This window comes from Procambarus clarkii, chromosome 3, assembly GCF_040958095.1.
Source record: "Procambarus clarkii isolate CNS0578487 chromosome 3, FALCON_Pclarkii_2.0, whole genome shotgun sequence".
Taxonomy (NCBI): Eukaryota; Metazoa; Arthropoda; class Malacostraca; order Decapoda; family Cambaridae; genus Procambarus; species Procambarus clarkii.
In genome coordinates, this window is record NC_091152.1 from 48,147,946 (window position 1) to 48,220,034 (window position 72,089).

The following is a 72,089-nucleotide window of genomic DNA, read 5'->3' on the forward strand; positions in this document are numbered from 1 at the left end:
GACTCAATGTACACAATGAGAAATACTTACTCCACATGGAATAAGAATCACAACTCCGCAACTTAGATCCAAATGCTACTTTACCACTCTCAATGATCTTACCAAAATTTTCTCCCATGACTTCTGGAGCTGCTTGGAGTACTGTCTGCTCACAATCAATAATATCACTACCAAGCTGGGTCACATCCTCACAGACAACTGAAGAGGGAGGCTCACTGGGTCTCCATCTACTCAACAGAAGCTGATCCTCTGGCTGCTTTCCCACACTCTCCAAAACTGGATCTACAGTACAGACTGTCTCCTTGCTTCTCTCTGAAATCTTAGGGTCAGTTCTACTCAATGCACATAAATTAAGGGAATCTGAAACGAGCGGGCAAGTAACAGGTAGTTTGACCTCCTCCCCTATTATATCACCTTGACTAGGGTGAGGCGGGGCCTCTACAACAGACTTACTCTCGACAACTGATTCTAAACTTGGAGTGAGCGGGAATACTTCTGCCAACCCGACATCTTGTCCTAACCCATTCACTTGGCTGGAATACAGAGTCGTGGCTTTTAAGTTTCTCTTAACTCCTGGCACAACGTTCGTAGTAAGCGGGCAAGACAATGGTACATGGACATCCTTTCCCAATTTATTGGAATAAAGCAGAGTCATAGTATCACGCTTACTCTCAACAACTAAATCGGCCACACAGGAATCTGGAACAACCACATCCCACTTCTTCACTGAAGGGGTACTGGTTACCGGAACAAATGCTTGAGTAACAACATCAGAACTGACAACTGGATTTATATTAGTACTGACATCAGCACAGGTAGAATGGACAAAACCATCTTCTACAACAGGTTGTTCATTCATAGAACTAACTTCAGCACAGGTAGAATAAACATGGTCTGCAATTGGCTGTTTACACAAACGGGGATCAATCTCACCCACAACATGATTTATGGCCACATCATTACCCAATATAACATCCACACCTGGGATGGGCAACTGTGTACTAACACCTACAGTGCATAAACTTGGTGTAATGGTGGATCTGAAATTAATGTCCATTAGAGGTACAGTTTTACATCCTGCAACACTCTGAAGAACAACAAACTTTCCTGTCTCTCTCTTTTCAACATCAGAAAGAATACTGGATGAAATTATGGTTTGGGAAGCACCTGTATCACGAAGAATAACCACTGGCTTCCACTTCCCATTAATACACAAAACTTCACCTGAAGACATATATGGTGAATACTGTTTCACCCAATTGGGGTTTACAGTTACATGTTTATTAGTAAGTTTATTTTGCACACCTCTGCAATAAATGAGACCAGTTGGTCGTAACTCAGGGTGCAATATAAAACATGAATGAATTCCATGGCCTTTTCTCTTACAATGGGAACAGGACCTTACAGTGGACACACCTGTGGAACCAACTGTAGGTTTAGAAATAACCTTATTATTATTTGACATTCTTGACAAGGAAGTAGCAGGGTTAGGTTTTGTAAGAGAAGAGCTCAGAAGAGCTCATGGGAGTAACTGGAGCACTAGGACGGGATGGATTCTGATAAGGAGTTCGGTGAGCATTATAATTTACTCTACGACTAGACTTAGGTGAAGTGGCCGTAAACTGGGCCTTAGTCAACAACTCATGCTCATCCGCGAGCTTTGACAGCTCATAAATGTCTGTTACATTCTTTTGTTCTGCCATAAAAGTAGACAACTGGTCTGGGAGACATGACAATACTTCTTCCATTATAAGAAGATTCTTTAAAGCATCAAAGTCAGTGACTGAAAGTGACTTTAACCATCTGTTGCAAAAATTCGTCTTCTGACGAGTAAAATCTGCTATTGTCTGATCGCTTATCCTCCTTAGGTTCCTAAACTTTTGCCTGTGTGCCTCTGGATTTATTTGATATGCATTTAAGATGCTTTTCTTTACAAATTCATAATCAAAGCTATGAGCGTCAGGTAGGGATGTAAAAACCTCCTGACTACGCCCCTTAAATTGAGACTGCATAATGGCTACCCATTGATCCCTTGGCCAGTTCATACTGATGGCAATTTTATAAAAATGGGCAAAGAAAACCTCAGGATCCTCCTCATTGAACTTGGGTAACTCTAGATACTTATGCGTCCTGATGGGATTATTATCACTATTTATTGAAACATTACTAGTATTTCCATGCCCAGCTGCCATACGCTGTGATTCAAGCCTGAAGTTAGTGTCAGCCATTTGTTGTTGAATCTCTAATTGCCTAGTTTGTTCCTCGGCTTGTTGCTTCTTTGTGGCTTCTATTTGCAACTGTGCCTCAATTTCTAAACGTCTAGTCTCAAGCTCCCTCTGCTGAGCTTCAGCCTCTAATATTTGCTGTTGCTGTTGAGCTTCAATCTCTCTTTGACGAGCTTCAGCCTCTAATATTCTCTGTTCTTTTTGAGCTTCAAGCTTAGCATTGGCTATTTGCGCTTCTAACTCAAGACGCTTTAACGTCATCTGATCACTCGACTCCTCTCTTAACTCCTCTAGAATTTCTTCCTCTAACTCTCCATTCTCAACAAAATGTGTCACAATGACTTTCAATATTTGGGCTTTAACCATTCTATTGTTGGCGGTCAAATCCAACTGATTTGCCATTTGTATTAACTCAGTCTTTTTAAGGCTCTGAATCCCTTCAAAGTCTGGGTGAGCCACCAACGCTGCAACTTTCTCCTCCATCGTTACTAACACTTGGCACTTGATTCACAACAATAATTAAAAACAATGGCACTGCACTACACTTCACTGTAAAATTGTCACCACACTGAAAATTCGCTTGGCCTCACTGCACAAACAAAATATATAGGATGACTTACCTCAAAATCGTGAAACGTTGTTACTTGACACACAGGAAGGCTTGCTTGGCACATGGAATATTCCTTATAAAACACACAGACACTTAACACACTGGTACCTAGGAAGGCAAGGTTAGATTAGCATAATTAAGGTTAAGTGGGAACAATATTTCCCGGCACAGGCCCCCATAACTCTTGTTACCTATCGTTCGTTACGGCTCGTGACCCTACAGCAGCCAAGCTTTAATTACGTCTAGGGATACCACTGCTGCTCTCTAAAGCGGGTCACCAGTATAACCCCGTGAATGATAACAGGCTAAGTCTTAAAAGTATTTCTCCCTTAGGACTGAAGAATTATACATATAACTTATAATATATATATTCAAAACAGTATAATATAAAAACACAGATGGTAAAGTTAACTTATACAACAAACCAAAAGTATTGTCATCTCACTTAATATAACATAATAAAATATGGCACAACATGAATGTTACAGACTTATCTCCCACATGTTATTCCTTCGAGTCCCGTTCAGCTACTGACTCTCGCTCTGTCGCTTACCCCTAATTCTCTCCCGTCTGCCTCATCCCAGGATGAGGGATGGAAACTAAGACTTTTTAATATTTAAAACTAATTGAACAACCACTTGTTCTCAAAATACATAAGATTGCAAATTACATATAATAGTTACTTACAAAATATATAAGTACAATGCCACCTGTTTAATAGCAGAAAATAAACAATTACCTAAACTAAATAAAAGTGACATCTGGAACTCCCAACTGAACAGGTCCAGCTTCCCGAATTCAACAGGTATTAGACGTGTGCAAAGCAACCGCGCTCCTGTCTCCACTGACGCTGCCACACCACACGATAATTTACAAAAACACAATATGTGTACATATACAGGCAATGATATAATGGAACAAAACAAGTTATTTTAAATTTATATAAGTATTCTGCTAGGAGTACGTAACAGTCCACAGCCTATACCCAGCAGGTCCACAGCCTATACCCAGCTGGTCCACAGCCTATACCCAGCAGGTCCACAGCCTATACCCAGCTGGTCCACAGCCTATACCCAGCAGGTCCACAGCCTATACCCAGCAGGTAAACAGGCTATACCCAGCAGGTCAACAGCCTGTACCCAGCAGGTCCACAGCCTATATCCAGCAGGTCCACAGCCTATACCCAGCAGGTCCACAGCCTATACCCAGCTGGTCCACAGCCTATACCCAGCAGGTCCACAGTCTATACCCAGCAGGTCCAAAGCCTATACCCAGCAGGTCCACAGCCTATACCCAGCAGGTCCACAGCCTATACCCAGCAGGTCCACAGCTTATACCCAGCAGGTCCCCAGTCTATACCCAGCAGGTCCACAGCCAATATCCAGCAGGTCCACAGCCTATACCCAGCAGGTCCACAGCCTATACCCAGCAGGTCCACAGCCTATACCCAGCAGGTCCACAGCCTATACCCAGCAGGTCCACAGTCTATACCCAGCAGGTCCACAGCCTATACCCAGCAGGTCCACAGCCTATACCCAGCAGGTCCACAGTCTATACCCAGCAGGTCCACAGCCTATACCCAGCAGGTCCACAGCCTATACCCAGCAGGTCCACAGACTATACCCAGCAGGTCCACAGCCTATACCCAACAGGTCCACAGCCTATACCCAGCAGGTCCTCAGCCTATACCCAGCAGGTCCACAGCCTATACACAGCAGGTCCACAGGCTATACCCAGCAGGTCCACAGCCTATACCCAGCAGGTCCACAGCCTATACCCAGCAGGTCCACAGCCTATACCCAGCTGGTCCACAGCCTATACCCAGCAGGTCCACAGTCTATACCCAGCAGGTCCACAGCCTATACCCAACAGGTCCACAGCCTATACCCAGCAGGTCCTCAGCCTATACCCAGCAGGTCCACAGGCTATACACAGCAGGTCCACAGGCTATACCCAGCAGGTCCACAGCCTATACCCAGCAGGTCCACAGCCTATACCCAGCAGGTCCACAGCCTATACCCAGCTGGTCAACAGCCTATACCCAGCAGGTCCACAGTCTATACCCAGCAGGTAAACAGGCTATACCCAGCAGGTCAACAGCCTATACCCAGCGGGTCCACAGCCAATATCCAGCAGGTCCACAGCCTATACCCAGCAGGTCCACAGCCTATACCCAGCTGGTCCACAGTCTATACCCAGCAGGTCCACAGTCTATACCCAGCAGGTCCAAGGCCTATACCCAGCAGGTCCACAGCCTATACCCAGCAGGTCCACAGCCTATACCCAGCAGGTCCACAGCCTATACCCAGCAGGTCCACAGCCTTTACCCAGCAGGTCCACAGCCTATACCCAGCAGGTCCACAGCCTATACCCAGCAGGTCCACAGTCTATACCCAGCAGGTCCACAGCCTATACCCAGCAGGTCCACAGCCTATACCCAGCAGGTCCACAGGCTATACCCAGCATGTCCACAGCCTATACCCAGCAGGTCCACAGTCTATACCCAGCAAGTCCACAGCCTATACCCAGCATGTCCACAGCCTATTCCCAGCAGGTCCACAGGCTATTCCCAGCTGGTCCACAGCCTATACCCAGCAGGTCCACAGTCTATACCCAGCAGGTCCACAGCCTATACCCAGCAGGTATACAGCCTATACCCAGCAGGTCCACAGCCTATACCCAGCTGGTCCACAGCCTATACCCAGCAGGTCCACAGCCTATACCCAGCAGGTCCACAGCCTATACCCAGCAAGTCCACAGTCTATACCCAGCAGGTCCACAGCCTATACCCAGCAGGTATACAGCCTATACCCAGCAGGTCCACAGCCTATACCCAGCAGGTCCACAGCCTATACCCATCAGGTCCACAGCCTATACCCAGCAGGTACACAGGCTATACCCAGCAGGTCCACAGCCTATACCCAGCAGGTCCACAGCCTGTGGGATATTTGGGTTTGATTCTGATTAATTAATAATTAAAGTAGTAAATTAAATTACGAAGGACCACCCGCTTTTAAAGTAAAGAGGGAAACTGAGAATTTCAGATCATTAGATAAAATTCTAGAGAAAACCAGTGACTATGGATATAACTAGAAAGTATGATCATAAGAATAATTAATGGGCTGTATTATTAAAAAACCAAACCTCAGACACCTACATTGGGGGGTTATTACTGGAGGTCAGTACGTCCAGGAATCAGTGTGGTTCGTTCACTAATTCAATTAATAATAATCTAATCCTATAAATAATGCTGAATATAATATTATTCATACAAAGAAGAACATGAATATGAGCATAGTAATGAGTTACAGTAAATCACACATTATGTTGAACATTCTGAATGTATCAAATTGCTAAAATATAGGAAAAAGGAAATAAGCCTTAGCTTGTAGTAGGTTCCTTTAGATAACTCTGGAAGTCCTCTTAATCTCCAAGTCTGGTACATTGACGAATGGCACGATTAACATGGAGAAGGCAGCATGAGGAATCCGTCTCTCAAGCTGCAAGATAAATAACTACCAGTAGCAATTGATTTAACTACTCAATTCATATTCAAGATTATTGATATCTACAGATAGAATTCTAATCACCTGTTATTAGGTGTTATCCCGCCGCGTGACGTGCAATCACCCCGCTATTAATAAACTTGTAAATGATGCATCAAATAAAAGGTACTTAGCTGTGGGCACTGTGTAAGTATTAAGATTGCCGTAATTTCTCATCCCAGGCTCCGGTGAACCTATCCTGGATTGATGCGTTTCAAGCTGGCTGATCACGTGTCGTCAGGAACCAAGTCTAGGGGTCCCTTATTTAACACCAGCACTAGTTGAAGATACTATCTGCAAGGTCGTTCACGCCTCACAGTGGCGGCTTTCATCTGTGGATGGACACACGTGTCCTATTTGCTGGACAATGGCGTCTTTTGTGAGTACGTTAAGCGCAGGTCTGCCTCTCTTCGGTTCCCCACGTGTACTTCCCCACTGAGGATGGCGTCCCCCAACCCACGCCGAGTCGACGTTCATTACACAAATTATTGTCTTGAACATTAATATTTCTCGCATTCGCGCTTGAAACTCTAAAGACTGGACGGGTTTATTATTTAGAGGAACGAAATATTATTATTTAACTATTTAAGAATAGTAAATATATAAGGGAGAGGAATTAATGTCTCCCCATGGCATTCATTGATGACGTTAACACTACCGCGAGGTAGACGGTATAATTCTAACGCTCTATTCGGCTTTTAGTTAGAGAACCATTCGTCTGCAATCATTTGCCATACAGAATGCTTTTATTATGGAGAATCGTATTTAATTCTCACACAAATTGAATATAATGTGTTTTACTGTAAAGAAATCTGACGCAATACTGGCGTCAGGTGACGTGAGAATTCTAGCCTAATGCACAGATGAATTATTAGTACATGAGAATTCTACGAGTTGTTAGTTTTACTTACTACAATATTAAGTATGGTTAGTAATAAGTAATGAGAATACAACAATGCTGTATTCGATGTTGGAAATATCCAAGATAACTCCGGGGGGGGGGGGGGGATTCCCAGGGTCGCAGTGTACTGTGTTGTACTGACCTATCCCGAAGTGATATTAAGATTAATACATTAGTATGTTAGTATGTTAGTACACACATAACGAACGTCCCGGATTTATCAAGGACTTACAAGAACTTGAGTCTTGCTATTTACATGTCAACTGAAACATGCTGCTTATAGCCTACACAATATTTATAAATTTCAACTCTCACAATTTAAACTAACAGAATCTACAGTGATGCGATATCCTGGGTCATAGTGACGTGTAATGTTTCGTTACGTGATATCACATCGTAGCATCATCACAGTTTTCTCAGTGGGATGTGAAAGAAATTACTCTTGTTCAGAGTTGTAATAGGCTTGCAGTTTCCCTTAGTGGAAACATGCAGGAAATATTGAAACATTAAATGATTAAGTTATCGGTAATCAGGAACGCTCTAAAGCTCACAATAAACTCAGAGTAAGCTCCTAAGAACTGATAACACTATTGTATAATTATACAGTAAAGTATTATTGGTCATTTAAGATCAAGGAGACTATGACACTACAGTAAGGTCACTGTCTAGGGTCGCTGTGACTTGTAACTATTGAGTTACTAGACAATAACATCACGCAGCATCATGATCACCCCAAATTCAAATGAGGAAATTGAATTTAATGTGCATTGCCGTGCAGTAGTCATGCTGACTGATGGTACAACTAATTTGCTAACTAGCTAAAATAATAGAAAAGTAGAGAACTGAAAAGTTTATTCATTAAATCAAGGAAAATTCTGAGTCGACAGTGAGATTAGTAGCCTAGTCATTCTGACTTATGAGCTAATTAAATGGCAGCTCATAGGCTTGACACTGTAAACTGGTTAGTACGAAATCACCTTTACATGAATTGGAGTTTATTAAATCAGTCTCTATAAGTATAGTCAACTGTAATTAATGGTGAGTACTGATTAGGCCAGTACTCAGTTGACACTACTAAAGTCCCTAAACCTACCTAAATAAATGGTTTGAATTTCTAACCAACCTAAGTAAGGGACTAAGCTAATTGTGAGCAAAATGGTCTCGAATTAACATTGTGAGCAGTATTGAGCTCATTAACAAGTCGAGCTATATTGAACTCGTGAACATGGTGAGCTACATTGAGCCCGTCAGCAGTGCTGACAGGGTGAGTTACAGGGAACTCGTCAACAGTGTTGACAGGGTGAGCTACAGTGAGCTCGTTAGCTAGTGCTAACAGGTTGAGTTACAGTGAACTCGTCAACAGTGTTGACAGGGTGAGCTACATTGAGCTCGTTAGCTGTGCTAACAGGGTGAGTTGCAGTGAACTCGTCAACAGTGTTGACAGGGTGAGCTACATTGAGCTCGTGAACAAGTTGAGCTATATTGAGCTCATTAACAGTTAACAGAGTGAGCTATATTGAGCTCGTTAACAGGGCGAGCTATATTGAGCTCGTTAACATGGTGAGCTATATTGAGCTCATTAAGCATGTTAACAAGGTGAGCTATATTGAGCTCGTTAATAGAGTTAACAGGGTGAGCTATAGTGAGCTCGTTAACAGTTAACAGGGTTAGTTCAGTGAACTCGAATTAACGAGGTGGAGTTTTGTCATTCAATTGCCATGGCGAGCAATATTAAGCTCGTACGCATGGTGAACAAGCACTCATATTATTACGTTAATTCTAAGGTGAGCTATATTAAGCTCATGAAGCATGTTAATTAACAATGCTAATGTTTAACGATAATGCATTAAACATATTAGTTCTCTGGAAATTCACTTACCTATTAGTAAGTTTGCAAGTTTGTTCGTGTTGCGCTCCTACACTAAATAAGCAGAAACGAAAGAAGAAACAACTCAAACAAATTGATGCAAGTATTTATCACTAACTCTTAGTGCAGAAAACATGGTATTAAGGTTTTCTTGGCAAACCTTTAAGCGCAAGTATAGTGGACCAGTGGTCCTAGTGAATTTGTAATTACTGAAGTTGCTTGATGACTTCATAGAATTACTAAATTCAGGAAATGCCAGTGGCATTAAATGCTAGATTCTCTAGCCTAACATTATTAATTCCTAGGGAGTACTAGATTCTCTAGCCTAGCATTACAATTTAACTAGGAAGACTGAGTGTGGTCAATTACTACTTGTCGAGAATAATTCTGGGTCTGCAGTGAATTCAATGGCTTGGTCGCTGTGACTTGTACTTGTTTGAGTACGGACCATTGGTTATCACTGAGAGCTATGAAACATCTCGGCGAGTATCAACTGTACCACATTCAATCTGAGTTTATTACTCAGCTGCGTTTCTCCCTTTAGCTTGCTGCTGGAGAATTGACTTACTGCTGACTAATTTATTATTGGCAGGCTTAGGCTTGTTCACATTCAGAACTTTACCAGTAAGTAAGTAGCCTCCTGCAGATTGGAGCATATTCATTCCCAATCGTTTAACATGTCCAGTTATAAACTGGTAATAGTAGTCGGCTCCTACTAGTACATCTATATTGTTAAGGCGGTCAGACATTAATTTGTTGTCAGCCAAATTAATTTCACGTTCCTGCAGGAAGTGGGCTGTGTACCCCAAACCCTTAATATGTAAGTCTAAAGGTATTTGATCTACAACAATGGCTTGGACAGCCTTGGCTTGACTACCTAGTCGTACGAGCGGTTGAACTACTGAATATTCATGGGTTCCTCGATTTATCATGAACCCTGACAAGTTTAATTTTACCTGTCCTATTGGTTGTAAATTAAGTGCCTCTGCTGCCCTTTGAGTAATGAAAGTTCTCTGGGAACCTTGATCAAATAGTCCACGTATGGTGATCTTGGTTCCTCTGTTCTTCACTTGAAGTTGGGCAGTAGGCAAGGCAGCATCTACTTGAGATGCTTGTGTAGTTACGCTGTACACATCTCGCACCTTGCAGCACTGTACTGGTGTAGATTCTCTACGTCCTATTCTAGGATTGACATAATTAGTCCTAACTAATTTGCACAGTGCAGCATGATGCTTGCCCCTTCTACACCTATTGCAGGTGTTCAGTGGGGTGTCACAGCTGTTAACATTATGTGGTTTGAGACACCTAGTACATTTGTGTAACTGTTTGAGTCGTCTGACTCTTGTGTCTCTATTAGGATAATTAGTACATTTGTACAGAGAATGTTTTTGATTGCAAAACAAGCACATTCCCCATCCTACAGTTCGTTTAGGTGTTACCGATTTAGGTAAAACAGTATTTGCAGGTTGTGATGGTTTTGCTGTTTGCATTTGTTTGTTATTTATTCTCTTGTGAGTACTTGGTGTACTCTGGGGAACCATTAACAGGCTCTTGGGAGTGCTCTTTGGACTATTAGGTCTCTTAGGAGCACCTGTGGAGTCATTGGGGGTGCTCTTTGGACTATTAGGTCTCTTAGGAGCACCTGTGAAATCATTGGGGGTGCTCTTTGGACCATTAGGTCTCTTAGGAGCACCTGTGGGACTCTTAGGCCTCACCGATGAATCAGTGTTTGACTGATTTTGGTTACATGGATTATTAGCAGCGCTCTTTGGACTATTAAGTCTCTTAGGAGCACCTGTGGGACTCTTAGGCCTCACTGATGAATCAGTATTTGACTGATTGTTGTTACATTGAGTATTATCACCTTGGTTACCTAGTGACAGTGTCACTTTAGAAGTTTCAGGCAAGCAAACTGATGTAGGTACAGTTTTGGTGCATTCAGATTTAGCATTAATTGCTTGGTCTGCTGTATGATTGCTCATATTACGCAAACCTGTAAATATATCCTGCATTGACAGGGTATTACCATTCTGGCATACATATAATTTATTAAGTGTGTCACCAGACAATTTTCTCTGGATGATAATTTTAGTCATCCACTCAGTAGTTGGGTGATCCACCTCTTTACTGAAAGAATTTATCAGTGACTCAAGTTGAAAACTAAAGGTTTGTAAAGAGTCAACTGATTGCTCTGGTGAAGATAAATTTAATAATTGGTGTACAAGGTTTATAATAGTCTTCTCATTGTTAGCACTTACTTTAGAAGGCTGTTGTGAGCAATTGTGACCATTACTTGTGTTGCTTAAGGCTTCTTGTTTAGCCTCAGCTTTCATTACAGCTTCGGCTGCTGCTGCAGCATTAGCGTTATCATTTTCTGGTTCAGATTCACTGATCATTGCAGCTTCACCTGTTTCATCTGCAGCTTCACTTGTTTCTCTGGGTTCTGGTGATAAGCTAGTTAATTCAGTAGCATTATGTATTGAACTTATAGAATCCAAGGAACATTGAGAAGAGTGGTCTGAAATTTGATCAGACTCTGTAAACAAATCATCACATGAAGCTGTATTAGATGAGAGGTTAGAAAATGAAGGTTGATCTTCAGTTGTTGATCTTGTATAGTGATCAGCATTGATTAGAGGATTCTCCTCGTCTTGATTTAGCTCAAGTATTTCATCTGAGCAGTGTGCTTGCTCGGTTGTAGTTTTTCTACAAAAACGTTCTATCCAATCAGGATCATTTTGTTTCGCAAGCACCCTTTTATAGTGATCTAGCTTTTCTTGAATGGTATCTTCATATTCATCAAGATCATATTCGATCTGACTTAATTCGTCTGGGTCAGTATTACTGCTAAAGAGTTTGTCTTTATAAGCTTCGATGGTCTCCTTCACCTGGACGTATTTTTCGTTAGCTGCCTCTGTGTAGAGGTTGAACTCAAAGAAGTCAATTGGATTGTTTTCTAAACAGTTGTCGCAGTCGTTAAGTCGTCTTGATAGGTACTTTTGGAGACTTCTCAAGATAATACTGATTCTCTTTAATATTTCAGGAGTATCCATTCTGGATGTAAATTTGAGCCTTATAAGGCTTATATAGCTAGTGGTATAGCTAGGGTCTGCTCCCTGATGCAGAGCAGGTATAATGATTTACAGCCTGATAGGGCTTATGTAGCTAGTGGTATAGCTATAGTCTGCTCCTTGCTGTAGAGCAGGTATAATTATTTACAGCCTGATATATCTTGAGGCTGGTTGTAATTTACCTCATTTAGAGGTTAGCTACCTACCTAATAATAAGCAACTAAGATTTGAGTGGTACCTTGGTCTCACTACAGGTGTTCCTCAGCTTAGCTCTTCTAAATCAGCCTCGGATGGGTAGCAGACTTACAGTAACACTCAAAGACATACATAGAAATATGCAATAAAATAATTACACAATAAATGGTTAATCCCACCCTTGATAGGGTCAGCACAAAATAATTATATATATGTCACTAACTAGCTCAAGCCTAGTCGTGAGAATTTCTACTTGAGAAACTACAACTATATTTAGTCTGTGCTTGTGCCAAATTCAACACAATCACAGCCTAAATTGCTACCTACTGAAGGTTGGCAAAGATTATATTATGGTGCAGTAATGTGCAAATAATTGTGCTGTGTTTTTGGGTTTTTTGTATTTTATATAATATACACTTGTGTAATTATGTGTATAAGAAATTAAATGAACACAAAAGAATTAATTGTGTTTGGCAAGTATTCTACTGCCGTAAATATTATCTAACTCCTAAATGTACTCCTAATTGTGGAATAAAATATTATCAGGGTTAGTAATGATTAACTAGTATGAGATCAGTAATTTATATTAGTATACTGGATCCCTAAATGTTAATGATCCACTGACTTGAGTGTGTGGGAACCGACCTGTGAGATTTATATTTATTTAATTTATATGAATTTATATTTACGTTAATTTATATACTTCGATAGCAATTTGTATAATGATAAGTGGACTGTATTTCTGCAATAATCTCACAAATCGATCCTCTACACATTAGGGGGGTTTATATTAATTGAATATATATGCAGCCAATCAAACTACAGTAATAGACTACATACATTGAAGAGGTTCCTTATCTTATAGTACAGCAGGCTAGTCCACCAGGTATAACTAGGGTGTAGACACCAAATTATCCTCTTTGAGGTAGCTTCCATCACCCAGTAACTGATGCACAAAGCATATGCTTCCTCGTCTTGACCTGTCAAAAGGGCGCTAGCTGAGAAACCAGAAACCTATATATGACAAGTTATATCAGAGAAAACACTATACATGGAACAATAAAGACCTGGCTTAATTACCTTTAGTTTGAGGCTATGTCGTGCTCTAACTGGGTCACCCTATATAATGACATTAATGGCCACTAATGATAGATAATGGGTTTCGGAAAGAACACTTAACTCGATTTGTAGACATCGTGTTGGAGATGGTACACCTTTGGTTTCCATAACACTACGTCCAAGTAAAATTAACAGGAGCCGAATTTGCTCCCGTGAGCCTCTGGTCTAGTATACAATGGCTGCCCTCCTTCCTCACTCATGCCTGGCTTACATTGTCCACATGACAGAAAGTGATAGAAGGGTCACATTTACTCTACTTTAATATTGATAATTAAGTTAATTTATATAAGATGTTTTTATGATGGTAAAGTCCAAAGACTAATGTATTTAAGAATAATTCCCACCATAATAGGTGGTGAATTATAATAGTATGTGGTGATGATATCCCGTTTTCTTTAGACGGTAATTCCACTACAAGTTACGTTTTCTATGGGTTAACTTGTTTATACAACAGCAGCTATTATTATCTGTCTGTATGATATTAAATGGTGTCGGATTTTCCGACATAATTCCCCAGGGGCTGCTCACGGGTCGAAGTCCTCTTTAGAACAGACGAACACCGATACTCCTCCTTCGAATTATTAGATTAATTTGATGTTAGTAGTTAGTAATCACACATTTGTGCGTCTGTTCGTACAGGACGGATGTCCCGTACTAGAGTTGCAGGGGTTAGAAGTCTAATGCGATTTCATTTCCCTGTCAACTCTTGAAAGGCTAATATTCAAGCCTAATTACATATTATTTAACCCAGAAGACTGAATGTGATCAAGTACTACAGTCAAGTATGATTCAGGGACTGCAGTGAGATCAGTGACATTAGATATAACTTGAAGTTTGTTCAGGTAACTAGTCACTGATATATAAACACTGAGGCCCATGGAATACATCTTGATTAAATAATAAATGTATCAAATCAGTCATCAGATTTATTGGGGTTTAATTTAGTTAATTGATTCAGAAGATTGAATAGCTCATCATTAAAGTAAAGTATGGTTCTGAGACTGCAGTGGGTTCAGTGACATTGGTCGCAGTGACTTGTAGCTGTTTTAGGCTACTGTTCACTGATTTGCCACTGAAGCCTCATGAACTCATCTTCAGCTTCATATGATGATACTAACATCAACCTCTGTTGCTATAGTCAGCTGTAATCTCCTTAGTATAATGCTACTGGAGAAATATAATCAGCTGACAAATTTAGATTTCTACTGGTATTGTTTATCTGCAGGCATAGGTCTCCTCAGGCTTGATACTGGGCCTGAGAGTAATTTACCTCCTGCAGAGTTTAACATGGTTATACCCTGATATTTAGTAGGGCTACCGATGAATCGATGACAATAGTCTGTCCCTACAAGGAGACCGAAGTCGGTGAGGTGATCAGACTTAATATTATCTGCCAATTTTATTCCTCTATTTCTCAAGAATTTGGCTGTTGCTCTCAGACCTTGAACTTGTAGGTCTACTGGTATTTTGTCCACCACAATGGCTTGTACTCGACAGACGTACCTGCCTAAACGTACTGATGGTTGTACCACCTGGTAGACTTGAGGTCCTGCATCTGTTACAAACCCTGAGATGTTGAATGACATCTGGGCTACAGGCCTTAATTGTAGTTCATCTGCCAGCTTTTTAGTGATATATGTTCTCTGGGATCCTTGGTCAAACAACCCACGGGTATGAACCTTGGCCCTCTTATTCAGGATGGTAATTTGGGCAGTAGGCAAAGTCGTATTACCTTTAGACTTTGCCGATTGGACACTCTTTGTTTGTTGCACCTTGCAGTACTGTACTGTGGTGGGAATGCTATCTTCCACCTTGGGTCTTGAATACGTTAATTTCGTATATTTGCACAGTGCTGCATGGTGCCTACCCCTTCTACACCTGTTGCAGGTGTTGAATTGGGTATCACAATAGTCTATGTTGTGTGACTTGAGACACCTTGAACATCTCCCTAATTCCTGGAGTCGCTCCATACGAGTGTCTCTGGTTGGATAATTAGCACAACAGTATGTTGAATGTTTCTTTTTGCAGAACATACATGTCCCCCAGCCTACTGCACGTTTGGAAGTTACCAGTTTGGGTGAACTAGTAACAGTAGGCTTGGAGGATTCTGCTGCATTGTCAGATTTTCTGCAACTTGATGTTAGAGTAATTGACTGATGTTTATTTGGGGAAGTTGTTTTACCCTTTGATTGACTATTATTTTCTATTTCTGAAGGCTTGCATGAGGCTTTAACTTCCTCATTTGCACGTCGTTTGTTTATGATGGAATGTAAACCTTCAGTGATGTCCTGTACTGTCAGGATGGTGTTATGTTGATGTGCATATAATTCATCTAGTATATCTCTGGACAATTTTCGTTGAAGGACTACTTTGGTCATCCATTCACTAGTAGTTATATCAACCTTAAGACTGAATGTTCTTAGTAGTGACTCAAACTCCATGCTGAAGGATTGTAATGAGTCAGCAGTCTGATCAGGTTGAGGTAAATCCAGCAATTGTAGTACTAGATGTATGACAGTTTTCTCATTGCCAGCATTATTCCTAGGAGGCTGGACTGGGAAATTAGTGCTGTCGCTATTTTCATTTACATTTTCTACTACTGGTTCAGCTTCACCTCTAGTTTGGAGGCATGTTAACTTAGTGGCCTCAGGTATTGGGTTTTCAGAATTCACAGAGACTGTGGATAAATTGTCTGAGAACTGCTTAATTTCTGGTGGTATAATATTGGGTGAAGCTGTAGTGGGTGAAGCTTTACTGGGTGAAGCTTTATCCTTGTTGATTAAAGGATCTAATCTGGCTTTACATTTATTCTCAAAAAGATCCAGATCATCCATAACATTATCTACTTTATTTGATGTACTTGCTATTTGTTCTGATTCAATTATCCTGTGTAAATGTTCCAACCTGCCTTGAGTTTCTTCTTCATATTGTGCTAGGTCAGACAGGAATGGTTCCACATCTTCAACTACTATGTCGTCGTCGTGGACCTGATTTTGGTAAGATTTCCTATTTGCTTTCAATATATGCAATTGGGTTTGAATCTGCAACAGTGGTATTTTCAACCGATGATAATTAATTACAGGCTCATATAACAACTGTTCATATTGGTTGAGATCTCTTGTCAGTTGACGTTTGCTTGATATTAAAGCACGCTTTGCTTTCTGTGGATTAGTTATGGTGACTTGTTAATTGGGCACCACTGGCTCATAAATTGTGAGCAAGTACTAATGGTAGCCTAGGGTAAAATTTCTGCACTCGCTAGGCTGTAATCCTACCTCTACTAGAGGTTAGCACTTAAAATTAATACACATTATATATATACAATCATACACACTAATGATTTGAGTGATAAACCAGTGTTACTGGAAGTACCTTTAGGTTAGCTCTTCAATATCACCCTAGGATGGAATAGACACTAATTAATCACTCAAAGGTGTAATGATCATAAGTAAATTATTATATATACAACTCAACTCGAGTTGATAAAAATTACACCCAAAATAGGGTCTGGACCATTCATTAATGGTGTTAGGTTATTGAATATAGTACAACTGACTATGGTAATAATGGGACTAGGATGAACGATAATAGTTCAACTAGTCATATCCTGCCCTGTTGTGGGTTGGCAATTAGTAAATATTATACTGTGATTACTAGTGCAATATATATTAAATGATTCTCTATTTGGAGAAATAATATACACAATTATTGATAATAGCCTCTTAATTGCCTCTATGAAACTTCTAATATTATCTAGAAGTATTAAATATTATTAGTGACCTCGCGAAATAAACTCCACAAAATTCGTAGATAATCTCTCGCGAAATGTAACACAACGAAATCCGTGAACAATCTTGCGAGGACACAGCCACTAATTTGGCTGGCTTCTATATTAGCGCTGTCATTTCACGAAATAACACGCCACCAAATATCTGTGGGTGTGCATGAAACCGCTGACGAAGCTGATCTGAACTGAGCGGGGCTCGTGAACTCTCACGAGGCAACGCCACTGTCTCTGACTGCTGTTTTGTTTAAATAACACTGCACTAGTATATTTAATGAATCCACTGGTTAACTGGTTCATCCGGTACTAAGATGACCAAATGTGGGTTCAAAGGATCAAATATTCCGGTTCCGAAGGACCAAATAATGTGGGAACCGACCTGTGAGATTTATATTTATTTAATTTATATGAATTTATATTTACGTTAATTTATATACTTCGATAGCAATTTGTATAATGATAAGTGGACTGTATTTCTGCAATAATCTCATAATCTCACAAATCGATCCTCTACACATTAGGGGGGTTTATATTAATTGAATATATATGCAGCCAATCAAACTACAGTAATAGACTACATACATTGAAGAGGTTCCTTATCTTATAGTACAGCAGGCTAGTCCACCAGGTATAACTAGGGTGTAGACACCAAATTATCCTCTTTGAGGTAGCTTCCATCACCCAGTAACTGATGCACAAAGCATATGCTTCCTCGTCTTGACCTGTCAAAAGGGCGCTAGCTGAGAAACCAGAAACCTATATATGACAAGTTATATAAGAGAAAACACTATACATGGAACAATAAAGACCTGGCTTAATTACCTTTAGTTTGAGGCTATGTCGTGCTCTAATTGGGTCACCCTATATAATGACATTAATGGCCACTAATGATAGATAATGGGTTTCGGAAAGAACACTTAACTCGATTTGTAGACATCGTGTTGGAGATGGTACACCTTTGGTTTCCATAACACTACGTCCAAGTAAAATTAACAGGAGCCGAATTTGCTCCCATGAGCCTCTGGTCTAGGATACAATGGCTGCCCTCCTTCCTCACTCATGCCTGGCTTACATTGTCCACATGACAGAAAGTGATAGAAGGGTCACATTTACTCTACTTTAATATTGATAATTAAGTTAATTTATATAAGATGTTTTTATGATGGTAAAGTCCAAAGACTAATGTATTTAAGAATAATTCCCACCATAATAGGTGGTGAATTATAATAGTATGTGGTGATGATATCCCGTTTTCTTTAGACGGTAATTCCACTACAAGTTACGTTTTCTATGGGTTAACTTGTTTATACAACAGCAGCTATTATTATCTGTCTGTATGATATTAAATGGTGTCGGATTTTCCGACAGAGTGAATCAGTAATTATAACATGGATTCAGGCTATAATGGACAGTCTGCTGACAGCCATATATTGAAACATTGGTATAGCCTAAATGGTTAACACTTAATTGGTGTTAGTGATTAATATAAGGTTATGAGCTGTTGCTCTTGGTGACCTAAGGGTTCTACTTCAGTATGAAGTGTAGGTCTAAATGTTGTGGGTAATTGGCTATGACCCACTGAAGCTACGTATAAGGTAGCTATTAGTGTGATCTAGGCTAACTGATGTGTTACACTATTAGTTGACAATTAATTAAATAGTTAGTCTAGCTTCTATCACACAAGGATTAGTTATTAATGGTTAATATTTTAATTATAAATTTAATGCCTATCCGGTTCGAAGGACCATAATGTGGGATATTTGGGTTTGATTCTGATTAATTAATAATTAAAGTAGTAAATTAAATTACGAAGGACCACCCGCTTTTAAAGTAAAGAGGGAAACTGAGAATTTCAGATCATTAGATAAAATTCTTGAGAAAACCAGTGACTATGGATATGACTAGAAAGTATGATCATAAGAATAATTAATGGGCTGTATTATTAAAAAACCAAACCTCAAACACCTACATTGGGGGGTTATTACTGGAGGTCAGTACGTCCAGGAATCAGTGTGGTTCGTTCACTAATTCAATTAATAATAATCCAATCCTATAAATAATGCTGAATATAATATTATTCATACAAAGAAGAACATGAATATGAGCATAGTAATGAGTTACAGTAAATCACACATTATGTTGAACATTCTGAATGTATCAAATTGCTAAAATATAGGAAAAAGGAAATAAGCCTTAGCTTGTAGTAGGTTCCTTTAGATAACTCTGGAAGTCCACTTAATCTCCAAGTCTGTCACATTGACGAATGGCACGATTAACATGGAGAAGGCAGCATGAGGAATCCGTCTCTCAAGCTGCAAGATAAATAACTACCAGTAGCAATTGATTTAACTACTCAATTCATATTCAAGATTATTGATATCTACAGATAGAATTCCAATCACCTGTTATTAGGTGTTATCCCGCCGCGTGACGTGCAATCACCCCGCTATTAATAAACTTGTAAATGATGCATCAAATAAAAGGTACTTAGCTGTGGGCACTGTGTAAGTATTAAGATTGCCGTAATTTCACATCCCAGGCTCCGGTGAACCTATCCTGGATTGATGCGTTTCAAGCTGGCTGATCACGTGTCGTCAGGAACCAAGTCTAGGGGTCCCTTATTTAACACCAGCACTAGTTGAAGATACTATCTGCAAGGTCGTTCACGCCTCACAGTGGCGGCTTTCATCTGTGGATGGACACACGTGTCCTATTTGCTGGACAATGGCGTCTTTTGTGAGTACGTTAAGCGCAGGTCTGCCTCTCTTCGGTTCCCCACGTGTACTTCCCCACTGAGGATGGCGTCCCCCAACCCACGCCGAGTCGACGTTCATTACACAAATTATTGTCTTGAACATTAATATTTCTCGCATTCGCACTTGAAACTCTAAAGACTGGACGGGTTTATTATTTAGAGGAACGAAATATTATTATTTAACTATTTAAGAATAGTAAATATATAAGGGAGAGGAATTAATGTCTCCCCATGGCATTCATTGATGACGTTAACACTACCGCGAGGTAGACGGTATAATTTTAACGCTCTATTCGGCTTTTAGTTAGAGAACCATTCGTCTGCAATCATTTGCCATACAGAATGCTTTAATTATGGAGAATCGTATTTAATTCTCACACAAATTGAATATAATGTGTTTTACTGTAAAGAAATCTGACGCAATACTGGCGTCAGGTGACGTGAGAATTCTAGCCTAATGCACAGATGAATTATTAGTACATGAGAATTCTACGAGTTGTTAGTTTTACTTACTACAATATTAAGTATGGTTAGTAATAAGTAATGAGAATACAACAATGCTGTATTCGATGTTGGAAATATCCAACACAGCCTATACCCAGCAGGTCCACAGCCTGTACCCAGCAGGTCCACAGCCTATACCCAGCAGGTCCACAGCCTATACCCAGTTGGTCCACAGCCTATACCCAGCAGGTCCACAGTCTATACCCAGCAGGTCCACAGCATATACCCAACAGTTCCACAGCCTATACCCAGCAGGTCCACAGTCTATACCCAGCAGGTCCACAGCATATACCCAGCAGGTCCACAGCCTATACCCAGCAGGTCCACAGCATATACCCAGCAGGTCCACAGCCTATACCCAGCAGGTCCACAGCCTATACCCAGCAGGTCCACAGCATATTCCCAGCAGGTCCACAGCCTATACCCAGCAGGTCCACAGCATATACCCAGCAGGTCCACAGCATATACCCAGCAGGTCCACAGCATATACCCTGCAGGTCCACGGTCCACAATTTATTTTTAAGTGTTCTTATTGACTTACGCCTAGGTAAGCGTAGGTTTCAGGGTTCCTTTTGCTTTTATTTACAATTTATGACATGTCAACATTTTGTAAAGTGCTTTTTCATAATTGTAAGTGAGTCAAGTTCTTATAACAAATAACTTAGAAATTAATCAGTGTTGACACCAGCTCATCTTCTGCTAGGGTTGGGAGCGTACTCACGAAGCAGCAGACATTCCCTCTCTGGATCACGTCACTGAGGCGCTAGAACATGACATTGGCTGCTCTTTCGTCACTGGTTTGTCTACCAAGTTCTTGCCCCAACTTCTTCAAGAACTTAAAGTGCAAATTCCACATTTAAAAGAGTCCCTGAGCCTCTTGGCACCAAGCAGTAACCCGTGTCCCCCCAGGCGTCGCTCTTATTAGTGTTCTGAGTCTCCCGGAAAGTTACAGGTCAGCAGACTTCAGATACACATTACTGCAGACTAACACCAGCCTGCGTGTGGGTGCTTGTCTCTGGCCGATGATCACACAGAATCCAGGTTTCAGTTTTTTTTCTACAATACCATAATAAACACTATGGGAATGTCCCATAATCCCACCTACTAAAATCTTTCATGGGAACTTGTTTTCAACGACCCGCAAAACGGAGGAGAGTCCGGAAAGGTTATAACTAGAGAATAGTGACCAAACCTGCATTGTAAAGTAATTACAGGTCGCGATATACCCCAGGAATTAGAACACAGCCATCGTGCTCGCGAAGAACTCTCTCGACACCAAACAAAACAACTATGAAAGAAAAGAATTCAATGATCTCGATATATTGGCAAGACAGAAACATCTTTCAGAATGTTTAACAATGCACAAACAACAAGGATCCATCAACGGTCACTCAATCTCCACAAACACCAATTGCCTTCAGATAATAGTCTGTGAATGTTTTCATTCAAATTAATTTCTTGAAGTATTATGAGCATAGGAAACTTCTAAAGTTCTTTTCATCTCATCAATGGTAATTAGGGCATTCCGGATCAGTATTCCTCAGTGTATTGAGAAACATTGACAACTAAATACGAGATATCAGAGCTGACTGCTAACTCTTTAGCTAGGACAGGAGGAATATTTAACTCTTTTGGAAAATATTATTAAGCCATTCCTGTTCACATATATTAGCAAGGATCTCTCTCAGATCTGTGTAATGTTAATCATACTTATAAGAATTTTAGTATTAGTATTCATTAATCAGGAATTCACAGGTGAAGTTTTCAAACAGGTCATGAAACTAACGTGTTGGACTTTCACGTAAGAGAACATGATATTGGACTTGCACATAAGAGAGCATGATATTGGACTTGCACGTAAAAAGATAGCATGATATTGGACTTGCATGTAAGAGAACATGATATTGGACTTTGCATGCAAGAAAACATGATATTGGACTTGCACGAAAAATAACATGATATTGGACTTACACGTAAGAGAACATGATATTTGAAATGATTTCATAAATGTTAAAAGAGTAGACTCTGCAAATCATTCATGGACATAACCCATTTATTTTCAAATGAACTTTACTCATATTTAGGACTGAATTCGATAGATATATTGTTTGAAAAATCTCAGAAACTCTTGAAATTAATTATTCTCAGCGAGTTTCGTGACTGACGTTTGAAGCATTGTATTAACACAGCTTAGTATGTTCCAACTATGATGAAATGCTGAGGTACATGGTAGCATAGCGCAGGTGACCTGTTGGGGTCGTCAGAAAGGGCAGCACTCCCCCCCCCCCCCTTGCTCAGGTATTTGGGCCACATAGTGACACATATTTGACAGATATTGTGACAGTAAGATATCAGTGGATATCTGTTCTTAGACGTAGGAGAACTTGAACAATAAACACATCCACAAGTGCCAGGCATATATATCAATAGCCAGTCACACACACATATATCAACAGTCAGTCATATATATGAAGGTAGCACGCTAGGTACGGCCAGTTAACTGTCCCGCTCACCGCCTCGGTCAGCCAATCAGAATGCTGGATATCCCTCACAGCCTCGGTCAGCCAATCAGAATGCTGGATCTCACTAGACCATTCCCTCCCTTTCGTTCTGCCGCTGATGACGCTAAGTTGGACTTTTTACACTGTGTCACACTCAGTATAGGCTCAACAATATTCTTGCAAAGCAAAATTTCTAAACTTCCTTCCCAAGTTTTCATGAACAATCAATGATAAACAGGAAATGTTGTGTCTGTAAACATGTGGAGTAAATTATTATCATTAATATTCTATCGTTAAACATGTTATATATATCCGCCGCCAAGAACCATATTAAACGAATAATGAAATAATTTGTTCACATGCAGGTAATAGAGATCAGACAGCCGTTTGTTGAACGATATAAATAACGAAATGTATCGTAGCTGGGGCCAGGGAGGGAATTATCAGGGAAAAGCACCAAGCCATTACTAGTATATAGCACTGGGAAGGGGTCAAGATAAGGATTTGGGATGGGACGGAGGGAAGGAACGGTGTCCCAACTACTTGGTGGACGGTCGGGGACTGAACGCCGACCTGCATGAGGCGAGACCGTCGCTCTACCGTCCAGCCCAAGTGGTTGGACTCTAAGGCGCGAGATGCGAGAAACACTTTATTAAACAAGATTTTGGGACAATTGAAATCTGTTCGAGCATGAGGGGGGGGGGTGGAGAACATCCTATTATGTAGCATTTGGGCAGGAATATATCCTGTTTAGCAGGAGATATAACCAGGAGTATAACCAAATATTAACATTTGAAGAAAGAAAATGTCTGATTTTAACTTGAATGAACTTGAAAGATATTTGGTGACCAGGTCCATTGTTGACCTGGTGACCAGGTCCAGTGTTGGCCTAGTGACCAGGTCCAGTGTTGGCCTGGTGACCAGGTCCAGTGTTGGCCTGGTGGCCAGGTTCAGTGTTGGCCTGGTGGCCAGGTCCAGTGTTGGCCTGGTGGCCAGGTTCAGTGTTGGCCTGGTGGCCAGGTCCAGTGTTGGCCTGGTGACCAGGTCCAGTGTTGGCCTGGTGACCAGGTCCAGTGTTGGCCTGGTGACAAGGTCCAGTGTTGGCCTAGTGACCAGGTCCAGTGTTGGCCTGGTGACCAGGTCCAGTGTTTGCCTGGTGACCAGGTCCAGTGTTGGCCTAGTGACCAGGTCCAGTGTTAACCTGGTGACCAGGTCCAGTGTTGGCCTGGTGACCAGGTCCAGTGTTGGCCTAGTGACCAGGTCCAGTGTTGGCCTGGTGACCAGGTCCAGTGTTGGCCTGGTGACCAGGTCCAGTGTTGGCCTGGTGGCCAGGTCCAGTGTTGGCCTGGTGACCAGGTCCAGTGTTGGCCCTGTGGCCAGGTCCAGTGTTGGCCTGGTGACCAGGTTCAGTGTTGGCCTGGTGGCCAGGTCCAGTGTTGGCCTGGTGACCAGGTCCAGTGTTGGCCTGGTGACCAGGTCCAGTGTTGGCCTGGTGACCAGGTCCAGTGTTGGCCTGGTGGCCAGGTCCAGTGTTGGCCTGGTGGCCAGGTCCAGTGTTGGCCTGGTGACCAGGTCCAGTGTTGGCCTGGTGACCAGGTCCAGTGTTGGCCTGGTGAACAGGTCCAGTGTTGGCCTGGTGACCAGGTCCAGTGTTGGCCTGGTGACCAGGTCCAGTGTTGGCCCTGTGGCCAGGTCCAGTGTTGGCCTGGTGGCCAGGTCCAGTGTTGGCCTGGTGACCAGGTCCAGTGTTGGCCCTGTGTCCAGGTCCAGTGTTGGCCTGGTGGCCAGGTCCAGTGTTGGCCTGGTGGCCAGGTCCAGTGTTGGCCCTGTGACCAGGTCCAGTGTTGGCCTGGTGACTGCAGGTCCAGTGTTGGCCTGGTGACCAGGTCCAGTGTTGGCCTGGTGGCCAGGTCCAGTGTTGGCCTAGTGACCAGGTCCAGTGTTGGCCTGGTGGCCAGGTCCAGTGTTGGCCTGGTGGCCAGGTCCAGTGTTGGCCCTGTGGCCAGGTCCAGTGTTGGCCTGGTGGCCAGGTCCAGTGTTGGCCTGGTGGCCAGGTCCAGTGTTGGCCTAGTGACCAGGTCCAGTGTTGGCCCTGTGGCCAGGTCCAGTGTTGGCCTGGTGGCCAGGTCCAGTGTTGGCCTGGTGGCCAGGTCCAGTGTTGGCCTAGTGACCAGGTCCAGTGTTGGCCTGGTGGCCAGGTCCAGTGTTGGCCTGGTGGCCAGGTCCAGTGTTGGCCTGGTGGCCAGGTCCAGTGTTGGCCTGGTGGCCAGGTCCAGTGTTGGCCTGGTGGCCAGGTCCAGTGTTGGCCTGGTGACCAGGTCCAGTGTTGGCCTAGTGACCAGGTCCAGTGTTGGCCTGGTGACCAGGTCCAGTGTTGGCCCTGTGGCCTGATCCAGTGTTGGCCTTGTGACCAGGTCCAGTGTTGGCCTGGTGACCAGGTCCAGTGTTGGCCTGGTGACCAGGTCCAGTGTTGGCCTAGTGACCAGGTCCAGTGTTGGCCTAGTGACCAGGTCCAGTGTTGGCCTGGTGGCCAGGTCCAGTGTTGGCCTGGTGACCAGGTCCAGTGTTGGCCTGGTGGCCAGGTCCAGTGTTGGCCTGGTGACCAGGTCCAGTGTTGGCCTGGTGACCAGGTCCAGTGTTGGCCTGGTGACCAGGTACAGTGTTGGCCTGGTGGCCAGGTCCAGTGTTGGCCTGGTGGCCAGGTCCAGTGTTGGCCTGGTGACCAGGTCCAGTGTTGGCCGGGTGGCCAGGTCCAGTGTTGGCCTGGTGACCAGGTCCAGTGTTGGCCTGATGGCCAGGTCCAGTTTTGGCCTGGTGACCAGGTCCAGTTTTGGCCTAGTGACCAGGTCCAGTGTTGGCCTGGTGACCAGGTCCAGTGTTGGCCGTGTGGCCAGGTCCAGTGTTGGCCTGGTGACCAGGTCCAGTGTTGGCCTGGTGACCAGGTCCAGTGTTGGCCTGGTGACCAGGTCCAGTGTTGGCCTGGTGACCAGGTCCAGCGTTGGCCTAGTGACCAGGTCCAGTGTTGGCCTGGTGGCCAGGTCAAGTGTTGGCCTGGTGACCAGGTCCAGTGTTGGCCTGGTGGCCAGGTCCAGTGTTGGCCTGGTGGCCAGGTCAAGTGTTGGCCTGGTGGCCAGGTCCAGTGTTGGCCTGGTGGCCAGGTCCAGTGTTGGCCTGGTGACCAGGTCCAGTGTTGACCTGGTGACCAGGTCCAGTGTTGGCCTGGTGACCAGGTCAAATGTTGGCCTGGTGCCCAGGTCCAGTGTTGGCCTGGTAGCCAGGTCCAGTGTTGGCCTGGTGACCAGGTCCAGTGTTGGCCTAGTGACCAGGTCCAGTGTTGGCCTGGTGGCCAGGTCCAGTGTTGGCCCTGTGGCCAGGTCCAGTGTTGGCCGGGTTGCCAGGTCCAGTGTTGACCTGGTGACCAGGTCCAGTGTTGGCCCTGAGGCCAGGTCCAGCGTTGGCCGGGGTGCCAGGTCCAGTGTTGGCCTGGTGACCAGGTCCAGTGTTGGCCTGGTGACCAGGTCCAGTGTTGGCCTAGTGGCCAGGTCCAGTGTTGGCCTGGTGACCAGGTCCAGTGTTGGCCTAGTGACCAGGTCCAGTGTTGGCCTGGTGACCAGGTCCAGTGTTGGCCTGGTGGCCAGGTCCAGTGTTGGCCTGGTGACCAGGTCCAGTGTTGGCCTGGTGACCAGGTCCAGTGTTGGCCTAGTGACCAGGTCCAGCGTTGGCCTGGTGACCAGGTCCAGTGTTGGCCTGGTGGCCAGGTCCAGTGTTGGCCTGGTGACCAGGTCCAGTGTTGGCCTGGTGACCAGGTCCAGTGTTGGCCCTGGTGACCAGGTCCAGTGTTGGCATAGTGGCCAGGTCCAGTTTTGGCCTAGTGACCAGGTCCAGTGTTGGCCTGGTGACCAGGTCCAGTGTTGGCCTGGTGACCAGGTCCAGCGTTGGCCTAGTGACCAGGTCCAGTGTTGGCCTGGTGGCCAGGTCCAGTGTTGGCCTGGTGGCCAGGTCCAGTGTTGGCCTGGTGGCCAGGTCCAGTGTTGGCCTGGTGGCCAGGTCCAGTGTTGGCCTGGTGGCCAGGTCCAGTGTTGGCCTGGTGACCAGGTCCAGTGTTGGCCTAGTGACCAGGTCCAGTGTTGGCCTGGTGACCAGGTCCAGTGTTGGCCCTGTGGCCTGATCCAGTGTTTGCCTTGTGACCAGGTCCAGTGTTGGCCTGGTGACCAGGTCCAGTGTTGGCCTGGTGACCAGGTCCAGTGTTGGCCTAGTGACCAGGTCCAGTGTTGGCCTAGTGACCAGGTCCAGTGTTGGCCTGGTGGCCAGGTCCAGTGTTGGCCTGGTGACCAGGTCCAGTGTTGGCCTGGTGGCCAGGTCCAGTGTTGGCCTGGTGACCAGGTCCAGTGTTGGCCTGGTGACCAGGTCCAGTGTTGGCCTGGTGACCAGGTAGAGTGTTGGCCTGGTGGCCAGGTCCAGTGTTGGCCTGGTGGCCAGGTCCAGTGTTGGCCTGGTGACCAGGTCCAGTGTTGGCCGGGTGGCCAGGTCCAGTGTTGGCCTGGTGACCAGGTCCAGTGTTGGCCTGATGGCCAGGTCCAGTTTTGGCCTGGTGACCAGGTCCAGTTTTGGCCTAGTGACCAGATCCAGTGTTGGCCTGGTGACCAGGTCCAGTGTTGGCCGTGTGGCCAGGTCCAGTGTTGGCCTGGTGACCAGGTCCAGTGTTGGCCTGGTGACCAGGTCCAGTGTTGGCCTGGTGACCAGGTCCAGTGTTGGCCTGGTGACCAGGTCCAGCGTTGGCCTAGTGACCAGGTCCAATGTTGGCCTGGTCAAGTGTTGGCCTGGTGACCAGGTCCAGTGTTGGCCTGGTGGCCAGGTCCAGTGTTGGCCTGGTGGCCAGGTCAAGTGTTGGCCTGGTGGCCAGGTCCAGTGTTGGCCTGGTGGACAGGTCCAGTGTTGGCCTGGTGACCAGGTCCAGTGTTGGCCTGGTGACCAGGTCCAGTGTTGGCCTAGTGACCAGGTCCAGTGTTGGCCTGGTGGCCAGGTCCAGTGTTGGCCCTGTGGCCAGGTCCAGTGTTGGCCGGGTTGCCAGGTCCAGTGTTGACCTGGTGACCAGGTCCAGTGTTGGCCCTGTGGCCAGGTCCAGTGTTGGCCGGGGTGCCAGGTCCAGTGTTGGCCTGGTGACCAGGTCCAGTGTTGGCCTGGTGACCAGGTCCAGTGTTGGCCTGGTGGCCAGGTCCAGTGTTGGCCTGGTGACCAGGTCCAGTGTTGGCCTAGTGACCAGGTCCAGTGTTGGCCTGGTGACCAGGTCCAGTGTTGGCCTGGTGGCCAGGTCCAGTGTTGGCCTGGTGACCAGGTCCAGTGTTGGCCTGGTGACCAGGTCCAGTGTTGGCCCTGGTGACCAGGTCCAGTGTTGGCATAGTGGCCAGGTCCAGTTTTGGCCTAGTGACCAGGTCCAGTGTTGGCCTGGTGACCAGGTCCAGTGTTGGCCTGGTGACCAGGTCCAGCGTTGGCCTAGTGACCAGGTCCAGTGTTGGCCTGGTGGCCAGGTCCAGTGTTGGCCCTGTGGCCAGGTCCAGTGTTGGCCTGGTGGCCAGGTCCAGTGTTGGCCTGGTGACCAGGTCCAGTGTTGGCCTGGTGACCAGGTCCAGTGTTGGCCTGGTGACCAGGTCCAGTGTTGGCCTGGTGACCAGGTCCAGTGTTGGCCTGGTGACCAGGTCCAGTGTTGGCCCTGTGGCCAGGTACAGTGTTGGCCTGGTGGCCAGGTCCAGTGTTGGCCTGGTGACCAGGTCCAGTGTTGGCCCTGTGTCCAGGTCCAGTGTTGGCCTGGTGGCCAGGTCCAGTGTTGGCCTGGTGGCCAGGTCCAGTGTTGGCCCTGTGACCAGGTCCAGTGTTGGCCTGGTGACCAGGTCCAGTGTTGGCCTGGTGACCAGGTCCAGTGTTGGCCCTGTGACCAGGTCCAGTGTTGGCCTGGTGGCCAGGTCCAGTGTTGGCCTGGTGACCAGCTCCAGTGTTGGCCCTGTGGCCAGGTCCAGTGTTGGCCTCGTGGCCAGGTCCAGTGTTGGCCTGGTGGCCAGTTCCAGTGTTGGCCCTGTGACCAGGTCCAGTGTTGGCCTGGTGACTGCAGGTCCAGTGATGGCCTGGTGACCAGGTCCAGTGTTGGCCTGGTGGCCAGGTCCAGTGTTGGCGTAGTGACCAGGTCCAGTGTTGGCCTGGTGGCCAGGTCCAGTGTTGGCCTGGTGGCCAGGTCCAGTGTTGGCCTGGTGACCAGGTCCAGTGTTGGCCTGGTGACCAGGTCCAGTGTTGGCCTAGTGACCAGGTCCAGTGTTGGCCTGGTGACCAGGTCCAGTGTTGGCCCTGTGGCCTGATCCAGTGTTGGCCTTGTGACCAGGTCCAGTGTTGGCCTGGTGACCAGGTTTAGTGTTGGCATGGTGACCAGGTCCAGTGTTGGCCTAGTGACCAGGTCCAGTGTTGGCCTAGTGACCAGGTCCAGTGTTGGCCTGGTGGCCAGGTCCAGTGTTGGCCTGGTTACCAGGTCCAGTGTTGGCCTGGTGGCCAGGTCCAGTGTTGGCCTGGTGACCAGGTCCAGTGTTGGCCTGGTGACCAGGTCCAGTGTTGGCCTGGTGACCAGGTTCAGTGTTGGCCGGGTGGCCAGGTCCAGTGTTGGCCTGGTGGCCAGGTCCAGTGTTGGCCTGGTGACCAGGTCCAGTGTTGGCCGGGTGGCCAGGTCCAGTGTTGGCCTGGTGACCAGGTCCAGTGTTGGCCTGATGGCCAGGTCCAGTGTTGGCCAGGTGACCAGGTCCAGTTTTGGCCTAGTGACCAGGTCCAGTGTTGGCCTGGTGGCCAGGTCCAGTGTTGGCCTGGTGATCAGGTCCAGTGTTGGCCGTGTGGCCAGGTCCAGTGTTGGCCTGGTGATCAGGTCCAGTGTTGGCCTGGTGACCAGGTCCAGTGTTGGCCTGGTGGCCAGGTCCAGTGTTGGCCTGGTGACCAGGTCCAGTGTTGACCTGGTGACCAGGTCCAGTGTTGGCCTGATGACCAGGTCAAGTGTTGGCCTGGTGACCAGGTCCAGTGTTGGCCTGGTGGCCACGTCCAGTGTTGGCCAGGTGACCAGGTCCAGTGTTGGCCTAGTGACCAGGTCCAGTGTTGGCCTGGTGGCCAGGGCCAGTGTTGGCCCTGTGGCTAGGTCCAGTGTTGGCCGGGTTGCCAGGTCCAGTGTTGACCTGGTGACCAGGTCCAGTGTTGGCCCTGTGGCCAGGTCCAGTGTTGGCCGGGTGGCCAGGTCCAGTGTTGGCCTGGTGACCAGGTCCAGTGTTGGCCTGGTGACCAGGTCCAGTGTTGGCCTTGTGGCCAGGTCCAGTGTTGGCCTGGTGACCAGGTCCAGTGTTGGCCTAGTGACCAGGTCCAGTGTTGGCCTGGTGACCAGGTCCAGTGTTGGCCTGGTGGCCAGGTCCAGTGTTGGCCTGGTGACCAGGTCCAGTGTTGGCCTGGTGACCAGGTCCAGTGTTGGCCCTGGTGACCAGGTCCAGTGTTGGCCTGGTGACCAGGTCCAGTGTTGGCCCTGGTGACCAGGTCCAGTATTGGCATAGTGGCCAGGTCCAGTGTTGGCCTAGTGACCAGGTCCAGTATTGGCCTGGTGACCAGGTCCAGTGTTGGCCTGGTGACCAGGTCCAGCGTTGGCCTAGTGACCAGGTCCAGTGTTGGCCTGGTGGCCAGGTCCAGTGTTGGCCCTGTGGCCAGGTCCAGTGTTGGCCCTGTGGCCAGGTCCAGTGTTGGCCGGGTTGCCAGGTCCAGTGTTGACCTGGTGACTAGGTCCAGTGTTGACCTGGTGACCAGGTCCAGTGTTGGCCTACGTGTTGGACTGGTGACCAGGTCCAGTGTTGGCCTGGTGACCAGATCCAGTGTGGGTCCCGGTGACCAGGTCCAGTGTTGGCCTGGTGACCACGTCCAGTGTTGGCCTGGTGACCAGGTCCAGTGTTGGCCTAGTGACCAGGTCCAATGTTGGCCTGGTGACCAGGTCCAGTGTTGGCCTAGTGACCAGGTCCAGTGTTTGCCTAGTGACCAGGTCCAGTGTTGGCCTAGTGACCAGGTCCAGTGTTGGCCTGGTGACCAGGTCCAGTGTTGGCCTGGTGGCCAGGTCCAGTGTTGGCCGGGTGGCCAGGTCCAGTGTTGACCTGGTGACCAGGTCCAGTGTTGGCCTGGTGACCAGGTCCAGTGTTGGCCTGGTCCAGTGTTGGCCTGGTGACCAGGTCCAGTGTTGGCGTGGTGACCAGGTCCAGTGTTGGCCTGGTGACCAGGTCCAGTGTTGGCCTGGTGACCAGGTCCAGTTTTGGCCTGGTGACCAGGTCCAGTGTTGACCTGGTGACCAGGTCCAGTGTTGGCCTGGTGACCAGGTCCAGTGTTGGCCTGGTGACCAGGTCCAGTGTTGGCCTGGTGACCAGGTCCAGTCCTAGCAAACACAAATCATCTACAGAACGTTCGCCTATCTCTTCCCATAGGTGTGGGAATGATTTGCATTGAGAATGGTGCAGGAGAGCCTTTGAGAAACTTTTACTCAAAAAATCCAAACACAAAGGTTTAATTATAAATAGTTTTTTCTACAATTATTTTCTTCCAAATGTAAAACAAATAGTTTTTACATGTTTAAATATAAAATTTATGGTGTTTTTTTGTAAAATTCATTAATAAATTGTGAATGATATATATTGGCTGAGTGAAACCTTTAAAATCCATTTAGCTATAATATGAACAGAAAAAAGTAGTTTTCCAAATTTTCTAAAAATCGCTCTTTTTAACACAATTTGACTCCTTATGCATTCCACTAAACACTAATATCATGTTTAAATATATAATTTATGTATTATTCCCTAAGATAATTTATATAAATTATAAAAGTTGCTGGAAAGTGGTGAGAAAGAATCTGAAAACGTTTTGTTGTCTTATATTGGCGTGTTCTTATTAACTAGAGTGAGTAAGAGTGAGCGAGAGTGGGTAAGAGTGAGTAAGAGTGACTGAAGGTGAGTGAGAGTGCCAGAGAGTGTGTAAGTGTGAGTAAGAGTGAGTATAAGTAAGAGTGACTGAGAGTGAGTAAGAGTGACAGAGTGAGTAAGAGTGAGAGTAAGGGTGACAGAATGAGTAAGAGTGAGAGTAAAGTGATTGAGAGTAAGGGTGAGTATGAGAGTAAGAGTGATTGAGAGTTAGAGTGAGAGTAAGAGTGATTGAGAGTTAGTGAGAGTAAGAGTGATTGAGAGTAAGAGTGATTGAGAGTAAGAGTGATTGAGAGTAAGAGTGATTGAGAGTAAGAGTGATTGGGAGTAAGAGTGATTGAGAGTAAGAGTGATTGGGAGTAAGAGTGATTGGGAGTAAGAGTGAGAGTAGGAGTAAGAATGAGAATAAGAGTGATTGAGAGTAAGAGTGATTGGGAGTAAGAGTAAGAATGAGAGTAGGAGTGATTGAGAGTAGGAGTGATTGGGAGTAGGAGTGATTGGGAGTAAGAGTGATTGAGAGTAAGAGTAATTGAGAGTAAGAGTATGAGAGTAAGAGTGAGAGAGTGAGTATGAATGGGTAAGGGTGACTGAGAGTGAGTAAGAGTGACAGAGTAAGAATGACAGAGTAAGAGTGACAGAGAGTAAGAGTGACAGAGAGTAAGAGTGACAGAGAGTAAGAGTGACAGAGAGTAAGAGTGACAGAGAGTAAGAGTGACAGAGAGTAAGAGTGACAGAGTAAGAGTGAGTATGAGAGTGAGTAAGGATGACTGAGAGAAAGAGTGAGTAATAGTGCGTAAGCGTGATTGAGAGTTAGAGTGAGAGTAAGAGTGATTGAGAGTGATTGAGAGTAAGAGTGATTGAGAGTAAGAGTGATTGAGAGTAAAAGTGATTGAGAGTAAGAGTGATTGGGAGTAAGAGTGATTGAGAGTAAGAGTGATTGAGAGTAAGAGTGATTGGGAGTAAGAGTGATTGGGAGTAGGAGTAAGAATGAGAATAAGTGATTGAGAGTAAGAGTGAGTAAGAGTAAGAATGAGAGTAAGAGTGATTGAGAGTAAGAGTGATTGAGAGTAAGAGTGATTGAGAGTAAGAGTGATTGGGAGTAAGAGTGATTGGGAGTAAGAGTAAGAGTGAGAGTAAGAGTAAGAATGAGAATAAGAGTGATTGAGAGTAAGAGTGATTGGGAGTAAGAGTAAGAGTAAGAATGTGAGTAGGAGTGATTGAGAGTAGGAGTGATTGGGAGTACGAGTGATTGGGAGTAAGAGTGATTGAGAGTAAGAGTAATTGAGAGTAAGAGTAATTGAGAGTAAGAGTATGAGAGTAAGAGTGAGAGAGTGAGTATGAATGGGTAAGGGTGACTGAGAGTGAGGAAGAATGACAGAGTAAGAGTGACAGAGAGTAAGAGTGACAGAGTAAGAGTGACAGAGAGTAAGAGTGACAGAGAGTAAGAGTGAAAGAGTAAGAGTGACAGAGAGTAAGAGTGACAGAGAGTAAGAGTGACAGAGTAAGAGTGACAGAGAGTAAGAGTGACAGAGTAAGAGTGACAGAGTAAGAGTGACAGAGTAAGAGTGACAGAGAGTAAGAGTGGCAGAGAGTAAGAGTGACAGAGAGTAAGAGTGACAGAGAGTAAGAGTGACAGAGTAAGAGTGACAGAGAGTAAGAGTGACAGAGTAAGAGTGACAGAGTAAGAGTGATAGAGAGTAAGAGTGATAGAGAGTAAGAGTGACAGAGAGTAAGAGTGACAGAGTAAGAGTGATAGAGAGTAAGAGTGACAGTGAGTAAGAGTGACAGAGAGTAAGAGTGACAGCAGAGTAAGAGTGACAGAGAGTAAGAGTGACAGTGAGTAAGAGTGACAGAGAGTAAGAGTGACAGAGTAAGAGTGACAGAGTGTAAGAGTGACAGAGTAAGAGTGACAGAGTAAGAGTGACAGAGTAAGAGTGACAGAGAGTAAGAGTGACAGAGAGTAAGAGTGACAGAGTAAGAGTGACAGAGAGTAAGAGTGACAGAGAGTAAGAGTGACAGAGTAAGAGAGTGAGAGTGATTATGAGAGAGTTAAGAGTGTGAGGTGTGAGAGGGTAGCAGGCCAGGGAGGCAGGATGTGTGGTCACAGGCGAGGCCTAGGCCTCGTGATCTCTAATGTTGGTTTTTATATATATGTTGGATTTTTTGTCCTGTTTCAAATTATAATTATTTAGCAGGAATGTAATAAGATATTGCACAGTATTAATGTGACAATAATATATGCATTATTTCCTTGATAATCAAACTTGTTGTTCAAAGATAATATACAATCTTTGAAGGAAACATTTTGAGAGCGCGAGCTGGCAACACTGGGCTGGTGGGTGAGACATATGGTTAGTTGTACTCAGACCTTCAGTGGTGAAGGGTGTGTCCCAGCTGGCCGCCACCAGCCGCCACCCGCCGCCACCCGCCGCCACCCGCCGCCACCCGCTGCCACCCGCCACCACCCGCCGCCCACCACCAGCCGCCACCCGCCACCACCCACCACCAGCCGCCACCCACCACCAGCCGCCACCACCCACCACCAGCCGCCACCCGCCGCCACCCGCCACCAGCCGCTGCCACCCACCACCAGCTGCCACCCACCGCCACCCACCACCAGCCGCCACCCGCCACCACCCACCACCAGCCGCCACCCGCCACCACCCACCACCAGCCGCCACCCGCCACCACCCACCACCAGCCGCCACCGCCACTCACCACCCGCCGCCACCACCCACCACCCGCCACCCACCACCAGCCGCCACCCGCCACCAGCCGCCACCCGCCACCACCCGCCACCAGCCGCCACCCGCCGCCACCCGCCACCAGCCGCCACCAGCCGCCACCCGCCACCAGCCACCGCCACCCACCACCGCCACTCACCACCCGCCGCCACCACCCACCAGCAGCCGCCACCAGCCGCCGCCACCCACCACCAGCCGCCACCCGCCACCACCCACCACCACCCACCACCAGCCGCCACCCCCCACCAGCCACCGCCACCCACCACCGCCATTCACCACCCGCCGCCACCACCCACCACCCGCCGCCACCCGCCACCCACCAACAGCCGCCACCCACCACCAGCCGCCACCCGCCACCACCCACCACCAGCCGCCACCCGCCGCCACCCACCACCAGCCGCCACCCGCCACCACCCGCCACCACCCGCCACCAGCCGCCACCCGCCACCAGCCACCGCCACCCACCACCGCCACTCACCACCCGCCGCCACCACCCACCACCAGCCGCCACCCGCCACCCGCCACCGCCACCCACCACCGCCACCCGCCGCCACCACCCACCACCACCACCCACCACCACCACCCACCACCACCACCCACCACCACCAGCCGCCGCCGCCACCACCACCCACCACCACCGCCGCCACCACCCATCACCGCCGCCGCCACCACCACCCACCACCACCGCCGTCGCTACCACCCATCACCGCCGCCGCCACCACCACCTGCCACCAGCCGCCACCACCGCCCGCTATCAGCCGTCACCGCCCGTTGCCACAGTCGCCACCGCAAGCCGCCACCGCCAGCCGCCACCAGCCCCCCCCACCGCCGATCGTCACCACCCACCACCAGCCGCCACCCGCCACCACCCACCACCAGCCGCCACCCGCCACCACCCACCACCAGCCGCCACCCGCCACCACCCACCACCAGCCGCCACCCGCCACCACCCACCACCAGCCGCCACCGCCACTCACCACCCGCCGCCACCACCCACCACCCGCCACCCACCACCAGCCGCCACCCGCCACCAGCCGCCACCCGCCACCAGCCGCCACCCGCCGCCAGCCACCGCCACCCACCACCGCCACTCACCACCCGCCGCCACCAGCCGCCGCCACCCACCACCAGCCGCCACCCGCCACCACCCACCACCACCCACCACCAGCCGCCACCCCCCACCAGCCACCGCCACCCACCACCGCCATTCACCACCCGCCGCCACCACCCACCACCCGCCGCCACCCGCCACCCACCACCAGCCGCCACCCACCACCAGCCGCCACCACCCACCACCAGCCGCCACCCGCCGCCACCCACCACCAGCCGCCACCCGCCACCACCCGCCACCACCCGCCACCAGCCGCCACCCGCCACCAGCCACCGCCACCCACCACCGCCACTCACCACCCGCCGCCACCACCCACCACCAGCCGCCACCCGCCACCCACCACCGCCACCCGCCGCCACCACCCACCACCACCACCCACCACCACCACCCACCACCACCACCCACCACCACCAGCCGCCGCCGCCACCACCACCCACCACCACCGCCGCCACCACCCATCACCGCCGCCGCCACCACCACCCACCACCACCGCCGTCGCTACCACCCATCACCGCCGCCGCCACCACCACCTGCCACCAGCCGCCACCACCGCCCGCTATCAGCCGTCACCGCCCGTTGCCACAGTCGCCACCGCAAGCCGCCACCGCCAGCCGCCACCAGCCCCCCCCACCGCCGATCGTCACCACCCACCACAGCCGCCGCCGCCCGCCACCGCCCGCCACCGCCCGCCACCGCCCGCCACCGCCCGCCACCACCCACCACAGCCGCCACCACCCACCACCACCAGCCGCCGCCGCCACCCACCACCCGCCGCCACCACCCACCACCACCACCAGCCGCCGCCGCCGCCACCACCACCCACCACCACCGCCGCCACCACCCACCACCACCAGCCGCCGCCACCACCACCCACCACCACCGCCGCCACCACCACCCACCACCACCGCCGCCACCACCCACCACCGCCAGCCGCCACTACTCATCACAGACGCCGCCACCCGCCACCGCCCGCCACCACCGCCAGACACAGCCGCCAGTGTCCGCCACCGCCGCCACTGTCCGCCACCGCCGTCACTGTCCACCACCGCCGCCACTGTCCGCCACTGTCCGCCACCGCCACCACTGTCTGCCACCGCCACCACTGTCCGCCCGCCGCCACCACTGTCCGCCCGCCGCCACCACTGTCCGCCCGCCGCCACCACTGTCCGCCCGCCGCCACCACTGTCCGCCCGCCGCCACCACTGTCCGCCCGCCGCCACCACTGTCCGCCCGCCGCCTCCACTGTCCGCCCGCCGCCTCCACTGTCCGCCCGCCGCCTCCACTGTCCGGCCGCCGCCGCCACTGTCCGCCCGCCGCCGCCACTGTCCGCCCGCCGCCGCCACTGTCCGCCCGCCGCCGCCACTGTCCGCCCGCCGCCACTGTCCACCACCGCCGCCAAAGCCGCCACGGTCCGCCCGCCGCCACTATCCGCCACAGCCGCCACTGTCCGCCCGCCGCCACTGTCCGCCCGCCGCCACTATCCGCCACCGCCGCCACTGTCCTCCCGCCGCCACTGTCCGCCCGCCGCCACTGTCCGCCAGCCGCCGCCCTGTCCGCCCGCCGCCACTATCCGCCACCGCCGCCACTGTCCGCCCGCCGCCACTGTCCGCCCGCCGCCACTATCCGCCACCGCCGCCACTGTCCGCCCGACGCCACTGTCCGCCACCGCCGCCACTTTCCGCCCGCCGCCACTGTCCGCCCGCTGCCACTATCCGCCACCGCCACCACTGTCCGCCACCGCCACCACTGTCTGCCACCGCCACCACTGTCTGCCACCGCCACCACTGTCTGCCACCGCCACCACTGTCCGCCCGCCGCCACCACTGTCCGCCCGCCGCCACCACTGTCCGCCCGCCGCCACCACTGTCCGCCCGCCGCCTCCACTGTCCGCCCGCCGCCTCCACTGTCCGCCCGCCGCCGCCACTGTCCGCCCGCCGCCGCCACTGTCCGCCCGCCGCCGCCACTGTCCGCCCGCCGCCGCCACTGTCCGCCCGCCGCCGCCGCCACTGTCCGCCCGCCGCCGCCACTGTCCGCCCGCCGCCACTGTCCACCACCGCCGCCAAAGCCGCCACGGTCCGCCCGCCGCCACTATCCGCCACAGCCGCCACTGTCCGCCCGCCGCCACTGTCCGCCCGCCGCCACTATCCGCCGCCACTGTCCTCCCGCCGCCACTGTCCGCCCGCCGCCACTGTCCGCCCGCCGCCGCCCTGTCCGCCCGCCGCCACTATCCGCCACCGCCGCCACTGTCCGCCCGCCGCCACTGTCCGCCCGCCGCCACTATCCGCCACCGCCGCCACTGTCCGCCCGACGCCACTGTCCGCCACCGCCGCCACTTTCCGCCCGCCGCCACTGTCCGCCCGCTGCCACTATCCGCCACCGCCACCACTGTCCGCCACCGCCACCACTGTCTGCCACCGCCACCACTGTCTGCCACCGCCACCACTGTCTGCCACCGCCACCACTGTCCGCCCGCCGCCACCACTGTCCGCCCGCCGCCACCACTGTCCGCCCGCCGCCACCACTGTCCGCCCGCCGCCACCACTGTCCGCCCGCCGCCACCACTGTCCGCCCGCCGCCACCACTGTCCGCCCGCCGCCACCACTGTCCGCCCGCCGCCACCACTGTCCGCCCGCCGCCTCCACTGTCCGCCCGCCGCCACCACTGTCCGCCCGCCGCCACCACTGTCCGCCCGCCGCCGCCACTGTCCGCCCGCCGCCGCCACTGTCCGCCCGCCGCCGCCACTGTCTGCCCGCCGCCACTATCCACCACCGCCGCCTCAACTGTCCACCACCGCCGCCAAAGCCGCCACGGTCCGCCCGCCGCCACTATCCGCCACAGCCGCCACTATCCCCCACCGCCGCCACTGTCCGCCCGCCGCCACTATCCGCCACCGCCGCCACTGTCCGCCCGCCGCCACTATCCGCCACTGACCGCCCGCCGCCGCCACTGTCCGCCCGCCGCCACTGTCCGCCCGCCGCCACTATCCGCCACCGCCGCCACTGTCCGCCACAGCCGCCACTCTCCGCCGTACAGCCTCCCCTCTCTCCGTTAGTAAATAATAAAAGAAATATAAATTATTAGATTTTTTTTACCCTTCAATTGGTTTTAATATTAAAATTGAAAATAATAATATAATATAAAATATAATAAAAATAATATAATATAAAATATAATTTAATTTCAAGAAATTTAACTTTAAACACAAAGATGTGAAAAGGGTTCAGATTATTGGCTCAAACCTTTCATAAGAGATTCATATTGGTATATGAATGGATTATGAATGACTCATGTTAGGAGTGTAAGTTGCCACAACATCTCAAATTAGTGTTAGATACATATGTCTTGGTTATAAGTTTTGGAAACCTATTTAAGTCCACACACAATATCGTATCTGATACGATAAAACAAACGTTTCCAATACTTTCAAATACTTTCCAGATATGTTGTCGCAACCTAAAATTGTTTGCTGGGGTGTTGGCCTGGTGACCAGGTCCAGTGTTGGCCTGGTGACCAGGTCCAGTGTTGGCCTGGTGACCAGGTCCAGTGTTGGCCTGGTGACCAGGTCCAGTGTTGGCCTGGTGACCAGGTCCAGTGTTGGGCTGGTGACCAGGTCCAGTGTTGGCCTGGTGACCAGGTCCAGTGTTGGCCTGGTGACCAGGTCCAGTGTTGGCCTGGTGACCAGGTCCAGTGTTGGCCGGGTGGCCAGGTCCAGTGTTGGCCTGGTGACCAGGTCCAGTGTTGGCCTGATGGCCAGGTCCAGTGTTGGCCTGGTGATCAGGTCCAGTTTTGGCCTAGTGACCAGGTCCAGTGTTGGCCTGGTGGCCAGGTCCAGTGTTGGCCTGGTGACCAGGTCCAGTGTTGGCCGTGCGGCCAGGTCCAGTGTTGGCCTGGTGATTAGGTCCAGTGTTGGCCTGGTGACCAGGTCCAGTGTTGGCCTGGTGGCCAGGTCCAGTGTTGGCCTGGTGGCCAGGTCCAGTGTTGGCCTGGTGGCCAGGTCCAGTGTTGGCCTGGTGACCAGGTCCAGTGTTGACCTGGTGTCCAGGTCCAGTGTTGGCCTGGTGACCAGGTCCAGTGTATGCCTGGTGGCTAGGTCCAGTGTTGGCCAGGTGACCAGGTCCAGTGTTGGCCTGGTGACCAGGTCCAGTGTTGGCCTGGTGGCCAGGTCCAGTGTTGGCCCTGTGGCCAGGTCCAGTGTTGGCCCTGTGGCCAGGTCCAGTGTTGGCCGGGTGGCCAGGTCCAGTGTTGACCTGGTGACCAGGTCCAGTGTTGACCTGGTGACCAGGTCCAGTGTTGGCCCTGTGGCCAGGTCCAGTGTTGGCCGGGTGGCCAGGTCCAGTGTTGACCTGGTGACCAGGTCCAGTGTTGACCTGGTGACCAGGTCTAGTGTTGGCCTGGTGACCAGGTCCAGTGTTGGCCCTGTGACCAGGTCCAGTGTTGGCCTGATGGCCAGGTCCAGTGTTGGCCTGTGGCCAGGTCCAGTGTTGGCCGGGTGGCCAGGTCCAGTGTTGACCTGGTGACCAGGTCCAGTGTTGGCCTGGTGACCAGGTCCAGTGTTGGCCTGGTGGCCAGGTCCAGTGTTGGCCTGGTGGCCAGGTCCAGTGTTGGCTCTGTGGCCAGGTCCAGTGTTGGCCGGGTGGCCAGGTCCAGTGTTGGCCTGGTGACCAGGTCCAGTGTTGGCCTGGTGACCAGGTCCAGTGTTGGCCTGGTGGCCAGGTCCAGTGTTGGCCTGGTGACCAGGTCCAGTGTTGGCCTAGTGACCAGGTCCAGTGTTGGCCTGGTGACCAGGTCCAGTGTTGGACTGGTGACCAGGTCCAGTGTTGGCCTGGTGACCAGGTCCAGTGTGGGCCCCGGTGACCAGGTCCAGTGTTGGCCTGGTGACCAGGTCCAGTGTTGGCCTAGTGACCAGGTCCAGTGTTGGCCTGGTGGCCAGGTCCAGTGTTGGCCTAGTGACCAGGTCCAGTGTTGGCCTGGTGGCCAGGTCCAGTGTTGGCCTGGTGACCAGGTCCAGTGTTGGCCTGGTGGCCAGGTCCAGTGTTGGCCGGGTGGCCAGGTCCAGTGTTGGCCGGGGTGCCAGGTCCAGTGTTGGCCTGGTGACCAGGTCCAGTGTTGGCCTGGTGACCAGGTCCAGTGTTGGCCTGGTGGCCAGGTCAAGTGTTGGCCTGGTGACCAGGTCCAGTGTTGGCCTAGTGACCAGGTCCAGTGTTGGCCTGGTGACCAGGTCCAGTGTTGGCCTGGTGACCAGGTCCAGTGTTGGCCTGGTGACCAGGTCCAGTGTTGGCCTGGTGACCAGGTCCAGTGTTGGCCTGGTGACCAGGTCCAGTGTTGGCCTGGTGACCAGGTCCAGTGTTGGCCTAGTGACCAGGTCCAGTGTTGGCCTGGTGACCAGGTCCAGTGTTGGCCTGGTGGCCAGGTTCAGTGTTGGCCTGGTGACCAGGTCCAGTGTTGGCCTGGTGACCAGGTCCAGTGTTGGCCCTGGTGACCAGGTCCAGTGTTGGCATAGTGGCCAGGTCCAGTGTTGGCCTAGTGACCAGGTCCAGTGTTGGCCTGGTGACCAGGTCCAGTGTTGGCCTGGTGACCATGTCCAGCGTTGGCCTAGTGACCAGGTCCAGTGTTGGCCTGGTGGCCAGGTCCAGTGTTGGCCCTGTGGCCAGGTCCAGTGTTGGCCCTGTGGCCAGGTCCAGTGTTGGCCGGGTGGCCAGGTCTAGTGTTGACCTGGTGACCAGGTCCAGTGTTAACCTGGTGACCAGGTCCAGTGTTGGCCTGGTGACCAGGTCCAGTGTTTGCCTGGTGACCAGGTCCAGTGTTGGACTGGTGACCAGGTCCAGTGTTGGCCTGGTGACCAGGTCCAGTGTGGGCCCCGGTGACCAGGTCCAGTGTTGGCCTGGTGACCAGGTCGTGTTGGCCTGGTGACCAGGTCCAGTGTTGGCCTAGTGACCAGGTCCAGTGTTGGCCTTGTGACCAGGTCCAGTGTTGGCCTGGTGGCCAGGTCCAGTGTTGGCCTGGTGACCAGGTCCAGTGTTGGCCTGGTGGCCAGGTCCAGTGTTGGCCGGGTGGCCAGGTCCAGTGTTTACCTGGTGACCAGGTCCAGTGTTGGCCTGGTGACCAGGTCCAGTGTTGGCCTGGTGGCCAGGTCCAGTGTTGGCCTGGTGACCAGGTCCAGTGTTGGCCTGGTGACCAGGTCCAGTGTTGGCCTGGTGACCAGGTCCAGTGTTGGCCTGGTGACCAGGTCCAGTGTTGGCCTGGTGACCAGGTCCAGTGTTGGCCTGGTGACCAGGTCCAGTGTTGGCCTGGTGACCAGGTCCAGTGTTGGCCTGGTGATCAGGTCCAGTGTTGGCCTGGTGACCAGGTCCAGTGTTGGCCTGGTGACCAGGTCCAGTGTTGGCCTGGTGACCAGGTCCAGTGTTGGCCTGGTGACCAGGTCCAGTGTTGGCCTGGTGACCAGGTCCAGTGTTGGCCTGGTGACCAGGTCCAGTGTTTCCCTGGTGACCAGGTCCAGTGTTGGCCTGGTGACCAGGTCCAGTGTTGGCCTGGTGACCAGGTCCAGTGTTGGCCTGGTGACCAGGTCCAGTGTTGGCCTGGTGACCAGGTCCAGTGTTGGCCTGGTGACCAGGTCCAGTGTTGGCCTGGTGACCAGTTCCAGTGTTGGCCTGGTGGCCAGGTCCAGTGTTGGCCTGGTGACCAGGTCCAGTGTTGGCCTGGTGGCCAGGTCCAGTGTTGGCCTGGTGACCAAGTCCAGTGTTGGCCTGGTGGCCAGGTCCAGTGTTGGCCTGGTGACCAGGTCCAGTGTTGGCCTGGTGACCAGGTCCAGTGTTGGCCTGGTGGCCAGGTCCAGTGTTGGCCTGGTGACCAGGTCCAGTGTTGGCCTGGTGACCAGGTCCAGTGTTGGCCTGGTGACCAGGTCCAGTGTTGGCCTGGTGACCAGGTCCAGTGTTGGCCTGGTGACCAGGTCCAGTGTTGGCCTGGTGACCAGGTCCAGTGTTTGCCTGGTGACCAGGTCCAGTGTTGGCCTGGTGACCAGGTCCAGTGTTGGCCTGGTGACCAGGTCCAGTGTTGGCCTGGTGACCAGGTCCAGTGTTGGCCTGGTGACCAGGTCCAGTGTTGGCCTGGTGACCAGGTCCAGTGTTTCCCTGGTGGCCAGTTCCAGTGTTGGCCTGGTGGCCAGGTCCAGTGTTGGCCTGGTGACCAGGTCCAGTGTTGGCCTGGTGGCCAGGTCCAGTGTTGGCCTGGTGACCAGGTCCAGTGTTGGCCTGGTGACCAGGTCCAGTGTTGGCATGGTGGCCAGGTCCAGTGTTGGCCTGGTGACCAAGTCCAGTGTTGGCCTGGTGGCCAGGTCCAGTGTTGGCCTGGTGACCAGGTCCAGTGTTGGCCTGGTGACCAGGTCCAGTGTTGGCCTGGTGACCAGGTCCAGTGTTGGCCTGGTGACCAGGTCCAGTGTTGGCCATGTGACCAGGTCCAGTGTTTCCCTGGTGACCAGGTCCAGTGTTGGCCTGGTGACCAGGTCCAGTGTTGGCCTGGTGACCAGGTCCAGTGTTGGCCTGGTGACCAGGTCCAGTGTTGGCCTGGTGACCAGGTCCAGTGTTGGCCTGGTGACCAGGTCCAGTGTTGGCCTGGTGACCAGGTCCAGTGTTGGCCTGGTGACCAGTTCCAGTGTTGGCCTGGTGGCCAGGTCCAGTGTTGGCCTGGTGACCAGGTCCAGTGTTGGCCTGGTGGCCAGGTCCAGTGTTGGCCTGGTGACCAAGTCCAGTGTTGGCCTGGTGGCCAGGTCCAGTGTTGGCCTGGTGACCAGGTCCAGTGTTGGCCTGGTGACCAGGTCCAGTGTTGGCCTGGTGGCCAGGTCCAGTGTTGGCCTGGTGACCAGGTCCAGTGTTGGCCTGGTGATCAGGTCCAGTGTTGGCCTGGTGACCAGGTCCAGTGTTGGCCTGGTGACCAGGTCCAGTGTTGGCCTGGTGACCAGGTCCAGTGTTGGCCTGGTGACCAGGTCCAGTGTTTGCCTGGTGACCAGGTCCAGTGTTGGCCTGGTGACCAGGTCCAGTGTTGGCCTGGTGACCAGGTCCAGTGTTGGCCTGGTGACCAGGTCCAGTGTTGGCCTGGTGACCAGGTCCAGTGTTGGCCTGGTGGCCAGTTCCAGTGTTGGCCTGGTGGCCAGGTCCAGTGTTGGCCTGGTGACCAGGTCCAGTGTTGGCCTGGTGGCCAGGTCCAGTGTTGGCCTGGTGACCAGGTCCAGTGTTGGCCCTGTGACCAGGTCCAGTGTTGGCCTGGTGGCCAGGTCCAGTGTTGGCCTGTGGCCAGGTCCAGTGTTGGCCGGGTGGCCAGGTCCAGTGTTGACCTGGTGATTAGGTCCAGTGTTGGCCTGGTGACCAGGTCCAGTGTTGGCCTGGTGGCCAGGTCCAGTGTTGGCCTGGTGACCAAGTCCAGTGTTGGCCTGGTGGCCAGGTCCAGTGTTGGCCTGGTGACCAGGTCCAGTGTTGGCCTGGTGACCAGGTCCAGTGTTGGCCTGGTGGCCAGGTCCAGTGTTGGCCTGGTGACCAGGTCCAGTGTTGGCCTGGTGACCAGGTCCAGTGTTGGCCTGGTGACCAGGTCCAGTGTTGGCCTGGTGACCAGGTCCAGTGTTGGCCTGGTGACCAGGTCCAGTGTTGGCCTGGTGACCAGGTCCAGTGTTTGCCTGGTGACCAGGTCCAGTGTTGGCCTGGTGACCAGGTCCAGTGTTGGCCTGGTGACCAGGTCCAGTGTTGGCCTGGTGACCAGGTCCAGTGTTGGCCTGGTGACCAGGTCCAGTGTTGGCCTGGTGACCAGGTCCAGTGTTGGCCTGGTGGCCAGTTCCAGTGTTGGCCTGGTGGCCAGGTCCAGTGTTGGCCTGGTGACCAGGTCGAGTGTTGGCCTGGTGGCCAGGTCCAGTGTTGGCCTGGTGACCAGGTCCAGTGTTGGCCTGGTGACCAGGTCCAGTGTTGGCATGGTGGCCAGGTCCAGTGTTGGCCTGGTGACCAAGTCCAGTGTTGGCCTGGTGGCCAGGTCCAGTGTTGGCCTGGTGACCAGGTCCAGTGTTGGCCTGGTGACCAGGTCCAGTGTTGGCCTGGTGACCAGGTCCAGTGAATTAATAACTTAGTGAGTTTGTTATCATGTTATTCTGGTGTTTATATGTAATGTTCTAGGTGAACAAAATGGTTCTTTGAACAAAGAACTTAATAGTTTCTTTCGCAAGTCCTCACGGCACTTACCGAAACACCGTTTTTGGTTATATTTTATATGTAGTGTCACGAGATATCATTGAGGCGGTGTTTCGTCTTCCTGGAGACTGCAAAAAAAACTTTATTTTATCTCCATTCATAAATAAAGTTTTTAATTCTTGGAATTAACTTGGTCATATTTATCTGCACCTGATGAAGTTTATTTATGTCAAGTCTCTTGGTCTTTATGTCAAGTCTCTAGGTCTTTATGTCAAGTCTCTGGGTCTTTATGTCAAGAGTCTTGGTCTTTATGTCAAGTCTCTAGGTCTTTATGTCAAGTCTCTTGGTCTTTATGTCAAGTCTCTAGGTCTTTATGTCAGGTCTCTAGGTCTATATGTCAAGTCTCTAGGTCTTCATGTCAAGTCTCTGGGTCTTTATGTCAAGTCTCTTGGTCTTTATGTCAAGTCTCTAGGTCTTCATGTCAAGTCTCTGGGTCTTTATGTCAAGTCACTAGGTCTTTATTTCAAGTCTCTAGGTCTTCATGTCAAGTCTCTGGGTCTTTATGTCAAGTCTCTTGGTCTTTATGTCAAGTCTCTTGGTCTTTATGTCAAGTCTCTTGGTCTTTATGTCAAGTCTCTAGGTCTTTATGTCAAGTCTCTAGGTCTTTATGTCAAGTCTCTAGGTCTTCATGTCAAGTCTCTGGGTCTTTATGTCAAGTCTCTTGCTCTTTATGTCAAGTCTCTAGGTCTTTATGTCAAGTCTCTAGGTCTTCATGTCAAGTCTCTGGGTCTTTATGTCAAGTCTCTTGGTCTTTATGTCAAGTCTCTAGGTCTTTATGTCAAGTCTCTTGGTCTTTATGTCAAGTCTCTAGGTCTTTATGTCAAGTCTCTAGGTCTTCATGTCAAGTCTCTTGGTCTTTATGTCAAGTCACTAGGTCTTTATGTCAAGTCTCTGGGTCTTTATGTCAAGTCTCTAGGTCTTTATGTCAAGTCTCTAGGTCTTTATGTCAAGTCTCTTGGTCTTTATGTCAAGTCTCTAGGTCTTTATGTCAAGTCTCTAGGTCTTTATGTCAAGTCTCTAGGTCTTTATGTCAAGTCTCTAGACCTTCATGTCAAGTCTCTAGTACTAAGACCAACACTGAGCTGCAGAGTCTAAATGAGGCCTAACATGTCTAAGATAAAGCTTGAAGAATATTGTATTATGTTGGAATAAATCACTTGGTAGCAATGCAGGGATTCGAACCCTGCACCTGGGTACTCTAATCCTCTTATTGCTGCAATTAACTTTCTCATTGCAGGCCGTCCTCATCAGTAAAGGTCAAATGATCGTTCATCCAGCCCTCAAACCTCTTGTTCATGAAGGAAAAGATTTACTCTCGACTCACAGCTGATGACATTCGAACATTTCTCGATCAGTGCTTTGTTGACGACCTCTGTTCGAATCCCAACACTCCACATGCTTCACAAGCGAACTTAAAATGCACAAAATTGTCAACAGAATCTAAACATGTAATCTAACCTACGCCTAACTTGCACATTGATCTTTAATGAATAATAATATTCATTTATACATAAAAACAAACTTATCAGTAATTCACAATATATTAAAACAGATGAATAAGTCTTTGGGGTCGGCCGCCGCAACGAGCCTTGTCTCAGAACAGGTTGGATTTCCATGTGTATATGTAGGATTGATAATGGGCTTAAGGTCAAACAACCTCTGAAGAGTTGTTAAGATCACCAAAATAGCTAACTAACCAAGAAGCAAGTAGTACTGGTCGTTTAGATGTAAAGTGCCTTGTATAGTGACTTGTGAGCCTCTTGTTGATCACTAAACATGGACTAAACAATGTTCTCAGTGTACTCACCTAGTTGTGCTTGCGGGGGTTGGGCTTTGGCTCTTTGGTTCCGCCTCTCAACTGTCAACCGATGTACAGGCTCCTGAGTCTATGCACAGTACATGTACACTGTGATGCAGGGGGCGTGCTTCACTGTGTAGATAACACTGCTGTTTGGATATCATATTACAAACTCTTCTACAAATATGTCCCAGTGTCCTATTTAACATATTCCGCACATTTATGAAGCGAGATTAGGGCGTAAGATCCCAATAAATCATGACTTCGATATCTTTTTCTCACATTCACATTTCTAAATTTCACTATTGTCTACGAGATATCTATTTTCATTATCTAAACTCAGGAGCTTCCATTTCTCTCCATTAAATTCAATCTACTAAACTTTCGTCAATTGCAATAGTTTATCTTGATCGTCTTTTACCGATAAGGTGACTTTTCCAAATGTTGGTTTATATCTGAAGATAAACCTTGAAGGATCTGAAGTTAAACACTAAAGGATCTGAAGTTAAACCTTGTCGGAAAATCCGACACCATTTAATATATCATACAGACAGATAATAATTGCTGCTGTATTACCAACAAGTTACCCATAGAAAACGTAACTTGTAGTGGAATTACCGTCTAAAGAAAACGGGATATCATCACCACATACCATTATAAATTCACCAGCTATTCTGCTGGGAATTATTCTTAAATACATTAGTCTTTGGACTTTACCATCATAAAACATCTCATATAAATTAACTTAATTATCAATATTAAAGTAGAGTAAATGTGACCCTTCTATCACTTATTGACATCTGGACAATGTAAGCTAGGCATCAGAGTGAGGAAGGAGGGGCAGCCATTGTTTATACTGAGACCAGAGGCACGGGAGCAAATTCGGCTCCTGTTAATTTTACTTGGACGTAGTGTTATGGAAACTAAAGGTGTACCATTATCACACGCTGTCAACAAATTCAAGTTAAGTGTTCTTTCCGAAACCCATGTATCTTTCATTTATGGCCATTAATGTCATTATATAGGGTGACCCGGTTAGAGCACGTGGTAGCCTCAAACTGAAGGTAATTAAGCCAGGTCTTCATTGTTCCATGTACAGTATTTTCTCTGATATACCTGTCATATATAGGATTCTGGCTTTACAGCTAGCACCCTTTTGACAGGTCAAGACGAGGAAGCAAGACTTTGTGCACCAGTTACTGGGTGATGGAAGCTACCTCAAAGAGGATAATTTGGTGTCTACATCCTAGTTATACCTGTTTGGACTAAGGCCTGCTGTACTATAAGATAAGGAACCTCTTCAATGTTTAATAATGTGTGTAGTTAATACTGTAGTTTGATTGGCTGCATATTTATAAATTCATTTAATATAAACCCCCCCCTAATGTGTAGAGGATCGATTTGTGAGATTATGAGATTATTGCAGAAATACAGTCCACTTATTATACAAATTGCTATCGAAGTATATAAATTAATGTAAATATAAATTCTATATATATTCATATAAATTAAATAAATATAAATCTCACAGGTCGGTTCCCACATTATTTGGTCCTTCGAACCGGATTATTCGGTCCTTTGAACCCACATTTGGTCATCTTAGTACCGGATGAACCAGTTAACCAGTGGATTCTTTAAATAACTAGTGCAGTGTGATTTAAACAAAGCCAGTCAAAGACGGCAGCGTAGCCTCGAGGGAGCTCACGAGCCCCGCTCAGCCAGTTAAGCCTTAGTCAGCGGTTTCATGTACACCCACAGATTTGGTGGCGTGTTATTCTGTGAAATGACAGCGCTAATATAGAAGCCAGCCAAATTAGTGACTGTGTCGCGAGATTGTTCACGGATTTCGTGGTGTTAAATTTCGCGAGAGATTATCTACGAATTTTGTGGACTTTATTTCGCGAGGTCACTAATAATATTTAATACTTCTAGATAGTATAAGAAGTTTCATAGAGGCTAATTAAGAGGCTATTATCAATAATTGTGTATATTATTTCTCCAAAATAGAGAATTATTTAATATATATTGCACTAGTGATCACAGTATAATATTTACTAATTGCCAACCCACAACAGGGTAGGATATTTACCATTGACTAGTTGAACTATTATCGTTCATCCTAGTCCCATTATTACCATAGTCAGTTGTACTATATTCAACAACCTAACACCATTAATGAATGGTCCAGACCCTATTTTGGGTGTAATTTTTATCAACTCGAGTTGAGTTGTGTATATATAATAATTTACTTATGATCACTACACCTTTGAGTGATTAATTAGTGTATCTACCATCCTAGGGTGATATAGAAGAGCTAACCTAAAGGTACTTCCAGTGACACTGGTTTATCACTCAAATCATTAGTGTGTATGATTGTGTATATATATAATGTGTTTTAATTTTAAGTGCTAACCTCTAGTGGAGGTAGGATTATTGCCTAGTGAGTTCAGAATTTAACCCTAGGCTACCATTAGTACTTGCTCACAATTTATGAGCCAGTGGTGCCCAATTAACAAGTCACCATGACTAATCCACAGAAAGCAAAGCGTGCTTTAATAGCAAGCAAACGCCAACTAACAAGGGATCTCAACCAATATGAACAGTTGTTATATGAGCCTGTAATTAATTATCATCGGTTGAAAATACCACTGTTACAGATTCAAACCCAATTGCATATATTGAAAGCAAATAGAAAATCTTACCAAAATCAAGTCCACGACGACGTAGTAGTTGAAGATGTGGAACCATTCCTGTCTGACCTTGCACAATATGAAGAAGAAACTCAAGGCAGGTTGGAACATTTACACAGGATAATTGAATCAGAACAATTAGCAAGTACATCAAATAAAGTAGATAATGTTATGGATGATCTGGATCTTTTTGAGAATAAATGTCAAGCCAGATTAGATCCTTTAATCAACAAGGATAAAGCTTCACCTAATATTATACCACCAGAAATTAAGCAGTTCTCAGACAATTTATCCACAGTCTCTGTGGATTCTGAAAACCCAATACCTGAGGCTACTAAGTTAACATGCCTCCAAGCTAGAGGTGAAGCTGAACCAGTAGTAGAAAATGTAAATGAAAATAGCGACAGCACTAATTTCCCAGTCCAGCCTCCTAGGAATAATACTGGCAATGAGAAAACTGTCATACATCTAGTACTACAATTGCTGGATTTACCTCAACCTGATCAGACTGCTGACTCATTACAATCCTTCAGCATGGAGTTTGAGTCACTACTAAGAATATTCAGTCTTAAGGTTGATATAACTACTAGTGAATGGATGACCAAAGTAGTCCTTCAACGAAAATTGTCCAGCGATATACTAGATGAATTATATGCACATCAACATAACACCATCCTGACAGTACAGGACATCACTGAAGGTTTACATTCCATCATAAACAAAGGACGAGCAAATGAGGAAGTTAAAGCCTCATGCAAGCCTTCAGAAATAGAAAATAAGAGTCAATTAAAGGGTAAAACAACTACCCCAAATAAACATCAGTCAATTACTCTAACATCAAGTTGCAGAAAATCTGACAATGCAGCAGCAACCTCCAAGCCTACTGTTACTAGTTCACCCAAACTGGTAACTTCCAAACGTGCAGTAGGCTGGGGAACATGTATGTTCTGCAAAAAGAAACATTCAACATACCGTTGTGCTAATTATCCAACCAGAGACACTCATATGGAGCGACTCCAGGAATTAGGTAGATGTGCAAGGTGTCTTAAGTCACACAACATAGACTATTGTGATACCCAATTCAACACCTGTAACAGGTGTAGAAGAGGTAGGCACCATGCAGCACTGTGTAAATATACGAAATTAACGTATTCAAGACCCAAGGTGGAAGATAGCATTCCCACCACAGTACAGTACTGCAAGGTGCAACAAACAAAGAGTGTCCAATCGGCAAAGTCTAAAGGTAATACGACTTTGCCTACTGCCCAAATTACCATCCTGAATAAGAGGGCCAAGGTCCATACCCGTGGGTTGTTTGACCAAGGATCCCAAAGAACATATGTCACTAAAAGGCTGGCAGATGAACTACAATTAAAGCCTGTAGCCCAGATGTCATTCAATATCTCAGGGTTTGTAACAGATGCAGGACCTCAAGTCTACCAGGTGGTACAACCATCAGTACGTTTAGGCAGGTACGTCTGTCGAGTACAAGCCATTGTGGTGGACAAAATACCAGTAGACCTACAGGTTCAAGGTCTGAGAACAACAGCCAAATTCCTGAGAAATAGAGGAATAAAATTGGCAGATAATATTAAGTCTGATCACCTCACCGACTTCGGTCTCCTTGTTGGGACAGACTATTGTCATCGATTCATCGGTAGCCCTACAAAATATCAGGGCATAACCATGTTAAACTCTGCAGGAGGTAAATTACTCTCAGGCCCAGTATCAAGCCTGAGGAGACCTATGACTGCAGATAAACAATACCAATAGAAATCTAAATTTGTCAGCTGATTATATTTCTCCAGTAGCATTATACTAAGGAGATTACAGCTGACTATAGTAACAGAGGTTGATGTTAGTATCATCATTTAAAGCTGAAGATGAGTTCATGAGGCCTCAGTGGCAAATCAGTGAACAGTAGCCTAAAACAGCTACAAGTCACTGCGACCAATGTCACTGAACCCACTGCAGTCTCAGAACCATACTTTACTTTAATGATGAGCTATTCAATCTTCTGAATCAATTAACTAAATTAAAACCCCAATAAATCTGATGACTGATTTGATACATTTATTATTTAATCAAGATGTATTCCATGGGCCTCAGTGTTTATATATCAGTGACCAGCTACCTGAACGAACTTCAAGTTATATCTAATGTCACTGATCTCACTGCAGTCCCTGAATCATACTTGACTGTAGTACTTGATCACATTCAGTCTTCTGGGTTAAATAATAAGTAATTAGGCTTGAATATTAGCCTTTCAAGAGTTGACAGGGAAATGAAATCGCATTAGACTTCTAACCCCTGCAACTCTAGTACGGGACATCCGTCCTGTACGAACAGACGCACAAATGTGTGATTACTAACTACTAACATCAAATTAATTTATTAATTCGCAGGAGGAGTATCGGTGTTCGTCTGTTCTAAATAGGACTTCGACCCGTGAGCAGCCCCTGGGGAATTATGTCGGAAAATCCGACACCATTTAATATATTCACCAGACAGATAATAATTGCTGCTGTATTACCAACAAGTTACCCATAGAAAACGAAACTTGTAGTAGAATTACCGTCTAAAGAAAACGGGATATCATCACCACATACCATTATAAATTCACCAGCTATTCTGCTGGGAATTATTCTTAAATACATTAGTCTTTGGACTTTACCATCATAAAACATCTCATATAAATTAACTTAATTATCAATATTAAAGTAGAGTAAATGTGACCCTCCTATCACTTATTGACATCTGGACAATGTAAGCTAGGCGTCAGAGTGAGGAAGGAGGGGCAGCCATTGTTTATACTGAGACCAGAGGCACGGGAGCAAATTCGGCTCCTGTTAATTTTACTTGGACGTAGTGTTATGGAAACTAAAGGTGTACCATTATCACATGCTGTCAACAAATTCAAGTTAAGTGTTCTTTCCGAAACCCATGTATCTTTCATTTATGGCCATTAATGTCATTATATAGGGTGAACCGGTTAGAGCACGTGGTAGCCTCAAACTAAAGGTAATTAAGCCAGGTCTTCATTGTTCCATGTACAGTATTTTCTCTGATATACCTGTCATATATAGGATTCTGGCATTACAGCTAGCGCCCTTTTGACAGGTCAAGACGAGGAAGCAAGACTTTGTGCACCAGTTACTGGGTGATGGAAGCTACCTCAAAGAGGATAATTTGGTGTCTACATCCTAGTTATACCTGTTTGGACTAAGGCCTGCTGTACTATAAGATAAGGAACCTCTTCAATGTTTAATAATGTGTGTAGTTAATACTGTAGTTTGATTGGCTGCATATATATAAATTCATTTAATATAAACCCCCCCTAATGTGTAGAGGATCGATTTGTGAGATTATGAGATTATTGCAGAAATACAGTCCACTTATTATACAAATTGCTATCGAAGTATATAAATTAATGTAAATATAAATTCTCTATATGTTCATATAAATTAAATAAATATAAATCTCACAGGTCGGTTCCCACAAACCCTGAAGGATCTGAAGTTAAACATTGAAGGATCAGAAGTTAACCCTTGAAGAAATTTGTCTGAGCCCAGCTATTCAAAGTTCCATTTTCCACATTATCTCTTATTCTTTGCCTAGTCGGAAGGGCAACATTTTTGTACCTCTGAGGCCTGAGTTCAAGTCTCCAATGACCCCAAGTGATTGAAATTAATCTGGTTTGTTTACTTGTTATGATCCGCCTTTCTTAATTAGATATAAGAACAATAACAACACGAGTCGTATCATTAACATAACCCATTGACAGTTTATGAAGATTAACGAAATTATCATTGAACCGAACTGTACTATTGATATTAATTATGAATTATTGCCTTAGTCGATTGGCTTATTTTTAGCTAATTATATGACGTTCAAGGTGAACTGTCAGTTCTAATGGTACGAAGGTATACTGTCAGTTATACTTGATGTCCAGGTATACTGTCAGTTATACTTGATGTCCAGGTATACTGTCAGTTATAGTTGATGTCCTGGTATACTGTCAGTTATACTTGATGTCCAGGTATACTGTCAGTTATAGTTGATGTCCAGGTATACTGTCAGTTATACTTGATGTCCAGGTATACTGTCAGTTATACTTGATGTCCAGGTATACTGTCAGTTATAGTTGATGTCCAGGTATACTGTCAGTTATACTTGATGTCCAGGTATACTGTCAGTTATAGTTGATGTCCAGGTATACTGTCAGTTATACTTGATGTCCAGGTATACTGTCCGTTACACTTGATGTCCAGGTATACTGTCAGTTATACTTGATGTCCAGGTATACTGTCAGTTATAGTTGATGTCCAGGTATACTGTCAGTTATACTTGATGTCCAGGTATACTGTCCGTTACACTTGATGTCCAGGTATACTGTCAGTTATACTTGATGTCCAGGTATACTGTCAGTTATAGTTGATGTCCAGGTATACTGTCAGTTATACTTGATGTCCAGGTATACTGTCAGTTATAGTTGATGTCCAGGTATACTGTCAGTTATACTTGATGTCCAGGTATACTGTCAGTTATACATGATGTCCAGGTATACTGTCAGTTATACATGATGTCCAGGTATACTGACACACACTGTACACCATACTGACGCACACTGTACACCATACTGACACACACTGTACACCATACTGACACACACTGTATACCATACTGACACACACTCTACACCATACTGACGCACACTGTACACCATACTGACACACACTGTATACCATACTGACACACACTGTACACCATACTGACACACACTGTACACCATACTGACACACACTGTACACCATACTGACGCACACTGTACACCATACTGACACACACTGTACACCATACTGACGCACACTGTACACCATACTGACACACACTGTACACCATACTGACACACACTGTACACCATACTGACACACACTGTACACCATACTGACACACACTGTACACCATACTGACGCACACTGAACACCATACTGACACACACTGTACACCATACTGACACACACTGTACACCATACTGACACACACTGTACACCATACTGACACACACACTGTACACCATACTTACACACACTGTACACCATACTGACGCACACTGTACACCATACTGACACACACTGTACACCATACTGACACACACTGTACACCATACTGACACACACTGTACACCATACTGACACACACTGTACACCATACTGACGCACACTGTACACCATACTAACACACACTGTACACCATACTGACACACACTGTACACCATACTGACACACACTGTACACCATACTGACGCACACTGTACACCATACTGACACACACTGTACACCATACTGACACACACTGTACACCAAACTGACACACACACTGTACACCATACTGACACACACTGTACACCATACTGACACACACACACATATATAATATATGATATATTTTTCACACACACACACATATATATATATATATATATATATATATATATATATATATATATATATATATATATATATATATATATATATATGTTGTACCTAGTAGCCAGAACGTCGTACTCGGCCAGCTATGCAAGTCCCGATTTACCTAATAAGCCAAGTTTTACTGAATTAATATATTTTCTCTAATTTTTTTCTTATGAAATGATAAAGCTACCCATTTCATTATGTATGAGATAAAAAAAATTTATTGGAGTTAAAATTTACGTAGATATATGACCGAGCCTAACCAACCCTACCTAACCTAACCTATCTTTATAGGTTAGGTTAGGTTAGGTAGCCGAAAAAGTTAGGTTAGGTTAGGTAGTCGAAAAACAAGTAATTCATGAAAACTTGGCTTATTAGGCAAATCGGGCCTTGCATAGTAGGCTGAGAAGTGCGTTCTGGCTACTAGGTACGACACACACACACACACACACATATATATATATATATATATATATATATATATATATATATATATATATATATATATATATATATATATATATATATATATATATATATATATATATATATATATATATATATATATATATATATATATATATATATTTCATTGAATATGACCACATATTCTGTATTTATTATTTTCTGGTTTAGGGCTTCTATCCCTCTAACTATTTTCTTAGCATCAGGGCTTAATTGAAATAGGAGTTCTCCAAAACTCATTTTCGTACTTTTAAGGTGAAGAAAAGAAGTGATTTTCTATAGAGTGTATTACACTTATTTGTATAATATGCACGACGTTTCGAACCTCCATGGTTCATTCTCAAGTGAACAGATCTTACAATACTAGAGATTTTATACCCGCATTAGGTCAGGTGATAATACAATGAAGGTGAAAACATGGGGGGATACATAAGGGATAAACATAGGGGCTGCAGAAGGCTTATTGGCCCATACGAGGCATCTCCTATCTAAACACAAAGATTAATCCAGTGTAATTGGCTAATTACACTGGATTAATCTTTGTGTTTAGATAGGAGATGCCTCGTATGGGCCAATAAGCCTTCTGCAGCCCCTATGTTTATCCCTTATGTATCCCCCCATGTTTTCACCTTCATTGTATTATCACCTGACCTAATGCGGGTATAAAATCAACTAGTATTGTAAGATCTGTTCACTTGAGAATGAACCATGGAGGTTCGAAACGTCGTGCATATTATACAAATAAGTGTAATACACTCTATAGTAAATCACTTCTTTTCTTCACCTTAAAAGTACGAAAATGAGTTTTGGAGAACTCCTATTTCAATTAAGCCCTGATGCTAAGAAAATAGTTAGAGGGATAGAAGCCCTAAACCAGAAAATAATAAATACAGAATATGCGGTCATATTCAATGAAACATGTTTGAAAGAAAACCTGCTGCCAGTATACACCAATATATATATTTATATATATAGGAATGTATATTCCTATATATATATAGGAACATAGGAATGCGCCTAAATGCCAACAGCGACTGCCCAGACAGGTACAAAAGGAGTGTTGTTAACGCATATGTCGACCGTGCTCTCAGCCATAGCTCAGAATGGAAGCAAGTCGACGAAGAACTCTGTAGGGTTAGGCAGGTCCTAGTCAACAACGGCTTCTCCAATGGTTTCGTCGAAGACATCATAAGAAGGAAAGTGAAACGCCATGCAACCTCTGAAGAGACAACTAACACAACACCTATACCCCCTAATACACTATTTTACAGGAACTTCTTTTCCACAGCTCATAAAACGGAGGAAAGGGTCCTGAAAGATATTGTTAATAGAAACATTATCCCTACAGACAAAAATCAGAGGATACAACTGACGATTTACTATAAAACCAGAAAAACGGCCAGCCTACTCATGAGAAACTCTCCAGACACAAAGCAGAACGCTTTAAAAGAGACCAACGTCGTCTATGCATTCAAATGCCCTCTTGGGGACTGTAAGCTCCAAAAAACCAAGTATATAGGCAAGACAACAACATCTCTTTCTAGGCGTTTAACGATGCATAAGCAACAGGGCTCCATTAAGGAACATATAATCTCTTCCCACAACCAAACCATCGCCAGAGAAATCCTAGTAAACAACACAGAAATCATCGATAGATACAGCGATAGCAGGCAGCTTGACGTTTGCGAGGCACTACACATTAAAAAGTCAACACCAGCAATCAACAGCCAATTAATGCACAACTATATTCTACCCACCTCAAGACTCCGCTCCAATATAGAAGCATCAAGAAATATGGACCAATAGGCTTTCTACAATCCCTTCCATTCAATACCCATTGTTTCGTGTTCTGTCTTGTGTTGATGAAATTAATACCCTATTAATGCCACCTCACCCCATCCACCTCACTCAAATGTAGATATAAACAAATCGGAGGTGTGTAAGTTCTATTCAGTTGTGTATGTGTAAACTAAAGTCTTTGAAAATGTAATAAGTTTTACGAAACGCGCTCAAGTGTCGCGTCAGACTAGAAATAAAAATGAATTTTGGAGAATTGATTTTTGAATTTCCACCAACAGTGAAAAGAAATGTACGAAAGATAGAGAAAATTCGTGTTAGAATTATTAATCTTACTTTTTCGGTCATATTTAATAATATATATATATATATATATATATATATATATATATATATATATATATATATATTATTAAATATGACCGAAAAAGTAAGATTAATAATTCTAACACGAATTTTCTCAATCTTTCGTACATTACGCTTCACTGTTGGAGGTAAATCAAAAATCACTTCTCCAAAATTCATTTTTATTTCTAGTCTGACGCGACACGGGCGCGTTTCGTAAAACTTATTACATTTTCAAAGACTTCACAAATACACAACTGATTAGAACTTACGTATCTCTGCTATTATATCTACATTTGAGTGAGGTGGGAGGGATGATGTGGCATATAGTGATGTGGCATTAACACAAGACAGAACATGAGGGGATATTAATAAGGTATTAAAAGTATCAACACAAGACAGAACAGAAACAATGGGTATTGAATAGAAGTGTTTGTAGAAAGCCTATTGGTCCATATTTCTTGATGCTTCTATATTGGAGCGGAGTCTTGAGGTGGGTAGAATATAGTTGTGCAATAATTGGCTGTTGATTGCTGGTGTTGACTTCTTGATGTGTAGTGCCTCGCAAACGTCAAGCCGCCTGCTATCGCTGTATCTATCGATGATTTCTGTGTTGTTTACTAGGATTTCTCTGGCGATGGTTTGGTTATGGGAAGAGATTATATGTTCCTTAATGGAGCCCTGTTGCTTATGCATCGTTAAACGCCTAGAAAGAGATGTTGTTGTCTTGCCTATATACTGGGTTTTTTGGAGCTTACAGTCCCCAAGTGGCCATTTGAAGGCATAGACGACGTTAGTCTCTTTTAAAGCGTTCTGTTTTGTGTCTGGAGAGTTTCTCATGAGTAGGCTGGCCGTTTTTCTGGTTTTATAGTAAATCGTCAGTTGTATCCTCTGATTTTTGTCTGTAGGGATAACGTTTCTATTAACAATATCTTTCAGGACCCTTTCCTCCGTTTTATGAGCTGTGGAAAAGAAGTTCCTGTAAAATAGTCTAATAGGGGGTATAGGTGTTGTGTTAGTTGTCTCTTCAGAGGTTGCATGGCTTTTCACTTTCCTTCTTATGATGTCTTCGATGAAACCATTGGAGAAGCCGTTATTGACTAGAACCTGCCTTACCCTACAGAGTTCTTCGTCGACTTGCTTCCATTCTGGGCTGTGGCTGAGAGCACGGTCGACGTATGCGTTAACAACACTCCTCTTGTACCTGTCAGGGCAGTCGCTGTTGGCATTTAGGCACATTCCTATGTTTGTTTCCTTAGTGTAGACTGCAGTGTGGAAACCTCCGCCCTTTTCCATGACTGTTACATCTAGAAAAGGCAGCTTCCCATCCTTTTCCGTCTCGTAAGTGAAACGCAGCACGGAACTCTGCTCAAATGCCTCCTTCAGCTCCTGCAGATGTCTGACATCAGGTACCTGTGTAAAAATGTCGTCAACATACCTGCAGTATATGGCCGGTTTCAAGTTCATGTCGACTAAGACTTTTTGCTCGATGGTACCCATGTAGAAGTTTGCAAACAGGACACCTAGGGGAGAACCCATGGCGACCCCATCTACTTGCTTATACATGTGCCCATCCGGGCTCAAGAAGGGTGCCTCTTTAGTACAAGCTTGGAGTAGTTTCCTCAGAATACTTTCTGGAATGTCAAGAGGAGTACAGGCTGGATCACGATACACTCTGTCGGCTATCATTCCGATTGTCTCGTCCACAGGTACGTTGGTAAACAGCGATTCTACGTCCAACGAGGCTCTTATCCCTGTGGCCCGTGTGCCCCGCAGTAAGTCCACAAATTCCTTTGGAGACTTCAGGCTGAAGGCGCAAGGAACATAAGGAGTCAGCAGGCCGTTGAGTCGCTTCGCCAGTCTGTACGTGGGTGTGGGTATCTGGCTAATGATTGGCCGAAGTGGGTTTCCAGGCTTGTGCGTCTTGACATTTCCATACGCATATCCAGGTTTATATTCCCCAATGATCTTTGGCAGGTGGAGTCCGGATTTCTTGGCGTTCACAGTTTCGATCAGTTTGTTGGCCTTTGCTTTTAATTCGGCTGTAGTGTCCTTCGTTACCCTTTGGAACTTAGTTTGGTCAGAGAGTATGATGTTCATTTTCGCCAGATATTCGTCTTTTTTAAGAATGACATATATTGGCGACTTGTCACCTCTCCTGACAACTATCTCCTTGTTCTCACGAAGGCTTTTAGCTGCCGCTTTAAGCTCGGGGGACAGTATGGTGCTTCTGTAGTTGCCTCGATTCTTTCCTCCTTCTGCAATAAGTTCTGCTTGTAAGGTATCTTTGGTAGTGACCTTCTTTTGTGTCTCGAGGTCGAATATGTCGTCCAACAGAATTTCCAACTCTACTTTCCGGGCCATTTCACTCGGTCTGGACATAACATGACAGTTTATGCCCAGGTTTAGGAGAGTGACTTGGTCCTCAGTGAGGTTAATTCCTGCAAGGTTCAGGAAGCCATCTCTTGGTCGTGGAATTGCCATAGGTCCTCCATATAATGTTGTTAGTTTCTTGATAATCCTTGTTTCAGTGCTGAGGTGATGTTGGTTTGTGAGGATGTCGAGGTGTTGTTCAATGCGGGTACGGATACTATGGTCGATGTTGCTATTTCTCCACTCGTTTGTAGCATGAAGTAGTTGTGTTTTGTTGTCTTTGATTTCATTCTCTGCCTTGTATATCTGATCACGAATCAGATCCTGGCGATATTTTATCGTGAAGGCTTGATTCCTTGCTGCTGGGTCGTGCACTTTAATATTAGTATATTTTGGTAGCAGTCTTTCCTGTAGACATATATTATTAAATATGACCGAAAAAGTAAGATTAATAATTCTAACACGAATTTTCTCAATCTTTCGTACATTACGCTTCACTGTTGGAGGTAAATCAAAAATCACTTCTCCAAAATTCATTTTTATTTCTAGTCTGACGCGACACGGGCGCGTTTCGTAAAACTTATTACATTTTCAAAGACTTCACAAATACACAACTGATTAGAACTTACGTATCTCTGCTATTATATCTACATTTGAGTGAGGTGGGAGGGATGATGTGGCATATAGTGATGTGGCATTAACACAAGACAGAACATGAGGGGATATTAATAGGGTATTAAAAGTATCAACACAAGACAGAACAGAAACAATGGGTATTGAATAGAAGTGTTTGTAGAAAGCCTATTGGTCCATATTTCTTGGACCAATAGAAGGACACTACAGCCGAATTAAAAGCAAAGGTCAACAAACTGATCGAAACTGTGAACGCCAAGAAATCCGGACTCCACCTGCCAAAGATCATTGGGGAATATAAACCTGGATATGCGTATGGAAATGTCAAGACGTACAAGCCTGGAAACCCACTTCGGCCAATCATTAGCCAGATACCCACACCCACGTACAGACTGGCGAAGCGACTCAACGGCCTGCTGACTCCTTATGTTCCTTGCGCCTTCAGCCTGAAGTCTCCAAAGGAATTTGTGGACTTACTGCGGGGCACACGGGCCACAGGGATAAGAGCCTCGTTGGACGTAGAATCGCTGTTTACCAACGTACCTGTGGACGAGACAATCGGAATGATAGCCGACAGAGTGTATCGTGATCCAGCCTGTACTCCTCTTGACATGCCAGAAAGTATTCTGAGGAAACTACTCCAAGCTTGTACTAAAGAGGCACCCTTCTTGAGCCCGGATGGGCACATGTATAAGCAAGTAGATGGGGTCGCCATGGGTTCTCCCCTAGGTGTCCTGTTTGCAAACTTCTACATGGGTACCATCGAGCAAAAAGTCTTAGTCGACATGAACTTGAAACCGGCCATATACTGCAGGTATGTTGACGACATTTTTACACAGGTACCTGATGTCAGACATCTGCAGGAGCTGAAGGAGGCATTTGAGCAGAGTTCCGTGCTGCGTTTCACTTACGAGACAGAAAAGGATGGGAAGCTGCCTTTTCTAGATGTAACAGTCATGGAAAAGGGCGGAGGTTTCCACACTGCAGTCTACACTAAGGAAACAAACATAGGAATGTGCCTAAATGCCAACAGCGACTGCCCTGACAGGTACAAGAGGAGTGTTGTTAACGCATACGTCGACCGTGCTCTCAGCCACAGCTCAGAATGGAAGCAAGTCGACGAAGAACTCTGTAGGGTAAGGCAGGTTCTAGTCAATAACGGCTTCTCCAATGGTTTCATCGAAGACATCATAAGAAGGAAAGTGAAAAGCCATGCAACCTCTGAAGAGACAACTAACACAACACCTATACCCCCTATTAGACTATTTTACAGGAACTTCTTTTCCACAGCTCATAAAACGGAGGAAAGGGTCCTGAAAGATATTGTTAATAGAAACGTTATCCCTACAGACAAAAATCAGAGGATACAACTGACGATTTACTATAAAACCAGAAAAACGGCCAGCCTACTCATGAGAAACTCTCCAGACACAAAACAGAACGCTTTAAAAGAGACTAACGTCGTCTATGCCTTCAAATGCCCACTTGGGGACTGTAAGCTCCAAAAAACCCAGTATATAGGCAAGACAACAACATCTCTTTCTAGGCGTTTAACGATGCATAAGCAACAGGGCTCCATTAAGGAACATATAATCTCTTCCCATAACCAAACCATCGCCAGAGAAATCCTAGTAAACAACACAGAAATCATCGATAGATACAGCGATAGCAGGCGGCTTGACGTTTGCGAGGCACTACACATCAAGAAGTCAACACCAGCAATCAACAGCCAATTATTGCACAACTATATTCTACCCACCTCAAGACTCCGCTCCAATATAGAAGCATCAAGAAATATGGACCAATAGGCTTTCTACAAACACTTCTATTCAATACCCATTGTTTCTGTTCTGTCTTGTGTTGATACTTTTAATACCCTATTAATATCCCCTCATGTTCTGTCTTGTGTTAATGCCACATCACTATATGCCACATCATCCCTCCCACCTCACTCAAATGTAGATATAATAGCAGAGATACGTAAGTTCTAATCAGTTGTGTATTTGTGAAGTCTTTGAAAATGTAATAAGTTTTACGAAACGCGCCCGTGTCGCGTCAGACTAGAAATAAAAATGAATTTTGGAGAAGTGATTTTTGATTTACCTCCAACAGTGAAGCGTAATGTACAAAAGATTGAGAAAATTCGTGTTAGAATTATTAATCTTACTTTTTCGGTCATATTTAATAATATATGTCTACAGGAAAGACTGCTACCAAAATATACTAATATATATATATATATATATATATATATATATATATATATATATATATATATATATATATATATATATATATATATATATACATATACATATATATATACATATATATACATATATATATACATATATATATACATATACATATATATATATATATATATATATACATATATATATATATATATATATATATATATATATATATATATATATATATATATATATATATATATATATATATATATATATATATATATATATGCCGTACCTAGTAGCCAGAACGCACTTGTCAGCCAACTATGCACGGCCCAATTTGCCTAATAAGCCAAGTTTTCCTGAATTAATATATTTTCTCTAATTTTTTTCTTATGAAATGATAAAGCTGCCCATTTCATTATGTATGAGGTCAATTTTTTGTTATTAGAGTTAAAATTAACGTAGATATATGAACGAACCTAACCAACCCTACCTAACCTAACCTAACCTATCTTTATAGGTTAGGTTAGGTTAGGTAGCTGAAAAAGTTAGGTTAGGTTAGGTTAGGTGGGTTAGGTAGCCGAAAAACAATTAATTCATGAAAACTTGGCTTATTAGGCAAATCGCCCCTTGCATAGTAGGCTGAGAAGTTCGTTCTGGCTACTAGGTACGACATATATATATATATATATATATATATATATATATATATATATATATATATATATATATATATATATATATATATATATATATATATATATATATTTATATATATAAATATATATATATATATATATATATATATATATATATATATATAAATATATATATATATATATATATATATATATATATATATATATATATATATATATATATGTCGTACCTAGTAGCCAGAACGCACTTCTCAGCCTACTATGCAAGGCCCGATTTGCCTAATAAGCCAAGTTTTACTGAAAAAATATATTTTCTCTAAATTTTTTCTTTTGAAATGATAAAGCTACCCATTTCATTATGTATGAGGTCTATTTTGTTTTATTGGAGTTAAAATTAACGTAGATATATGACCGAACCTAACCAACCCTACCTAACCTAACCTATCCTATCTTTTTAGATTAGGTTAGGATAGGTAGCCGAAAAAGTTAGGTTAGGTTAGGTTAGGTAGGTTAGGTAGTCGAAAAAACATTAATTCATGAAGACTTGGCTTATTAGGCAAATCGGGCCTTGCATAGTAGGCCGAGAAATGCGTTCTGGCTACTAGGTACGACATATATATATATATATATATATATATATATATATATATATATATATATATATATATATATATATATATATATATATATATATATATATATATATACAGTATCCACTCAATTTAACAGCCTATATGGGGCTGAGCCCAAGTCGTTATTTACGGAGCTCCGTTATTTCCGACGTTAATTCGGGTCGGGTAATTTTTCAAGTAACATTCAGGTAGGATATATTTTATACTGTATAACTAAAATTAAATAAAGTTCATTGTGTAATTGCATTCCAATTTAGTGCACGGCCGACGATTAAGCCAGTTGCTGGCTGCTGCATGGATGATGTGTGAACACGCTCTGATCAAGTCCAGATGGGTGGGAAAAAATTGATTCATTCCTTTGTATTGAAAAATATTTCATGTATCAATCAGTGAGTTAATATTGTCTTAATAAAATTTTAGAGATGTGTTTTGATTTACCCTGAACAGTGCAGGTAATGTATTTTTAATGTTACGACACAGGCTGTGGCGGCCATGCCATAACAATGGCGATCGAGCCTTGTCACTGAGAGCTAGCCAAGACGAAATATTTTGAGCTCACCTTTTCTCTGCTGACGATAGAATATACATTTGCAGAGACTAATATGTAGCTTTTGTTGAAAAAAAAAACTAATATCTTGTAATTCTATAATAAAATTGGTAAATTGACTTACTTTTAATGTTACAACACAGGCTGTGGCGGCCATGCCATAACAATGGCGATCGAGCCTTGTCACTGAGAGCTAGCCAAGACGAAATATTTTGAGCTCACCTTTTCTCTGCTGACGATAGAATATACATTTGCAGAGACTAATATGTAGCTTTTGTTGAAAAAAAAACAATTAATATCTTGTAATACTATAATAAAATTGGTAAATTGACTTACTTTTAATGAAGCTGAAGATTACGAAGCTGTGATGATTACGTCATCCTCTGCAGCGCTTGTTTTATATGTACAATTATTTTCAGGCACTCACTTCACACAACAGCTAGCCTTACTACTAATTCACATGAGTTCTAATTCTACTTCACTATTGACAATTATTTCTACTGTATATTTACACTGTACAGTATCTTTTTGTCTAGGCTTAATTAATCATTAACACTTACAATACTGTACTCTATTAACACTTTTTACACTAATTTATATGCCTTTCAATCATATTTTATATCGTTAGTGGATGACTTGTCACGACTTGGTGGGAATTCAGCATCGGCGGGTGCAGCATGGCTTGTAGAGCATTCATTGCTGGCGGATGCTCCACGACTTGTCGATGGTAATTCAGCATCGACGGGTGCAGCATCGCTTGTCGACGAAGATTTTTCACGAACCGTTGAAATCATGAATTTATCTATTTTTGTCTGAATCTGATTTTCTCTGGCTAACGTTTTGAGACATTGCTTTAAGGCTGTAAGGTGTACATAAAAATTTCCAATAACCTCATGTTTACTTTTTATTGAATATTCAATGAGTTCCTCAACTTGTTCCAATCTTTTCTGATATCCGACACCTCTAGGCAGAGCCTCACCAACATCGTCCGAGTCATCATCAGAGTCATCAGAGTCATCAGAGTCATTTCCGAGAACACTTTGCGCAATCTGTTCTTCAGTTAACAATTCATAACCAGGATCGTAATCATTTTCTAACCATTCATTGATATCATTCACTTGTACACCCTGACCAGCTTGGAGCAACATTGTTCGGATCGTTTCTTCAAACCCTTCAAAATCATTGGCTTCATTTTCAAAACCTTCGAATTCACTATCAGATACTGCTGCTTCACATCTAGGCCTCTCTGTTAACAGTTTCTTCCATGAATTTGTTAGTGTGGTTTCTTTCACTTTATTCCAAAGCCTAGCCCAGTGGAATATTGCTTCCCTGATTGTGTACTTTTTTAGATTTTCTAGTGTTCTTTGAGCCCTTGTATCCTTTCCTGTCAATTCATCTTCCTCGCTAGGTAAAACAACTAAAACATCTTCAAGCATTGCTGTTTGGTACATACGTTTAGCAGCAAGGATAACACCTTGGTCCATGGGCTGGATCAAGGATGTTGTGTTTGGTGGAAGTGCCATGCATTTTATTCTGCCATCCCTTGAAATTAACTTGCTAATGGGATGAGCAGGGGCATTTTCTAGCAGCAACAATGCCTTAACCTCACTGGCCTTTATTCCACATTTGTTGATCTGGAATTCTCTGACTTCTTTGCAAAAGTGGTTTTCAAACCAGTCCGTAAATATTATTTGATTAAACCATGATTTCTTAGAATTGTAATATATTACAGGTAATGCATGCATTATATTTTTTAAGGCTCGAGGATTTTTAGACTTGCCTACCACGGCACATTTTGTCCTGTGAGAGGCATCAGCATTAGCACAGAGCAAGACTGAGAGCCGTTCCTTGCTTATCTTTCGTCCAGGAATATTTTCCTGCATCCTACTGGTTAAGGATGTACTTGGTACAGCTCGCCACATAAACCCAGTCTCGTCAGCATTATATACTTGATATTTGCTTAAATTATTACTGACAATGTACTCGTTTAATTTAGCCTTGAATGAATCAACATTAGTGGGATCAGTACTTGACGCCTCACCAGAAATTTTGTTGGTGTTTGAAATGTTATGCCGAGCCTTAAATCTTCCAACCCACCCATCACTTGCACTGAAATCTTTTATACCTAATTGAATGGCAAGTTTACTTGCTGCAACTTTAAGCTCTTCAAATCTTATTGCCATGCCAATTGTGCGGTGCTGAATAAACCACTTATACACTGCAGCATCCAATTGTGGATACTGACCAGACTTTACTGTTTTTCTCGAACATGCAGCACCAGAAGTAGCACACTCTGTTGTGCTCACATATTTTAATAGAGTATCCTTCTGTTTCTTGATGTCACTTACTGTACTTTTCCCGATGTTAAACTCTGCTGCTGCTCGTACATGAGAATATCCTTTATCAAGTTTCTTAATTAACTCCAGCTTCTGTGCAACCGTCAGGCGCTTCCTTTGGGTAACTTTTGGCATTTTGTAAATTAAAAAGATCACAATTACAGTACAGTAATATCCTCACAATTGAAGCTAGCCGCGCGAGTTCACGGTAAACAATGGGAACACATGGCCCGGCGGAGTACATACTAGGTCCGTGGGAAAAAAAATACCTAGTGCCTATACATACTATAAAAGGTATTTAATAAGAAAACAAAGACTTTTGCTTAATAAAAACTGTTTCAAAATATTTTATTAATAATAATTTACAATTTTCTTCATTAAAGTGAATCATTTTAAAAGAAAATTAAGATGTAATATATGACTCTGGACGATCCAGGTCGGTGGTGGCCTGGTCGCCATGTGAGGGGACGCTGATGCCACAACAAACCCAATACCGACTGTCGGTAATATCGACCGCAGACCGGTATAGCAGGCTCTAGATACTGGGCTCCCAAACCGGTCGTTAATACCGGCAGATCGGTATAAAAGAGGCCGTTAAATTGAGTGGATACTGTATATATATATATATATATATATATATATATATATATATATATATATATATATATATATATATATATATATATATATATAAGCAGTGAGTCTCATTAATAAAATTAGCATCAGGTATGCAGGCATGATGTAGGTATTGGTATTTTTGTATTCATACAACATAACAAAAAAACAACTACAATAATGTTGATTAGGGAAAAAGATTAAATCTTTTGAAGCAACTTTTTTGGGGTTTATCAATTGAGAGTTACAAATGAGTCGCGTCTAATGTCTGTGCAACGCTCTGCACAAGGTCTAAAATCAACTACAAAAGTTGGACATTATCAGAAGGTGAACTTATTTAACAATTCACAGGAAAAATTATGACCATTAGCTGAATTTTACGGAAAATAGTGTTCCAATTAAAGTGCTTTGTTTGAAATTATAGTTGCAGTAGTGATTGTTTAATTATGGTGTTATGATCCACAGCGGCAGCTTGGGGTCCCACGTCCTCTGTGGCCTCTGATTGGAAGACCCTTGAGAAAGGTACTCTGGCCAGTACTCATCACTGGGATGATGAGTATTCATCACCAGCAGGAACTGGCTACATGGTACTCTTCCCTTCAGGAGCACAAATGGTCTTATCTTTTATGCGCAATTTAAAAGATATATTTGAAAAATATTTCATTATTTTTAATGAATTTGAAATATGACACCAGATGTTACATCTGGGTATGGTAAGGCGGGACCGGGAGTTAAGCGCCAGTCCCGTCCACGTGGCTTTATTTACAAAACAGACAATGACGTCACATCGGTATAAGTGCCACGAATATGGATATTATTTGCATTATTGACAAATGAGCATCGGCTCTTTAACATTATGAACCTAACCTAGGTGGACTTCCTCCTACAATATACTTTAAATCAAAACTCCAGATAAACTCAGAAATATCCAAATATTTCCTTTTATACACAGAATTTCATAATTAAATTCTGATTTTATCATTTCAAGTCCTGAAATTTGGATTCAAGAATCTATTCATAATCTTATATTTTCTCTGAAAGGATTCAAAGGTAAAACAAAAATATTTTATTGTAAACTGAGAAGTCTGCATTGTAAATTGTCTCAAACTTAATAATTTTTCAAACTGAGTTTGTGAGTGATGATGACACTTAGTCCATAATCATTCTATTAGTTACTTGAGTATAATAACGAGATTCATCGTTTTTTATTAGGTAATAATAACCATATAAATATAAAATGTTAGCAGTTATAAGGACTTATAACAAGACTTTTTTTTCTCTAAGTTTCAACAGTGTTGAACATAAATTGGCAAAAGCCGCATTCTCATATATATAATTTGACCAAACCACACACTAGAAATTGAAGAAAAGACGTTTCGGTCCGTCCTGTACCATTATCAAGTCTGAATACTTTATTCATGACTATTATCATGCATAAGGTATAAGATGAGCCGGTCTGTACCATTATATATTAGGTACATGTTGAGCCAGACTGCACCAGAGTAAGGCCTGCAGGTGTGTTCATGGAAGCCTTCCGTTACTGGGGGACATTTGTAAACATGGAGCAGAGTTAAGGCGGTCGTAGGAAGTCACCAGCTCTGCCCCTGTCTTCCTCTTACAATGTGTGTTTGTGTTCCTTTGGGAAAAGAATTCATGGAACTTTGTAAAAAGATTTTCTGATTCTCCGTTTTTCAGAATATGCAGACTAAGATGAGAGCTGTCTTTGTGATGACAATATTAAACTCCGAGCTGGAGTCTTTTTGATGACAATGTTAAACTCCAAGCTGGAGTCTTTTTGATGACAATGTTAAACTCCAATATATTTGTGATGGCTCGTGTGTGTGTGTGTGTGTGTATACATATTATATATATATATATATATATATATATATATATATATATATATATATATATATATATATATATATATATATATATATATATATATATATATATATATATATATATATATATATATATATTATTAAATATGACCGAAAAAGTAAGATTAATAATTCTAACACGAACTTTCTCGATCTTTCTTATGTTTCTTTTCACTGTTGATGGTAATTGAAAAATCAATTCTCAAAAATTCATTTTTATTTCTAGTCTGACGCGACACTTGAGCACGTTTCGAAAAACATATTACATTTTCAAAGACTTTAGTTTACACACACACAACTGAATTATAACTGAATAGAGCTTAAACATCTTCGATTTTTTATACCTGCATTTGGGTGAGGTGATATGTTACAACAGTTTTGGATGAGGTGAAAACAAACTTTCAACACAAGACAGAACACGAAACAATGGGTACTGAAGGTAAGAATGGAAGTAATTGCAGAGGGCCTATTGTCCCATATTTCTTGATGCTTCTATATTGGAGCGGAGTCTTGAAGTGGGTAGAATATAGTTGTGGAATAATTGTCTGTTGATTGCTGGTGTTGACTTCATGATGTGTAGTGCCTCACAGATGTCAAGCCGCCTGCTATCGCTGTATCTATCGATGATTTCTGTGTTGTTTGTTAAGATTTCTCTGGTGATGGTTTGGTTGTGGGAGGAGATTATATGTTCCTTAATCGAGCCCTGTTGCTTATGCATCGTTAAACGCCTGGAAAGAGATGTTGTTGTCTTGCCTATATACTGAGTTTTTTGAGGCTTACAGTCCCCAAGAGGGCATTTGAAGGCATAGACGACGTTGGTCTCTTTTAAAGCGTTCTGCTTTGTGTCTGGAGAGTTTCTCATGAGTAGGCTGGCCGTTTTTTTGGTTTTATAGTAAATCGTCAGTTGTATCTTCTGATTTTTCTCTGTAGGGATAACGTTTCTATTAACAGTGAAAAGAAACATAAGAAAGATCGAGAAAATTCGTTTTAGAATTATTAATCTTACTTTTTCGGTCATATTTAATAATATATGTCTACAGGAAAGACTGCTACCAAAATATACTAATATTAAAACGCACGACCCAGCAGCAAGGAATCGAGCCTTCACGATAAAATATCGCCATGATCTGATTCGTAATCAGATATACAAGACAGAAAATAAAATCAAAGACAACAAAACGCAACTACTTCATGCTACAAACGAATGGAGAAACAGCAACATCGAGGAAAGTCTTCGTACTCGCATCGAGCAACACCTCGACATCTTCACAGATCGACATCACCTCCGCACTGAAACAGGATAATCAAGAAACTAACAACGTTATATGGAGGACCTATGGCAATTCCACGACCAAGAGACGGCTTCCTGAACCTTGCAGGAATCAACCTCACTGAGGACCAAGTCACTCTCCTAAGTCTGGGTATAAACTGCCACGTTATGTCCAGACCAAGTGAGATGGCCCGGAAAGTGGAGTTGGAGATTCTGTTGGACGACATATTCGACCTCGAGACACAAAAGAAGGTCACCACCAAAGACACATTACAAGCAGAACTTATTGCGGAAGGAGGAAAGAATCGAGGCAACTACAGAAGCACCATACTGTCCCCCGAGTTCAAAGCGGCAGCTAAGAGCCTTCGTGAGAACAAGGAGATAGTTGTCAGGAGAGGCGACAAGTCGCCAATATACGTCATTCTTAAAAAAAGACGAATATCTGGCGAAAATGAACCTCATACTCTTTGACCAAACTAAATTCCAAAGGGTAACGAAGGACACTACAGCCGAATTGAAATCGAAGGTCAACAAATTGATCGAAACTGTGAACGCCAAGAAATCCGGACTCCACCTGCCAAAGATTATTGGGGAATATAAACCTGGATACGCATATGGAAATGTCAAGACACATAAGACTGGAAACCCACTTCGGCCAATCATCAGCCAGATACCCCACACCCACGTACAGACTGGCGAAACGACTCACCGGCATGCTGACTCCTTGTGTCCCTTGCGCTTTCAGCCTGAAGTCTTCAAAGGAATTTGTTGACTTTGCGGGGAACACGGGCCACAGGGATAAGAGCCTCGTTGGACGTAGAATCACTGTTTACCAACGTGCCTGTGGATGAAACAATCGGGATGATAGCAGACAGAGTGTATCGTGATCCGGCCTGTACTCCTCTTGACATACCAGAAAATATTCAAAGGAAACTACTCCAAACTTGTACTAAAGAGGCACCCTTCTTGAGCCCGGATGGGCACATGTATAAGCAAGTAGATGGGGTCGCCATGAGTTCTCCCCTAGGTGACCTGTTTGCGAACTTCTACATGGGTACTATCGAGCAAAAAGTTTTAGTCGACATGAACTTGAAACCGGCCATATACTGCAGGTATGGTGACGACATTTTTACACAGGTACCTGATGTCAGACATCTGCAGGAGCTGAAGGAGGCATTTGAGCAGAATTCTGTGTTGCGTTTCACTTACGAGATGGAGAAGGATGGGAAGCTGCCCTTTCTAGATGTAACAC

The 72,089-nt window shown here is 45.8% G+C and overlaps 2 protein-coding genes across 2 annotated transcripts; one reads left to right on the forward strand and one right to left on the reverse strand.

The window, feature by feature from the left end:
- Positions 1-22,387: 22,387 nt before the first annotated feature.
- On the forward strand, positions 22,388-53,159 carry LOC138369009 (nephrocystin-3-like). Its single transcript, XM_069331844.1, has 4 exons — positions 22,388-22,433; positions 45,385-45,636; positions 45,889-46,035; positions 53,095-53,159. The coding sequence occupies exons 1-4, from the start codon at positions 22,388-22,390 to the stop codon at positions 53,157-53,159; spliced, it is 510 nt and encodes a 169-aa protein (XP_069187945.1).
- A 12,179-nt stretch (positions 53,160-65,338) lies between these two features.
- Positions 65,339-66,916, reverse strand: LOC138369013 (tigger transposable element-derived protein 7-like). Its single transcript, XM_069331848.1, has one exon. It carries the CDS (start codon positions 66,914-66,916, stop codon positions 65,339-65,341), a length of 1,578 nt encoding a protein of 525 aa, XP_069187949.1.
- Positions 66,917-72,089: the final 5,173 nt, after the last annotated feature.

Bases quoted from the DNA above. Each gene is read 5' to 3' on its own strand.
- LOC138369009 (XM_069331844.1), top strand. From the start codon at position 22,388: ATGATATTGGACTTGCACATAAGAGAGCATGATATTGGACTTGCAC. The intron at 22,434-45,384 runs GTAAAAAGATAG...TCAAGTCTCTAG, and splicing joins GCATGATATTGGACTTGCAC to GTCTTTATGTCAAGTCTCTT. The intron at 46,036-53,094 runs GTCTTTATGTCA...TAAATCTCACAG, and splicing joins TCTTTATGTCAAGTCTCTAG to GTCGGTTCCCACAAACCCTG.
- LOC138369013 (XM_069331848.1), bottom strand. From the start codon at position 66,916: ATGGCAATAAGATTTGAAGAGCTTAAAGTTGCAGCAAGTAAACTTGCC.